We start from the raw sequence: 71,678 nt of genomic DNA, 5'->3' as shown, positions 1-71,678 counted from the left end.
AATTTCTTGAACAGGTCATCTGGCTTTTCATTTAAGTAGACACAGACAGCTTTTAGAATGCATTCTCGTCGAACATCAATGCTAGTATTCTGGTGGAGATAAGAACTCAATGTGAGACAAGATTTTGGTTCTTTTCCACCTCTTTCCAAAACAAAGTCAAAACTATTAACAGATGAGTGATTAGCAATGAGTAATTAAGCAATTTTTCATAACTCACATTAGTGACATTCAGTGAGGTTCATGATTGGTAAGGCACTGACTCTTCTGAGTCAGAGCAACAAACATATGAACCCAAAACTAGAAGCTTTTCAATTTTGATAATACATGGCAGCTTTCACTTTTGCTTTAATCAATTCTAGACTGTTCAACAATATAATTATTAATTGTACCCCTAAAAATATTAAAATTAAATAGAAGATTAGAACTGGGCAATATGGACTCAAAATCCAATCACAATATTTTCTGGTATTTATTACGATAACAAGAGTTACAATAAAAGATAACCACAATCACATCTGAGCCACTTTTGTTGCATCTACTGAGAGACAGAACTAGCTGACTAACCTAAAATGAAGGAGGGAACACACAAATTGTCACTTAGATAATCAATGGAAACTGATACAAGGAGTTAAATACATTACATATAACTGTATTACACATAATGCCGCATTTTAATGACAAAAGATGAATGCATGTCTTATATTTTACAAATCAAATTGTTAACCGCTTAAATCACTGAGATTGACACTAAACCAGATATCAACACAGAGTAGAAACAATGTAGCAACTTATTTGATGCATGTTTCTAAAATACACTATACATATATTTCATTCTTCAAACAGACAGGCTCGCTGGCGCTCCCGGTGGTCATTACTGATGCCAGGGACAATGCGCGGTAGATGTTGGGAGTAATTTTAGAACCGTCGTTCTTAGTAGGCAAGTCTCAGCTTAACATGAATCGTAAAGCATTTTGGGAAATTACACCGAAGTGGGCCCAATAACATTTGTTAAATGCCTGACACGTGTGAAAGGTATACAAGCTAGAGTGTTAAAAAATTTACCAGACATCATTTGTTTTAAAATAAAAAACACAAAAGTACTCCCGAAAGTGTCGGGTGTTTATCATTTAGTATACATTAACCAAATCTGTGATCCTTAAATTGTTGTACTTACCAAATAATCCTCAAATGGGGATGGATTCTATCCAGGCTACTAAGCACGATGCAAAACTCAGTTGAAAATGGCGGTTGTTCAAGCTTCCAAACTGCACATATGCAAACTCAGAAGTACGGAGAGCCTATTAGGACAATCCTCTTCAAATTAAAGTGCTGTTCATTTTAAATGAACTTTTCACGTTGGATTTAATGTACTGCATTCTGTTGTATTGAAATATTGTGTTATTAATTAAATTCAAAACAATATCCTTGTGTTTAGAGTTAAAATCAATTGGTGACATTAATTTTAACATAAAACGTTTACATAATGCTACCAACATCAGTGTATCATTTCTTAGAGGAAATGACAACATCAACATCAAGAAGTTATCAAATCATCAGTGAAAAAATAAATTGATCACAAACTCAATATTGCACTATTCAATACACAATTCAAAATATCACTAGTATTTCTGCACATGGTATATAAATGAAAATACCATAAGCCTAATGTTTACATAAAATTACATCATATATATAATAGGGGAAAAACTCTAGTCTGTTTTAGGAGTCGGTGAAATTTATACGCCTTCAAAGACAACCCACATCATGATCAACTCAAATGAAATTACTTTTATGTTCAGAAATTTTAAATCTCAGTTTCTCTGCTAAACCACATGGGCATTTCAAAGATAGACTGATATACTGAAAATAAAAATCTTATCTTTTACTTTGGCAACAATGTCTTTGAGAGCATGTAATACCAGTGAATCAGTGAAATAAACATTTTGTGAAAAGAAATGCATTATATAGAAATGTTTAAAATAATCTTTCATTAACATTGATTGATTGCCTCTAATGTCAGGTTGTGTTGTTGCAGTGAAGCAGTCACGTGCTGTGAACTTCACATTGCAAGAAACTCTGGCAAATTTCACTCCTGCTTGGGTCCCAGTGACTTTACTGCACGTGGAGTGATACTTTTTTTGTTGTATAGCCATCATTACACACATAAAGACATGCACACACACAAACACTTATCTGAACAGATGCTCCTGTCCCTACACGTGAGGAGGATTGACATATGTTCCTGTTGTTCTCTCTGTTCTCTGACACACACATAGATACACAAATGGGCACGCACACACACACACACACAAGCAATCTAACGGCTTGCTTAAGTGCATGGACTACTGAAACGTGATGCTGTTTTTCTACTCAGCCTTGTCCTCCACAATTGTTATTCTACTCAGGGCAGCTCACAATCACAAGTCCCCATTTCTGCGATGTGGATCTATTTTGTTATTCTCACATTTTTACATTCACCTAAAAACGCTATGCAGGAAATGTATTATTATTGCATGAATTATTTTAGGGTCTACCTTACAATATAAAGTGCCTTGATGTGACCGTTGTGTTGATTTGGTGCTGTATAGATAAAATTGAATTGAAATTGAAAAAAAGAACTGAATGTAACTCAGTAAAGGAGAGGTGTTGTTTTCTTAGCATAGAGGCAATTTAAGGTTAATTTAAAACTGGAATTGAGAAGCTCTGAGTTAGTAGCTTATGGGGAAAATGGGCTGATACTCCTTTTTGTTCAGTTTTGCAACATAAGATATTATAAATGTATTTTTAATCATCTTTTTCTATTTCACTGATGTTTTAGGGTGTTTTGCTGAGCGCTTCAACACCTAAACCCTGAATAGGAATAGAAAATATGCAGGCTGCAAAGTCCATTTATGCTTTTATAGCTTACATATATATTCGTTTAATTTAGTTGTTAAAGGTCTCTTGGTACTTTCTCTTATAGTATGATTTCTGCTCTCCTTAGGATGGAATAGAATAGAATAGAATAGAATAGTCCTTTATTGTATTTTACATTTACAACGAACTGTATAGGATTGGACTGTGAGAACCACCATTATCAGACATGAGGTGGAAATGTAAGGCTGTCTACACCTTATGCATGAGGGACTGTGCTTGTCAACAGTCTAATCAGCTGTTAATTCACAGCAGCTAAAGTAAGATCATGCCATGGAGATAAGGATGGAGACAGCCTGGCAGCTTGTCACGCAATTACATGGAAGAGAGACATAATGTTAACACTGAAACAAGCGAAAACATTCACACAGACAATCATTGCCTCTCTTCTCTGTTCAGTTCTTCTGGTTTAGCTTCTCAACTTCTCAACTCAACAGCCGCATTATTAGACATTAATTTTCAGTTTGTTAATTTTACGTCATCAGACAGTTATTAGACAAATTATTGTGCTCTGAAAGTTATTCAGCAGCTTTTGCCAACAAAATCTCTCTCTCACACTCTCTTGCTCTTTCACAAACACACACACGCACGCACGCACGCACGCACAGATGTAATAATGCAGAACAATAAAAAAAATCTGTATGAGGGGTCTCCCCCATGCTTTGTGTCCAACTCAGTTTTCAAATGAAACCTGGACCCCTGGTACTATATATGTTACAATGCTTTTTAATACTCACTAGAGGGAGTACACGAGGACTGTGCACACAGCTGCATTCTTCATCAAATGGTAAATGGTCTGATTCTTATACAGCGCTTTTCTACTCTCCTGGAGTGCACAAAGCGCTCTATACAACACACCACATTCACCCAATCACAGCAGCACTCTAAGCTTTGTCAGTGCTTTAACTAACATTCACTTATACGCATTCATACTCCAATGGATGCATCGGAGAGCAAGTGGGGGTTAGTATCTTGCCCAAGGATATGCAGACTGTGGGAGCCAGGAATTGAACCACCAACCTTCCGATCAGCAGATGACCTCCTGAGCTACAGCCATCTCATTAAAGATAATTTTTTTAATGGAATCAAAATCAGTATAAATACCTAGCTTTTTAACCAGCCAAAAACACATACCTTTTGTTATGTTTTCCAACAGGGGCCCAAAACCACGGTGGCCCTGAGAGGCCAAACGGACTGCAACTTAAGAAAACACCAGCAATAAGAAAAATGCTACAAAAGCACACAAAACACAAACGACAACAGAAATAGGAAAAAAACAAAAAACAAAACAGAAATAGGAAAAACGACAACTGAAACAGGAAAACAGAAAAAACAGATTTCCAAAAGCACAAGGGAAGTGTTTCTGAGGAGACAATAACCCGATGGACCAGTTGCAGGAACCCAAAACATGGTAGGTGTGTTTTATTGTGATTCATATAAAACTGATGACGGATTTTTTATAAAAATCTAGATAAGATTTTTATACATGGACTTGGTGGATCCCTGACATTATAGTTCATCATAGACAATAAGAAAAGAAAGTGCAAGGGTGCATTTAACCTTCAGATTGTTGCATCCATCTCCATGAAGAATTTCTTGGAGAGTTCCGGTAGAGACAAAACAGGAGCTCAGGAGAAGCGGTGTTTGAGATGATCATAGGCATCTTGTGCTGCGGCCCTGGAACTGGAACTGAAGCTAGGGTGAGATAAGTTGGGGACTGCGGATCTTAAACAGTTTTCGTGACAAAACTGACTTCACCCTGACACACTTCTTTTTCCAGTCGAGATAAAAGCAGTGCATTTGTAGCCAGGGGTGATGGAGGATAACTAAAGTAACTGGGGCTTTAAACACAAATCACATTTCTTCAGTGTGTTGCCTGAAAGCGTGAGTGAGACTGGTTTGAGCTTTGTGCGTGATATCTGGCAGTCTATTTACATCCAAGGTAGTGAATTGCAGAACTTTGGAAAGTGTTATGTGTAGCTACTGATGGAATCAGAGAGCAGAACACACGGAGGTACGGGGGTTGGCAATAAAGGAAATGTATTAACAGTGAAGGGCTATTTACAGGGACAGTGCATTTACAATGCAGGGCGTGTATAGAAACACGGAGTCAGGACGTGCATGAAAAAAACACACCTTGGTGGTGCACTTGATATAATGGGAGAGTGATAATAGAGTTAGGAGAATTTTGCTGGAAACCAAAAAAAGAAAAAAACAGGAATTTAATGAGAGTTGGAGAGCTTACTTGGTACAGTCTAAAAATACAAAGTCTAGGAAGTTATCAGAAGCCAGACTGAGTGGTATGGAGAGAGACTGAGAGGTGTGATGCTGGGATGTGAACTAAAACTCAGTTCAGCCTCAAGAAAAAGTGATCTCCACAGGCTCTAGTAGGTGGACGAGGAGGTACACAGGCACTCCTGGAAAGGACAATAGTCCGACACTAGACATCTGTCATACAACTCCTTAACACTAGAATTACTGAGCCTTTTTTTCCCTGGTGCAACTCCCTACTACTAGATTTACTAGCCTGCGCAAATTTGCGTAAATTCCCCCCGACCTTAACACCTCTTGGCACCCCGCTGAGATTTTCACAGGTCTTCAGCTCCATTGTTCTCCTGCTTTTGTTGTGCAAACACACCCTCCCCCAACCCCTAACCATGAGAGATTCAGGTCTTTCCTTCCCTGCAAGGCTACTTTCCTTCCTTACCTGCAGCGTACTATACACCATGGTAGTTTCTATGTGCAATATTTCTCATATGCAATATTAGTTCTTGTCAATCCTTGTCACTACATTGCATGCCTGTCCATAAACATATATACACAGAGTTGTACATATATTTATATATTTATATAGCTACACCTTTTATAATATGCATAAAGTCTAGTTATACACACAGACACATCTATATCACATACATATATATATATATATATATATACATACACACGGATAGATAGATATGTATGTGTGTGTGTGTATACATACACCAAAATTTTTTGAATACTCGTGTCCATATATATGTTTCCAGATTGTTTGTATAGTGCACTTTCTATACCGTGCTCTGTCCACTTTTTTGCAATGACAATGCAGATTTTCCACTTGTGGGACAAATAAATGCAGATTTGCTGTGTGTGTGTGCGTGCGTGCATGCGTGCGTGCGTGTGTGTGTGTGTTTGTGCAACAGTGGCATTTGTTTACTCAGATCCAAGGCAGGCCAAACCTCTGTGTTACAACCTACATACAAAAGACACACATTCACAATATATGGGTACACAAGTCTGTTTTATTTCAAAGTGTTTCAAACTTTACAGCGTTTGCAGACCCAGTGTCCATCATCCCTGCATTTGGCACAGGTAAATTTCTGACATGTTGCACAGGTAAACCTGCTGCGATTCCTGTTGCAGCTCTCTTGCACCTGGCACTGCGTTGTCTTTACAGTCCCTGGCACAGGAGCTGCAGCAGCTTTAGCAGCCTGCCTCTGTGCTAATATTTCCTTGTGCTGCATGAATCGGCAACGAAGTTGCTGAGCTAGAAGACTCAGAAACAATCTTCTTTTGCCTGTCCACCCTGTACATGCCTTGTACAAAATGTAGGCATTCACTGCCGCCAGGTCCAGCATATTGTAGAAAACCGCTACTGGCCACCTGCGTGTTGCTGATCTTACAGAATACATCCGTGCCATTTGGTCCAACACGTCTACACCACACTGTAAAAGCAGAGAGAGTCATGAGTATATGTTTTTTTCTATAGGCATGTATAGCACACATCAGAAAACATTGTAGCACTGGTGTAAAATTGTACACACATTCATGTGGTTATAGTCTGTTATCGTGTTGGGTTTCCTCTTTCTGCCGTCACCGATCGTCACGTCTTGGTGCATGGAACTTAGAAGACACACAGTCTTGGTTTTTTTAGGTGCATAAACTGTCAAGGAGACACTGCCACTTCTAAGCACTGAAGTGGAGAATACCTCTCGCTTTGCAGTATCTTTTCCAAGTTGAGGAAGTTCACGCCGGACTTTATTCACCGTGCCCAGTAACGTTGTTTTGCGCTGCAGCAGTCTGTGCGACAGTGACAGTGAAGTAAAGAAATTGTCCGTTGTGACGTTTCTCCCATCATCCAAAAACGGCTCCATCAGTTTCATGACCATGTTCTCTGCCAGCCTCTCTCCCTTCTGACGACTGGGGTCCTTTCCCAAGTAAGGAGATGCACTGCAGACATATTTGGTGTCCAAATCCGTGGCCATCCAGAACTTGATCCCAAATTTGTCTGGCTTGGTTGCGATATACTGTGTGAATGGACAACGAACCTTGGTAGGGAACAGCTGTTCATCTATGGTCATGTGTTCCCCTGGAGTGAAACTCTTAGATCAGTTCTCGTTGAAGCGTGTCCAGATGTCGGAGATTGCCGCAAATTTGTCTGTTTTCACCCGTTCTGCCCGCGTGTCCCTGTCATCAAATCGAAGGTGTTGCATAATTGAAATGAATCTATCTCGGGGCATTGTCTCTTTGATTACTGGTACCAGAAATCCTTCTGACCAGCAATCCACAATGGCACCAACAGGACACATGATTGCTCTTACAAACAGGATTGAAATGAATGCCATAAGTTCATGAACTGCCAAATTCCAGTCCGGCTCTGTTCTGCAGGCTTGATGTACCGTGCACTCTCTGATGGTCTGCAGCATTCCCACGTCTAACAGGCAAAGGAAGCTTTGGAGCACACTTGTAATCTTGCGCTGTCGGAAGATAAACAAATAGAGAATGGTAAATTCACATGAACCTCACTCTAAATGGGTTTATATAAATATCATATCTACTATGGCAGTGACAAACCTTAGCAGACTCTGTGGGTCCAGCTTGCGCAGTGAAGCACGAACGATTTGCTACTGCACTGGGCATTCCAATGTCCTCCTCAACCCACACAGTGCTGTCTTTTGCCGTGTGGCTCTGGCTGGGCTTCCCAGTATCACGGGGCCTCTTCTGTGGAGGCATGTTGGGTTCTTGTTCCGTCTCCTTTTCAGATTCTTCTGAGGAGGTATCAGTGGCCTGCTGGACAAATGAAACCTCTCCTCCATCAGAATCTGCTTCGTCCATTTCCTGAAGCAAGGCCAAAGCCTGTTGCGCGGAGAGGTTCTTCCTGCGTGGCAGTGATACGGAGGCCATCCTGATGTGCGTTCTCAGAAATGTGAACAAGAAATGATTCTCCCGCCTGGGTCGGTCTGCTTTTATGCACAGCACTGTGCTGTAGTCAAGCAATACCACTCCCTCACATACACAGTGACAATGGAACAATGGAAGATCTGTGCTGAGAGTCAAGGAAGGTGTGAATGTGTGTCTTTTATATTTGCAGGTCAGTCAATGTGTGGGATATTTTGTATAGATACGGCAGGCATTTCTGAAAGTTGTAACACAGAGGTTTGGCCTGCCTTGGATCTGAGCAACTCTGAGTGAGCAAATGCAAATGTGCCAGGCCTCAAGGATAATGGGTGGTTTGCACAACAAAAGCTGGAGGAGAAACGAGCTGACGACCTGTGAAAATCTCAGCAGGGGTGATTAACACCTCGGGACTTGCACCAGAAAATAAAAAAGCCAGTAATTCTAGGGGGTGTTGGGTTTAGGGAGGTTACGCAAATTTGCGCAGGTTTAGTAAATCTAGTGTTAAGAATGCTTCTGATGAAAGCATCTGATGAATAGCAGGTGTGCCAGAGGCTCAGTGAATCGCTGCCCCACCTACCTGTGCTGAAAAAGGAGACATAAAAACACACAAAGACACCACAAAACTATAATCCAGCTCCTAATAGAAAGGGGTGTGAGAGGAATTTCGCGAGATGTGCCAGGGTTTAATAGAAGACATTTTACTCAGAACCATAATCAATAAGTGCTTGGTATTCGTGGTAAGGAAGACTCTTGTTCATTGCCTGTCAGCATCCCCACCGTTACTGACGAGCAGTCTCTTTTAGCCACATGGGGCAAGTGTTAATGAAATGGCCCAGGAGCACAGTACAAGCATCCACCCACAGCCAACCTCAAACCTGGGGCATTCTGGGAATGCAAGTTTAGCTTTCTTGTACATTAACATCAGTCCTAATACACATGCCGATTGATGAGTCTAATGCAAGAGGTAATCCCTAGCAGCTATTTCATCCTTTACTTCATCATCTAGAACAGGGGTAGGCAACCTTTCTGATGGCGAGTGCCATTTAAAATTTCCTCAGAAGTCAGTGTGCCATATGATTGCATTGGCAATAAATTTAATAGCGCTCTATATGAACAGTTACACAATATATAGAACCACTTTATAGAATTATATTTGTTTGCAGATGTTGGCAGCTATCAGCGAATAGTTATCAGCTATTTTGAAACAAAAAAAAAAAAAGACACTTTTTATCCATGACAAGAACTCCATAACAGCAAATGAACTGTACAACAGAAAATACAAATTCTATTTATGGTCTCCTCACAACAATGATAAGAAAAATAAATTAAGCCAATATGGCATGTTTGTTAATACAGAGACACACATGTTAATGTGATCACTGGTCTCCCACTCAGAGACACAGGTCTCCGAGTGTCCAGCATTCAGACGGCTACCTGAGGACACTCATGTGAGAGAAAATCTGCTCACACAGATATGAAGAGCCAAATACTGTCAATAAGGTTTCTGCAATGTTCTGAAGACAGTTAAACTTGTCAGGTAGTGATGTCCAGCAGGTGAAAATGCAAGCTCCATGAACACGCACAGCTGTGGATTCCAGCTGCTTCGATGTTGCATTAACTGGCATTAACTCAGCCAGCATTTTGACTAAAGACCGGCCCACCAGGTATTAAAGCCATAAAGCCTTTGAATGAAAACAAACGTTGTTGTGACAGTGATGTACAGTCTTGTTGGTATATGTATGATTTCTATACATTTTACATCAGATAAAAACTTTGGTTGTAAGTTTCAGATAATTATTTAATAAAAGCCAGACATTTTTAATGAGAATAAGAAAGTATTTCTTTGTGCCCCCCTCTCCCTGTTAATGCCCTACCTGGCCCCCCTGGCAAAACTTTGCTAGATCCGCCCCTGCACAGTTACCAGCTGTCAGCTACTTAGAAAAGGATCCTGGTGTTATTTGTCTCTCAGAAACAGTTCATAACTTCCCTTCAACTCATTCATGTCACCTAAAAGGTAAATCTGTTTTTCCATCACCTGTTCAGCTCTGATGATTCAGTAAAGACATCTCCTGTTTTCATCTTCATGTTTCCCTCTCACCAGATATACAAACCGATATCATGACCAGCAGGTTTTACAGCTGTGGCTCCAGCAAACATCAGATACTAGAAAGTAATATTAAATAAATTCTAACAACAGCTGATCAAGCTTAAACGTGCTGCTGTTGTTTAGCGCGACATCCGGCGGTTTCCTCTTTCTGGCGCAAAGTGGGCGATAAACAAACAAGAGAGAAAAGCCGATCAGCTGATCATTGATCAGTTTCATGATTAAAGTAGCAACAGGAGAGAGAGGGGAGAGAAGAAGAGAAGAAGAGGCAGCTGCAGCGTAACGAAAGAATAAATCCACCTTTGTGTCTTTTTCCATTCTAGCTGAAGTCCGGGACAAACTGTGTTCCTTCTCAGCTCAACACGAAACGCATAAATTCTCTGAATGCGGGACAATTCTGTCTTTTTAAGGGACAGTTGGCAACTCTACTAAGTAACCTTATGAATAAAATAAAGTTCACTATCAGTAACATCAAAGCACCCACCCAGCTGTATAGAAACTCCGTCATGCTAGCTAGCACGCAGTACGAGTTATTGTAACTGACTGTAAAAAGTCAGCACAACGAAAATAAACTCCACCTAAACTTGGTTTATATCTGACCAAGATAGACTGCAGCTCATAAATTCTTACCTGAAGTTCAGTTCACCTGATACTCGGACCGGCGGCTGCCTCGGGTCTCTCCTCCTCCTGCCTCCCCTCTCCCTCATCCACCTGCTGGCCTCCACCACTTGCTAATGTTACTGAATCTGTGGAAGCTCCGCCATAGCCACCACCAAACAATTGAGTTATTTTTACACACCGGCCAGCATCTGGCCAATCCACCACCTTTCATCGTGCCACCGAGCAAATGCCCGGTATGCCCGATGGCCAGTCCAGCTATGGTCGTGCCATCAGTTAACCCTTCGCGTGCCAACTGTGGCACGCGTGCCTAGGGTTGCCGACCCCTGATCTAGACTGTGTAAAAAGGCACCCAAGAGGGCTTTCTCCTCCCACCCTGCTTCTTCAGCCGAAATCCAAAAATCGATCTACACTCTGCTTACCTTGCTGTAATGTGAACAAATGATAAGAAGTCACTTTCGGGTTTGGTTCCTTATTGAGGACATTGTAGAACTTCTGATTGAATTCCTCATAAGAGAGATTTGGGTTAGCTTTATCATGGCGTGGGCCCACTTCAGGGCACAGTTCAGGGTACAATAATTCCACACAGAAGGCAATTGTTGAAAAGTTCGTCTCATATGTTCTCCTGCCTAAACACAAGGGAACATTGCTTGAGAAAACCAGTGTACCTACCAAACTCACGCAAGAATATCTCCGGTGTGGGGAGAGGTTGGAGCATTTGCTTGTGCATCTCCCTGAGTTGGAGTCTGCTGAGTCCATGATTTGGCTGGATCATTCTGTCAGGATTAGTGGGCAGGCTGACTCAAGTGCAGACTAAGAAGAACAGTTCAGTGCATATATTTACAGTATACAAAGTATTTACAACCATGTGTGAAAATGTGCAAGGGAAGGTGCTCTAAGGGGAGTTTTCACTTAAACATTATTATTCTTCTCATCACTGGCTGGTTTCTTTATTACTTAAGCTGCTCAGCTGGTGATTCCTCATTGGTTTAAGTATTGTTTTTCAGTGTAACAGTGGGTGTGTTTTGCCTGCTATAAAAGAGTCTGTTGACCTAACCACTTATTGCACACCCAAGAAAGTACTTGCACAGGTAGAACCTTTAAATATTTTAACAGAAGAAGAATTTTATTGATAACTTTTTTACTGATACGTTGACCTTTTCATTTTTTTGTCGTGTCTTGGTAAAGTTTTTGAGTTTGCTGAAATGGTGGCAGCAAAAGCTTTTATTCAAGGATACATTGTACTTGTCCTACTCACACTAACTGCTCACTGTCAAAATCAATACAAAGGTAAGTGGCACAGAAACTTGTGCAACTGGTTTGTCATGAATACTTGAACATGAAAAGACATTAAAAATAGCTTAGTGTTGTACTTTTCCTCGTTCATCCAGCAAATCTGTTTTCTGGAGTCAAGCTAATGGTTCTGAATTTGAAATCATACTTGGATGTAATTTTCAACTTTTTTCTTGTAGTAACCATGTTTGTAGCATGACCTCACTGAATTCAAGGAACTCCTGATGTTGGATTTTAATGTGACCTAGTTTTCAAAACAAAGTTGAATGTTGTTTGTTAAGGTCAAAACAGCCAAAGTCCTTTTAATGGAAAATGTCAGCCACTTATTTTTGTAGTTATTTTGAAGCAGCATCCACACTAACTTAAGGTGGTGTCACGATCCTGGGTCTTATGACCCAGCGTTTTGAGTTTTAGTTCATTTTGATGTTTATAGTGTCTTGATGCATTCTCAATCATCCAGGAAAGTAAATCTCCAAAAGTTGAATCTATTCATCTGGACGTAGCGTTTTGTGGGAGAAACGTTTCGTCACTCATCCAAGTCACTTCTTCAGTCTCAGCTGACTGCAGGTTTCCCCAAATCTTATAAACAGTACATTTGCATAATGGCTGAAACCAGCCCACTGAAGGAACAATGGGCTGTGAGGTCAGTTCCTTAATCATAATTATGCAATTTGCAAAATTATTGATCAACAATCACTGACCAAAACCCACTGATCAATGGCCATGAGTACCATTCACAGAGAATTGGGGAATGGCTGCAATCACAGCATTGTAAGATGGCGAAAGATGTACCCTTAGGCCCCCTCCTCGATTCAGAGATGGTCTTTCCCTTTTCACGTAAATGGCCTCCTTGACTCCGCGCTCAAACCAGCGTTCTTCCCTGTCCAGGATGTGTACATCCTCATCACTGAAAGAGTGTCCACTGGCCTGTAGGTGTAAATAGACTGCAGAGTCCTGGCCTGACGAGGTAGCTCTTCTGTGTTGTGCCATCCGCTTCGCTAGAGGTTATTTGGTTTCCCCGATGTATAAATCCTGGCAATCCTCCTGGCACTTAACAGCGTACACTATGTTACTCTGTTTGTGTCGGGGGACCCGATCCTTGGGGTGGACCAGTTTTTGGCGCAGCGTATTTTGGGGTTTAAAAGCCACAGAGACCCGGTGTTTAGAAAAAATGCGTCTCAACTGTTCCGATACTCCTGACACATACGGGATCACTACAGGTTTTCGCTTGGGCAGCGGTTGTCCTTCTCTCCTGGATCGGCTGAAACTTTCTTTAGGTGTCTTTCCAGCTTTGACAAAAGTCCAGCTGGGATAACCACATTTACTCAGGGCCTTCTTGATGTGCTGTTCTTCTGCCTCCCTGGCCGCTGTGTCAGTGGGGATGGTGTTCGCTCAGTGTTGTAGCGTCCTGATGACACCCAGGTTGTGCTCCAGTGGATGATGAGAGTCAAACCTTAGATACTGATCCGTATGTGTAGGTTTACGGTACACGTCAGCTTTTAGATGTCCCCCATTACTGATGGAAATCTCACAGTCTAAGAAGGCTAACCTGCCACTTTTCATATCCTCCCTGGTGAATTTGATGTGTCGGTCCACCGAGTTAATGTGATCCGTGAAATGTAGTACATCCTGAGATTTGATTTTCACCCAGGTGTCATCCACATATCTGAACCAATGGCTTGGTGGTGTTCCAGGGTAGGATAGCAAAGCCCTGTTTTCCACTTCTTCCATGTACAAATTGGCCACGATGGGTGAAACTGGGGAGCCCATGGCACACCCATGTTTCTGCCTGTAGAACTGACCCTTGTATGTGAAGTAGGTGGAATGAAGACACAGTTCCAAAAGCAAACACACTCGGTCGATGCTGAGAGTGGTCCTGTTGCTGAGGTTGGTGTCATCCTGTAATCTCTTACGGACTACCTCCAACGCTTCCATGACTGGGATGCAAGTGAAGAGAGATGTAACGTCGTACAAGACCATGGTTTCATCTGCCCCCATAATGACATCTCTTACCTTCTCAACAAAATCCAGGGTGTTCTGGATGTGGTGTTCAGAGCTGCCCACCAGCGGGTTGAGGATCGAAGCCAGAAACTTGGAGATGTTATAGGTGACCGAGTTGATCATGCAGACAATTGGTCTTAAAGGTGCACCCTGCTTATGTATTTTCGGTAAACCACACAGACTTGGTGTAGACTCCCCTGGGTACAGCCTATGGTATGAGGTCCAGTTAATAGCCTTGTCTTGTTCTAACTGCTTCAGACAGTCTATCACCCTCTTCCTGTAACCACCTCCTGGGTCTTGTTTCAGGGGCTCATAAGTATTTTCATCACTGAGTAGTGACAAAATCTTCTCATGATAGTCTTTCTGGTTAAGCAATACTGTGCACCTACCCTTGTCTGCCGGAAGGATGATAATGTTGTTGTCATCACTAAGTAATGTGAGTGCCTTCCTCTCCTCCATGGTGATGTTGGATGCTGGGGGCTTTGCATTGCTGAGACAGGCCGAAACTTTTGTACGAAGTTGATCTGCTTCCACTTCTGCAATATTGTTGTTACGAATTGCTGTTTCTGTGGCTGTGATTTGTCTCAGTGTGACGGCAAAATTCAACCCTTTAGCAAGGATGTTTTTCTCTGTTTGGGTGAGCTGTCTGTCAGACAAATTCTTCACCCACTTGTCCACATCCTCCATGTCGCATCCTTGTCTCTTCTGGCCACTGAGGACACTCTCCGTATTTTGCGGTGGTTTCCGACGTACAACAAGTAAGTCAAACTTCCTTTGTTGCCTGGTCTTAGACTTCTTGTGCTGTGCTAGACGAGCCTTCTCAGTGAAGTCAAATCGGCTGTGAGGTCAGTTCCTTAATCATAATTATGCAAATTCCCATGACCATCGATCAACAATCACTGACCAAAACCCACTGATCAAAGAACACTGATCAATGGCCATGAGTACCATTCACAGAGAATTGGGGAATGGCTGCAATCACAGCATTGTAAGATGGCGAAAGATGTACCCTTAGGCCCCCTCCTCGATTATGATTAAGGAACTGACCTCACAGCCCATTGTTCCTTCAGTGGGCTGGTTTCAGTCATTATGCAAATGTACTGTTTATAAGATTTGGGGAAACCTGCAGTCAGCTGAGACTGAAGAAGTCACTTGGATGAGTGACGAAACGTTTCTCCCACAAAACGCTACGTCCAGATGAACAGATTCAACTTTTGGAGATGTTTATAGTGTATGTTTAAGCTCATTACGTTTTCTATGTTCATTTGCTTATTAGTTTCCCCTTGTGTTTTCAACCCCTGTGTTAAGTCTCCCTTGCCCTTCATGTATTTCATGCCTGGATGTCTTTTGTTAAGTTCATGATGTCAGGTCTGCGTTTTATTATGTTTCCTGTTTTATTTTGAAAGAGGTCCCGTGTTCCTGTGTTTATTGTGTTTAGTTTTACGTTTCCCCTGTGATGTCGTTAGGTTCATGTGTGTCAGCTGTTTCCCCATGTGTTGCCATTTCCCCTGATCACCTCATGTGTATTTAAGTCCTCTGTCTTCCTGTGTTCAGTGTTGCGTCCTCCCTCATAGCTGTGTGATTCTTCCTGTGTTTCCATGTATGATTTATTATTAGTTTTCCCAGTTTAGTTTTGTTCTTTGTTTCCTTTCCACGCCAGCAATAAAGCTGTGTTTTTTGAGTTTACTTTTCGTCTCTGCGAGTTTGCGTTTGGGTCCTACTCTTGCCTGCACACAGTCGTTTTGTGACAGGTGGTCACCAAAACATTAAAACTGCAACTGCAGAATGACAATCAAATGTCATAGTCATAATTCAAATGTCACCATTAATTTTCCACAGACTCTGCAAAAGAACTGAGACTCATTCTGGTTGGTAAAACAGGATCAGGAAAGAGTGCGTCTGGAAACACCATTCTGGGGGATACAAATGCTTTCAAAGAGGACATTTCACCTGAGTCTGTTACTGATAGGTGTCACAGAAAAGAGGTAAAAAAAAGGTGGAAGAAAAATTGTTGTGATTGACACTCCAGGGCTGTTTGACACAAACAAAACACAAGATGAAGTGAAAGCAAAAATTGAGGAGTGCATTGAACAGTCAGTTCCTGGACCCCATGCTTTCCTTTTAGTCATCAGCCTGAAGTCAAGGTTCACACAAGAGGAACAGGATGCTGTGAGGTGGATAGAAGAAAACTTTGGTGAAGATGCTTCCCTATACACCATAGTTCTGTTTACACATGGTGACTTTCTGCAGGATAAATCAGTGAAAGACTATGTAAAAGAAAGTAAACATCTACAAAGACTGATAAACAAGTGTGGAGGAAGATACCATTCACTCATCAATAATCAAGAAGAAAAAGAAAGCAGAAAACAAGTCAAAAATCTTCTAGATAAAATAGAGAAAATGGTGAAATCCAATGGAGGAAGTCACTACACCAATGAGATGTATAAAACAGCCCAGAAGAGACTTGAAGAAGAAAGGGAAAAGAGGAAGAGGGAGGAAGAGCAAAAAAAAAGGGAAGAAGAGGAGAGGATCAAATCAAACGAGTGGTGTAAAATGTTGGATCTTGTTTCCGTGGGATTACTTGGTGTGGGACTATACTTTCCATCATATCCTGTCATAGCAACGGGTGTAGCACTTGGATATTCTCAGCTAAATTGCACAATGGAAATGTTTACAAACAAATAAGCCAGGCATCCAGCGATCTTTGCACTTTTTATTACATTATACTATGTTGATATTTTAGACCAATCACGTGACAGGGTTTTATATTATATAAAACTGATTACTTAGTACATAAATAGTATGTTCATATTTGTTCATATAACATGTTTATTTTGCTCTACAAAGTCATTAGCATTACTCTTAGTATGACTCATCTTATATCATCTTCTGTCATACAGACAGAGGAACTCGAAAGGAATTTTTTAAACAAGATCTAAGAATCAGTTAAGAAATCGCTTTCAGTAATCACTATTTGAATTGCTATTTTGATCATTTTAAAATAAAATAAAATGTGCATGATTTCTCTTTTAGTGGTAGGGGTTTGTTTGATTCAACAGTTTCTCAATGTATAATTGTGCAAAAAGTAAAATCATTGTTTAAATATTAAAGGCTGATTTTCAATGACTATGACTTCTAGCTCTAATCTAATTTATATATCTTCTTACCTACTGAATGCTTGTCTATTTTGTAGCTGTTCTATAGTCACGATCAATTATGTGAGAAAAAAATTAGGTTTAAAAAGGTTATTTGTTGTAAAAAAACAAAAAAAAAACCCAAATGTACATGCCCACAAACCTGCTCTTCACATCTGTATTAATCAAGTTATAGAGGTCAGCGTATGTTGTAATCCAAAACTGGGTCCAAAACTCCGTCTGCTTCAGGTCCCAAAGTCAAACAAACACTGCAGCATCACTGAGAGTTAAAAACTGTCTAAATTCTTTCATCTTTAATAAAACGATCAGTGTTGTTGCTTTACCAGGTGTAACAATTAAGTTTAACATCCAGGCATCCATGAAAACAGAATTTATTAAATTCAACAGAGTTAGAAGTTAGCAGGAAGTTAGCTTGCTAGTTTCCACCTAAGCATGATATGCCATGTTCTGACTGAGAGATTTCTGAAAAAATTAAAACGTACAGCTCTGCTATTACTTCCAACATAAATGAAGACAGAAAACTAAACAGCAGTGACTCTTGTAGGGTTACTGAAGTTGGACTAGCTGGTATATAATGATGTCCTACGTGATCGCTAGCAAAACAGCTACGTTAGCATAACATTAGCACAGTGAAGCTGAAGGATAAACGTTAACTTTTTCCCACTCCATAAAAGTTAACGTGAGGGTTTCTGGTGGTTAGGGACAAATGCAATTGCATGGCAGGATGCTATAAACGGACCAAACTTCAGTCAGGAGAACAACTGAGATAATCCATCCCTAGCTCTTTAGATACAACAGTTTCTCACACACAGGTAAAGGTTTGTCACCAATAAGTTTCATAAAGGATACTTTCCAATCCATAAACTTTAGAGGGTCGCCACTAAAGATGGTGTGCTCAGGTACAGGAAGCCTGTTTAGGGTAAGAGAGCTGGCAAGGGCTTGAACTAAGCTAAATTTTTCTCGTTCTGGAGTAGTATTGTGAGGTCTAAATGTCGGTGCTCGTGGATTTAAGGAGAGCCGCGCTGTCGGGGAGATTTGCGGAATTTACTAAGTTGTAGCAGGACACTTGATCATGGCTTTCAATGTCATTTTGAGCGCTAAGGACTCTTACTCGAGCAGCTGCTACTTTCACTTCACTCTCTGCCTATAACTGTTGAAGTTTAGTTTTTTCCTCTTCCAACTTTGCCTTTGTTTCCACTTCCTTTATTTTCCACTCATTTTCCATTTGGCTGATCTTGGTTTCCTGTGCCAATATTTCTTGTGTGGCCTTTGCTTGTTCCACTTTGGCTGCAAGTTCAGCTTCTGCTTCCACCTCACGACTGCCAGTAGAATCTGCCTTTGAGCGTGCGACTGAACCCTCTGGGAATGACGTTTCAGTTTTTGTATCACCAAACACAGAACCGTAGTCCCTTTTGTTTAACATCGCTCATACTCTTTCTTTTTCAAGGCAATTGTTAAAGAGCTGATCGATATTTTCCTGTCGTTTAGCAATAACTTCACAAATGTCAGTTGTAAGCACTGCACAAGCATCCATTCGCTTAACAATGTCTGGCGTCATGGATTGGCTGCGGCGAATGGGTTCATAATGCTGTTGTACTACGGCGTGCTTGTCTCTTATGTCATGACTGGCATTATTTAGTTCTTCAGCTGAGCAGAAAGTTTTCAGCTTTGTTCTGATTTCTTTAGCTGCCTTCTTCCAAGTGTCATAAGCTTTGTTAAATGCCTTCTTGTTTTTCTTTGCCTCATATTCCTGCATTTCTTTACCCTTTTCAGTTAAATGCCTTTCACAATTAGGGATGGGTATTGATAAGATTTTCACGATTCCGATTTCATTTTCGATTCTGTTTAACGATTCGATTCTTTATCGATTCTCTTATCGATTCTTTTTAAAAAAGGAGAACACTAAGGTCGATTAGCTTAGAACTTTGTTTTATATCTTCTCTTTGAACAAGATAGAAATTTAGGAGTAACATGGCCTTACAAACCCAACAGTGAGATCTTAAGAGATCCACAGCCTACGGCTCTTCAATGGGGTGTCACAGGGTCCCCGGGAAAAAAAATTGTAAATGTAAAATAATAAAATAAATATTCTTCTGTAGCAATAACAAAGTATAACATAAATTATTCTGTAGCAATTACACAAGAATATCCAGTAATGTCCCTGCCTACAATTAAACACATTCACTTACCGAAAATCGGGGGCATCTGCTGTGGCAAATGGGTGCAAGCCTTTTACTTCAAACTTAGTCACTGCTCGGTGACATTCGTCTATCCTGGCCTGAAAGGAGACGCTACCGGTAGACTGCAGCGAGAACTGCCAGCATCTGAGCCAGCCAGACTCTGTCTGTCTCTCTCATCATGGTCACCTAAATACAACGCACAGTAATGGCAGGTTTTGTAATAAGGCAGATCGCGCTAACATAATATGCACTGTTAGTTGATTATTTACCTGCCACATTAACGGGAGAGGACGTGCAAACGTTACCGCTGCTGCTGGGTTGAGATTCACGAGTCCGGAGCGGAATTAAAAACACGACATTCATTTAAGGTCATCGCGTTGTTTTGTGAGCAAATGCTTTTGCATATTCGTAGTGTTTCCTCCCTTAAATGAAATATCTACTTTGCAAGTATTGCAAGTTGCCCTGTTGTCATCTGTTCTCGTAAAGTAGAACCAAACTTTTGAGCGTTTGAGCCGCCATGTTTCCTGCCAGGTAAATGACGCTCCGCAACGTGGTGACGTCATTCGGGGCGACTGGAATCGATAAGGGAATCGTTTGCAAAAATGGCAAACAATTCCAAGGAATTGAAACAGTGGGAACCGGTTCTCAACAAGAACCGGTTTTCGATACCCATCCCTATTCACAATTGTTGGATCTCACTCCTTGTTGCTCTGAGTCGTCGGCTTCTTCAGCAGGGTTCCACATTTTGTTACTGTAATGTGTATGTTGCTCTATGTGATAACGTCTAGACTTAAATTTAAGTGAGTGTTACTTTAACTTTTGGAAACAATGCTCACATCAGACATTTACACCACATAAATAAACTGATTAGCACCCACATATTTGACAAAATGTAACTGTAAATACTGCTGATATACCACAATGTTATTTTCAAGAAGAATAAACCCATACAATTTAAGGATTGTAATTACTTAGTGCGATGCACTATACCTTTAAGGCCATAAACCACAAAAACATTTAAGGCAAGTAACTCTGAATTAGTGTGCAGACACTTGTTATCAGCAAAGTCCTTAATGGGCATAATACCTGCACCTTTGTAAAGTGACCATCAGAGTTCAAAGTAGAGGTAGGCGATGAAGCAATGATGATCTTGACTGGTGTAGGAATCTCTAACAGCTGACACCCGGACCCAGCTCGACAGGCACGGCTGCACTCATCTGGCATGGGAGCTAGCAACTAGCTTTCACTCAGCGACCGAGTTTTCACTGTAGCAGTCCCCCGGACCAAGGAAGAAACAGAGAGAGCCTCAACGGGTGCAGTGATTTTTACTTCAAGATTCATTCAGAATCTAACAGTGCTGAGGTGCGCCAATACACCGTGAAAACTAAACAGAAACACAAAATACATTTTCTTAGGCGCTTATTACAAATATGAACTCAAATAAAGCAGAAAATACAACAAAATATCAACTAAGCAATCAAATACAACTTAAAACATGTACCTCGCTCCGCATCCCAAGGGCTGCAATCTGTTAATTTCGAGTCCGGTATCACGCTGCTTCATGCTTCATTGAGAGCTGCCTACTGGCACATGTGCGCCACAAAAACCGATCTGAGCTGGAAGTGCGGCTTGCCGCTAACTAAGCGACAGAGCCCTCTACTGGACACTACGCGTAGCTGTTCAGGCTTAGATCAATAAACAAAAAGAGGTCAACGTATCTTTTCCTTTAAATGACTGTATATTTCTTTTATTTCATATGGAAAACTGTTTTGTTTCAGTGCACTCATTTTCTGGAGAAAGCAGACACACCGTCCCTTGAACATGATGCTATTCCTCTTGGCACCACTGGCTGGTGCTGCTCAGCCGACCATTCCGCATTGGTTTAAGTATCGTTTTCCAGTAAAAACGCGAAATGGGTGGGTCCTGTCTGCTTTGAAAGATTCTAGTGACCCAGCAGTTTACTGTACACATGAGAAATTCCTTGCACAGGTACGTTCAAAATAGAGCCTTTAAGGTTAAGATAAAGCTTATGTTATCTTAAATATTTCAATAGAAGACAAATTTTATTGATAGAGTTTCTATAAAAAGTCTACAGTGCTTAATTGTATAAACAACCAATTTGTGGCATGATTTATTCAACATATATTTTCAGTGTAGTTCAACATTTACTTGCTACCTGATTAGAAAGACTCCTTTTTTCTCTTTTCTATGTAAAGTTTTTGAGAGTTTACTAAAATGTTGGCAGCAAAAGCTTGGATCCAAGGATGCATCCTGCTTGTGTTACTGACATTATCTGGACAAACTGCTCACTGCCAAAATCAATACAAAGGTAAGCAGAATAAGAACTTGTACAGCCGGTTTGTCATGAATTCATAAACATAACAAGTGTTCACCTGTTTTGTAGTATAAATGCCTTCATTTAAAGAAGATTTCTTTATAATATATTTCATTGTGTTCATTTAAGTATATTTTTAATCAACACATATGAACAAATAACCTAGTGTTGGACTTTGCCTTGTTCAGACAACATATCTGTTTTTGGAGTCAGGTTTTTTTTTCAGTCAACATCTACAATACCTTTAATTTAAGTGGTCACCAGCATATAAAAGCTGCAAGTATGCGACTACAGAATCACTAGTGTCAGTGAAACTACCTGGAAAATCACCTGCTTCAGCTGTATCAGAAAAATTCCTCACTTTACCTTAAAAAAACAGGTTTAAAAAAGTCATGTCAGTCATGCACACTCCTTCAAATAATTCAGATGTTACCATTATTTTCCACAGGCTCTGCAAATCATGAAGAGCTGAGACTCATCCTGGTTGGTAAAACAGGATCAGGAAAGAGTGCGTCTGGAAACACCATTCTGGGGGATTCAAATGCTTTCAAAGAGGACATTTCACCTGAGTCTGTTACTGATGGCTGTCTCAGAAAAGAGGTAGAAAAAGGTGGAAGAAAAATTGTTGTGATTGACACTCCAGGGCTGTTTGACACAAGCAAAACACAAGATGAAGTGAAAGCAAAAATTGAGGAGTGCATTGAACAGTCAGTTCCTGGACCCCATGCTTTCCTTTTAGTCATCAGCCTGAAGTCAAGGTTCACAAAAGAGGAACAGGATGCTGTCAAGTGGATTCAAGATAACTTTGGTTCAGAGGCTTCCATATACACCATAGTTCTGTTTACACATGGTGACCTGCTGCAGGATAAATCAGTGGAAGACTATGTAAAAGAAAGTAAACATCTTAAAACACTCTGTCTGTGAAGGTTCTCAGTCATCCAGGTCATCGTAGTCTAAGGAGCTTGGAAAGAAAAGCGTCTGGACTTCTTAAAGTTGCTTGAAGACGTTTCACCTCTCATCCGAGAAGCTTCTTCAGTTCTAAGGTCAAATGGCCGAGAGTCCCAGATTTAAACCCAGTGGGAGTATCCCCCCAAAGAGGGACAAAGGACCCCCTGGTGATCCTCTAATCACATGAGCCAAGGTGTGAAAGCGGGTGTGGGACCTAATCAGCCAGGGTTTCGGGTGAGCTCATTGTTAAACCTGGCCCCACCCTATCATGTGAATTCCTGAGGTCAGATGGCCCAGAATGTGAGTGGGCGTTAAGGCGTCTGGGAAGGGATCTCAAAACTGGATTATAGATGGCAGACAATTGGTGTCGTAAACCACCGCCTCTGTTCAAAGATGGTCGCTCACAGTGGACATAGATGGCCTCTTTCACTCAGAGGAGTGAAAGAGGCCATCTATGTCCACTGTGAGCAAAGATGGTCGCTCACAGTGGACATAGATGGCCTCTTTCACTCAGAGGAGTGAAAGAGGCCATCTATGTCCACTGTGAGTGACCATCTTTGAACAGAGGCGGTGGTTTACGACACCAATTGTCTGCCATCTATAATCCAGTTTTGAGATCCCTTCCCAGACGCCTTAACGCCCACTCACATTCTGGGCCATCTGACCTCAGGAATTCACATGATAGGGTGGGGCCAGGTTTAACAATGAGCTCACCCGAAACCCTGGCTGATTAGGTCCCACACCCGCTTTCACACCTTGGCTCATGTGATTAGAGGATCACCAGGGGGTCCTTTGTCCCTCTTTGGGGGGATACTCCCACTGGGTTTAAATCTGGGACTCTCGGCCATTTGACCTTAGAACTGAAGAAGCTTCTCGGATGAGAGGTGAAACGTCTTCAAGCAACTTTAAGAAGTCCAGACGCTTTTCTTTCCAAGCTCCTTAGATCTTAAAACACTGATAAACCAGTGTGGAGGAAGGTACCATTCACTCATCAATAATCAGAAAAAAAGCAGAAAACAGGTCAAAAGTCTTCTAGATAAAATAGAGGAAATGGTGGAATTTAATGGAGGAAGTCACTACACCAATGAGATGTATGAGACAGCCCAGAAGAGACTCGAAGAGGAGAGGATCAACTTAAAGGAGTGGTGTAAAATGATTGCTCTCTCTTCTGTGGGATTATTTAGTGCAGGAGCATACTTTTCATCATATTCTCTCATGGCAGTAGGTGGAGCACTTGGATATTCTCAGTTAAACTGCACATTGGTACTGCTTACTTAAGTATAGGAGATAGTACGATTAAACATATGCCACTGCCCCAACAAAGAAAAAAATAAGTAAGGCATCCAGTGATCTTTGTACTTTTTATTATTTAATACTATGGTGAGATTTTTGACCAATCACCTAACAGGGTTTTGTATTATGTAAAGCTGATTACTTGATAAATGAATAGTATCTTCATATCTATTCATATAGCACACCGATAAACCAGTGTGGAGGAAGGTACCATTCACTCATCAAAAACCAGAAAGAAAGCAAAAAAAAAAAAAAAGAGTCAAAAATGCACGAGATAAAATGGTTAAAATGGTGAAATTCAGTGGAGGAAGTCATTACACCAATGAGTATGAGACAGCCTAGAAGAAACATCAAGAGAACAATAACAAAATAGGGTGGTGCAAACTCTTTGGTCTCTCTTCCCTGGCATTATTTGGCACATGAGCATATATTTCATCATCTGTTCTCATGGGACTAGGGGGAGCGCTTGGATATTATTCTCAGTCAAATTGCACACTGACACTGTTTTCTTAGACTTAAGAGATAGAACCAATAAAGCTACCCCACTTCTCCAACAAAGAAAAAAACAAAACAAGCAGATAAGTCAGGCATCCAGTGATCTTTGCACTTTTTTACGCAATACTATGGTGAGAAAACTGTCCAGTCACTTGACAGGGCTTTATATTACATAAAAATGATTAGTTTATAAATAAATAGTATGTTCATATTTGTTCATAGAGCAAATCTGTTTTCTGGAGTCAGGCTATATAATCCTTAATATGACTCAACCTCGATCATCTTCTGTCATATAGACAGAGGAACTTGGAAGGAAATTTCAAAAGAACATCTAAGAATAAATTAAGAAAAAGTTTTTAGTAATCACTACTTGAATTACTAGTGTGTTAATGTTAAAATAAAATAAAAATGTGCGTGTTTTCTCTGTTAGGGGCAGGGGTTTATTTGATTCAACAGTTTCTCTGTGTGTAAAATTGTGCAAAAAATAAAATCATTGTTTAAATAATAAAGGCTGATTTTCATTTTACTTCGAATGACTTCTTGTTCTAATATAATTTATATATTTACTTACCTACTGAATGCTTGCCTATTTTGTAGGTGTTCTATAGTCACTATCAATTATGTGAGACAAACTAGGTTATAAAAGGGTATTTGTGAAAAAAAATTGTACATACCCACAAACCTGCTCTTAACATCATATTAATCAAGTTATAGAGGTCAACGTATCTTTTTCTTTAAATGATTGTATATATTTTTTATTTCATATGCAAAACTATTTTTGTTTCAGTGCATTTATTTTCTGGAGAAAGCAGACCTGCCGTCACACATGATGCTATTCCTCTTGTCACCACTGGCTGGTGCTGCTCAGCCGACCATTCCGCATTGGCTTAAGTATTGTTTTCCATGGAAATGCAAAGTGGACGTGTCCTCTCTGCTTTGAAAGATTCTAGTGACCCAGCAGTTTACTGTACACAAGAGAAGGTCCTTGCACAGGTACGTTCAAAATAGAGCCTTTAAATATTTCAATAGAAGACGGATTTTATTGATAGAGTTTCTATAAAAAGTCTACAGTGCTTAATTGTATAAACAACCAATTTGGGGCATGATTTATTCAACATATATTTTCAGTGTAGTTCAACATTTACTTGGGATCTGATTAGAAACATTTTCCTTGAATGATTTCTCTTTTTTTCTTTTCTATGTAAAGTTTTTGAGAGTTTACTAAAATGTTGGCAGCAAAAGCTTGGATCCAAGGATGCATCCTGCTTGTGTTACTGACATTATGTGGACAAACTGCTCACTGCCAAAATCAATACAAAGGTAAGCAGAATAAGAACTTGTACAGCCGGTTTGTCATGAATTCATAAACATAACAAGTGTTCACCTGTTTTGTAGTATAAATGCCTTCATTTAAAGAAGATTTCTTTATAATATATTTCATTGTGTTCATTTAAATATATTTTTAATCAACACATATGAACAAATAACCTAGTGTAGGACTTTGCCTTGTTCAGACAACATATCTGTTTTTGGAGTCAGGTTTTTTTTCAGTCAACATCTACAATACCTTTAATTTAAGTGGTCACCAGCATATAAAAGCTGCAAGTATGCGACTACAGAATCACTAGTGTCAGTGAACCTACCTGGAAAATCACCTGCTTCAGCTGTATCAGAAAAATTCCTCACTTTACCTTAAAAAAACAGGTTTAAAAAAGTCATGTCAGTCATGCACACTCCTTCAAATATTTCAGATGTTACCATTATTTTCCACAGACTCTGCAAATCATGAAGAGCTGAGACTCATCCTGGTTGGTAAAACAGGATCAGGAAAGAGTGCGTCTGGAAACACCATTCTGGGGGATTCAAATGCTTTCAAAGAGGACATTTCACCTGAGTCTGTTACTGATGGCTGTCTCAGAAAAGAGGTAGAAAAAGGTGGAAGAAAAATTGTTGTGATTGACACTCCAGGGCTGTTTGACACAAGCAAAACACAAGATGAAGTGAAAGCAAAAATTGAGGAGTGCATTGAACAGTCAGTTCCTGGACCCCATGCTTTCCTTTTAGTCATCAGCCTGAAGTCAAGGTTCACACAAGAGGAACAGGATGCTGTCAAGTGGATTCAAGATAACTTTGGTTCAGAGGCTTCCATATACACCATAGTTCTGTTTACACATGGTGACCTGCTGCAGGATAAATCAGTGGAAGACTATGTAAAAGAAAGTAAACATCTTAAAACACTGATAAACCAGTGTGGAGGAAGGTACCATTCACTCATCAATAATCAGAAAAAAAGCAGAAAACAGGTCAAAAGTCTTCTAGATAAAATAGAGGAAATGGTGGAATTTAATGGAGGAAGTCACTACACCAATGAGATGTATGAGACAGCCCAGAAGAGACTCGAAGAGGAGAGGATCAACTTAAAGGAGTGGTGTAAAATGATTGCTCTCTCTTCTGTGGGATTATTTAGTGCAGGAGCATACTTTTCATCATATTCTCTCATGGCAGTAGGTGGAGCACTTGGATATTCTCAGTTAAACTGCACATTGGTACTGCTTACTTAAGTATAGGAGATAGTACGATTAAACATATGCCACTGCCCCAACAAAGAAAAAAATAAGTAAGGCATCCAGTGATCTTTGTACTTTTTATTATTTAATACTATGGTGAGATTTTTGACCAATCACCTAACAGGGTTTTGTATTATGTAAAGCTGATTACTTGATAAATGAATAGTATCTTCATATCTATTCATATAGCACACCGATAAACCAGTGTGGAGGAAGGTACCATTCACTCATCAAAAACCAGAAAGAAAGCAAAAAAAAAAAAAAAGAGTCAAAAATGCACGAGATAAAATGGTTAAAATGGTGAAATTCAGTGGAGGAAGTCATTACACCAATGAGTATGAGACAGCCTAGAAGAAACATCAAGAGAACAATAACAAAATAGGGTGGTGCAAACTCTTTGGTCTCTCTTCCCTGGCATTATTTGGCACATGAGCATATATTTCATCATCTGTTCTCATGGGACTAGGGGGAGCGCTTGGATATTATTCTCAGTCAAATTGCACACTGACACTGTTTTCTTAGACTTAAGAGATAGAACCAATAAAGCTACCCCACTTCTCCAACAAAGAAAAAAACAAAACAAGCAGATAAGTCAGGCATCCAGTGATCTTTGCACTTTTTTACGCAATACTATGGTGAGAAAACTGTCCAGTCACTTGACAGGGCTTTATATTACATAAAAATGATTAGTTTATAAATAAATAGTATGTTCATATTTGTTCATAGAGCAAATCTGTTTTCTGGAGTCAGGCTATATAATCCTTAATATGACTCAACCTCGATCATCTTCTGTCATATAGACAGAGGAACTTGGAAGGAAATTTCAAAAGAACATCTAAGAATAAATTAAGAAAAAGTTTTTAGTAATCACTACTTGAATTACTAGTGTGTTAATGTTAAAATAAAATAAAAATGTGCGTGTTTTCTCTGTTAGGGGCAGGGGTTTATTTGATTCAACAGTTTCTCTGTGTGTAAAATTGTGCAAAAAATAAAATCATTGTTTAAATAATAAAGGCTGATTTTCATTTTACTTCGAATGACTTCTTGTTCTAATATAATTTATATATTTACTTACCTACTGACTGCTTGCCTATTTTGTAGGTGTTCTATAGTCACTATCAATTATGTGAGACAAACTAGGTTATAAAAGGGTATTTGTGAAAAAAAATTGTACATACCCACAAACCTGCTCTTAACATCATATTAATCAAGTTATAGAGGTCAACGTATCTTTTTCTTTAAATGATTGTATATATTTTTTATTTCATATGCAAAACTATTTTTGTTTCAGTGCATTTATTTTCTGGAGAAAGCAGACCTGCCGTCACACATGATGCTATTCCTCTTGTCACCACTGGCTGGTGCTGCTCAGCCGACCATTCCGCATTGGCTTAAGTATTGTTTTCCATGGAAATGCAAAGTGGACGTGTCCTCTCTGCTTTGAAAGATTCTAGTGACCCAGCAGTTTACTGTACACAAGAGAAGGTCCTTGCACAGGTACGTTCAAAATAGAGCCTTTAAATATTTCAATAGAAGACGGATTTTATTGATAGAGTTTCTATAAAAAGTCTACAGTGCTTAATTGTATAAACAACCAATTTGGGGCATGATTTATTCAACATATATTTTCAGTGTAGTTCAACATTTACTTGGGATCTGATTAGAAACATTTTCCTTGAATGATTTCTCTTTTTTTCTTTTCTATGTAAAGTTTTTGAGAGTTTACTAAAATGTTGGCAGCAAAAGCTTGGATCCAAGGATGCATCCTGCTTGTGTTACTGACATTATGTGGACAAACTGCTCACTGCCAAAATCAATACAAAGGTAAGCAGAATAAGAACTTGTACAGCCGGTTTGTCATGAATTCATAAACATAACAAGTGTTCACCTGTTTTGTAGTATAAATGCCTTCATTTAAAGAAGATTTCTTTATAATATATTTCATTGTGTTCATTTAAATATATTTTTAATCAACACATATGAACAAATAACCTAGTGTAGGACTTTGCCTTGTTCAGACAACATATCTGTTTTTGGAGTCAGGTTTTTTTTTCAGTCAACATCTACAATACCTTTAATTTAAGCGGTCACCAGCATATAAAAGCTGCAAGTATGCGACTACAGAATCACTAGTGTCAGTGAAACTACCTGGAAAGCTTCAACTGTATCAGAGACTTTTCTCACTTTACCCTAAGACAAGTTTTTAAAAAGTCATGTCAGTCATGCACACTCCTTCAAATATTTCAGATGTTACCATTATTTTCCACAGACTCTGCAAATCATGAAGAGCTGAGACTCATCCTGGTTGGTAAAACAGGATCAGGAAAGAGTGCGTCTGGAAACACCATTCTGGGGGATTCAAATGCTTTCAAAGAGGACATTTCACCTGAGTCTGTTACTGATGGCTGTCTCAGAAAAGAGGTAGAAAAAGGTGGAAGAAAAATTGTTGTGATTGACACTCCAGGGCTGTTTGACACAAGCAAAACACAAGATGAAGTGAAAGTAAAAATTGAGGAGTGCATTGTACAATCAGTTCCTGGACCCCATGCTTTCCTTTTAGTCATCAGCCTGAAGTCAAGGTTTACACAAGAGGAACAGGATGCTGTCAAGTGGATTGAAGATAACTTTGGTTCAGATGCTTCCACATACATCATAGTTCTGTTTACACATGGTGACCTGCTGCAGGATAAATCAGTGGAAGACTATGTAAAAGAAAGTAAACATCTACAAAGACTGATAATCAAGTGTGGAGGAAGGTACCATTCACTCATCAATAATCAGAAAAAAAGCAGAAAACAGGTCAAAATTCTTCTAGATAAAATAGAGGAAATGGTGGAATTTAATGGAGGAAGTCACTACACCAATGAGATGTATGAGACAGCCCAGAAGAGACTTGAAGAAGAAAGGGAAAAGAGGAGGAAGGAGGAAGAGCAAAGAAAAAGGGAAGAAGAGGAGAGGATCAAATTAAACGAGTGGTGTAAATTCCTTGGTATCGCTTCTGTGGGATTTTTGGGTGCAGGAGCATACCTTTCATCATATGTTCTCATGGGAATAGGTGGAGCACTTGGATATTCTCAGTTAAATTGCACAATGGAAATGTTTACTTAAGTGTGGGAGATAGGACCACTAAACCTACCCCACTCCTCCAGCAAAGAAAAAACAAAGAAAAAAATAAGTCAGGCATCCAGTGATGGTTGTACTTTTTATTATATAATACTATGGTGCGATTTCTGACCAATCACTTGACAGGGTTTCGTGTTACATAAAACTGACTACTTAATAAACAAATACTTTGTAGTCTGTTCATATAGGACATTTATTTTACTCTACTGAGTCATTTATATGATCCTTAGTATGACTCAACTTCTATCATCTTCTGTCATATAGACAGAGGAACTTGGAAGGAAATAAAAAAAAAGATCCAGGAGTGAGTTTAGAAATAGTTTTCAGTAATCACTCCTTGAACTACTACTTTGTTAATTTTAAAATAAAATGAAAATGTGCATGCTTTCTCTGTTAGGGGCAGGGGTTTGTTTATTCAAAGGTTTCTCAGTGTATAATTTTGCAACAATAAAATAAATGTTTAAATTATAATGGCTGGTTTTCATTTTCATACTTAGCCTCCTCAGTCAGTCATTCCTCATTGGTTTAAGTAGTGTTTTTCAGTGAAATGAATGTGTGTCGTGAAAGAAGCTGCTGACCTAACAGCTTACTGCACACCCGAGGAAGCACTTGGACGGGTACTTTCAAAATAAAACATTTAAATATTTAATAGATGAACCATTCCTGCACTGCAACGGAATTCAACAGTTGACTGAAAAGTGGTGATGCTACCGCTGATACAAAGCTATCACCTTCCTGCTGCTGCTGCTGCTTCATATTAAAAGCTTCACAGCGCCAAACAAGCTGGAGGCTTTTTTTTGTGAAGTGCGGACAGAAGTCGTTAGGAACTTTTGCAAACTTGGTGGAAATCAACAGAGGTATGTGGCAACCTGCTGAAACACTTGTTTTATAACGGTTCTTCACCATTAGTGAGTTAAAAGGGCCAGGTGTTATGTTCGTAAGGCTCCTGGCTGTGTTGCACAGCTCTTAGAAATAGATGTACGTCGTCTTTAGTGGTAACACCGTTTACCTTGGCGTAGCATTTAGCCCGGATCACTTAGCTCTACTTAGTTCATTAGCTTGTGTGCCCTGTGCGCAATCTCCATTAGGGGAGGAACAAGGTGTTTAATGTTTTGTCAACTGATAGCAGTAATAGTATTAGTAGAATATCAATTTAACAACAGTTCAAACTGCCAGCTTTGTACACTGAGCGATTGGTGAACGCGCATTTAAAGTTCTGCAAGTGAGCGAAGGGGGCGTTACTTGTTTGTTTTTTTCAAACATTTATCCGATCCGTGAAGCTCACCTTAATAAATTTTGTGCAAATAATCACTATTAATTTAGGGTTCGGAGGGAAGCATTTGTTGAATAATTTTACGTATTGTCAAACTGCTTCATATTTGTGTGTGTGGATGGGTGCACGCATTTGTGAGTCCTCAGAAGTTACACACAAATGACTGTACACATTTCTAAATCTCAGTTTATGCATGTGGATCATATTGTACGCCAGTGTATGTTCATAAACTTTTACTTGCTATCTGCTTTAAAAGGCTTTCCTTTAACGTTTTTCCTTTTTTTCTTTTCTTGGTCAAGCTTTTGAGCGTTTACTAAAATGTTGGTAGCAAAAGCTTAGATCCAAGGATGCATCCTGCTGGTGTTACTCACGTTATGTGGACAAAAGGGAAAAGAGGAGGAAGGAGGAAGAGCAAAGGAAAAGGGAAGAAGAGGAGAGAATCAAATTAAAAGAGTGGCGTAAAATGATATTATATACCCCTGCAGCACTTTTGGGTGCAGGGCTGTTTTATACCTCACCTCTTCTCATGGCAATAGCTTCAGGACTTGGCTTTAATTGCATAATAAGTATGCCTACTTGGACCTTACATCTTTACAAAACAAAAAGGCCAATATATAATGGCTAACACACTGAGCATCAAATCTTTGTCATTTGGGATTAGGTGGTTTTAAATTACGTTTCAATTCACTCTATACTTACTTTATGTTGCATTTATTTCTAATCTAATGTGACTGTTTTTTTAATAGAGTATTTTTTGTCAAATCACAATTTAAGAATATGTGAAATAATTTTACAAATAATTAAGATTTGTAGATACATTAATATTTTATATTCATCGCACCGTAACAATGTACCACAGTAGAACCATCCTCATTTAGTTCAGTTCAAATTTATGTATATAGTGCCAATTCAAAATCACATTTTCCTCCAGGTGGTGTATATTCTAAGGCAGTGTTTCCCAACCATTTGGAGCCACTGCACATATTTCACATTAGAAAAATCACACGGCACACCACCAAACAAATATGTAATTTTTCTCTGCACACCAGGCATAGTGAAATTGGCTCGATTTGTCCCCATTATACTTTTTTTTTTGTTGCTTTCTTCTGACCACTACTCATGCTAGGACCTTCATCTGATTTGGAATTTTCTTCAGGACCCAGGTCAGATTGACTACTTTTTTTTTTTCCTTCAAATATTCATCTATTGCTACTGCGTGCTGCATTGTCTCACTTGCAGCATGTAATTTCTTCATCTTCTACAGTTTTACTGGAAGTTGCAACCCATTTAATTGGAGCAAGAAGTTGTACTGCCCTCTAGTGGAAGAGAATGTAATTGTTCTGCCCGTTACTCACGCCAGTTGCTTAGAGCAGTGGTCCCCGACCCCAGACCACAGAATAATGGAGAAAAAACTGAGAAAACATCAACAATCTGATGACCCCCTAGCTTTTTGGCTACAGTGCAAAAGGAAAACTCCATTTTAACAGCAAGAAACCTCCAGCAGACCGTTGGACCGTCTCCTAACAAGAATTTATGGCCCTGTTTTTTCTCTAGGAGAGTCAACCTTAAAGTTTTGTACCTTCTGCCACCCTCTCCCAAATTCCTCAGAGAAGAGGTCTTAGTGTTATGTCTGTTGCTATCAGACCGTTCACAGTAATACCGGTATAATGTTGAGCAACGATAAGAAAATGAAATATCGCCATAGAATATGGGTAAAACGCGCATGCACAGTGCCTTTGTTTTCATACGCACATGGCGAAAAAAGCATGGCGGCGACGGAGAATGAGAAGGGCGAAAGTGGATCGTTAAATGAAACGGATGAACCAGAATTGGTTTGTAAAAATGCTGCAACTTCAGTGGTGTGGAACTGGTTTAGCTTTCATCCGTCAGATACACAACAAAGCACTATTTTTGTAGAGCATGCTAGCGGGTCGTCGTTATTACCGTGTTTTCTGGAAAATACGGCACACTTAAAATCAATCCTTTGATTTTTCTGAAAATCGACAGTGCCCCTTATAATCCCGTGTGCCTTATGTATGAATTCTGGTTGTGTTTACTGACCTCTAAATGATTTTATGTGGTACACGGCGCTGGAAAATCTGTCAAATGTTTTAGTACGACTTTGCTAAGCTACGAAGCCGCACCGCTCGATGGATTGTCGGAGCATTACGGCTATCGTAGGCAGGAGTATGGGCTCAAAATGTGGTCATAAATATTTTGTACTTGTAAATCAGTTTTGTATGTGTAAAAAGAATTTGTGTGTGCGTAAAAAAGATTTGTGTGTGCGTAAAAAAGATTTGTATGTGTAAAAAAGATTTGTGTGTGTAAAAAAGATTTGTATGTGTAAAAAAGATTTGTGTGTGCGTAAAAAAGATTTGTATGTGTAAAAAAGATTTGTGTGTGCGTAAAAAAGATTTGTATGTGTAAAAAAGATTTGTGTGTGCGTAAAAAAGATTTGTGTGTGTGTAAAAAAGATTTGTGTGTGTGTAAAAAAGATTTGTGTGTGCGTAAAAAAGATTTGTATGTGTGTAAAAAAGATTTGTGTGTGGACTTAGCCAAAAAACCCCTGCAAGTTACAAGTACGGATTTTGACCCTGTTTTTCTTCCTTTCATCTGATTGGTCAATGTCATGTCAATCACAAATGTAACAATCCAATCAGAGGACAGATGGGTTTGCCTGTCGGAGGGGCACTTTTTGAACTGCAGGTCCTTGAAGGGTAATACAGTTTGAAGCTAGAGGATCTCTATATAAATATCCGATAGCAGCTAGGTCCGCTAACTTTCAGTAGCTGTTGAAAGGATAAAGTTGTGGTATGTCAGTGGTTAGAAATACCATTATTACTTTAGGATTAGATTAACACAAAGTCAGGGCTGACCCGGGACCATGGCTGTGAGTCACAGTGCACAGCATAAAAGTCCTTTCACATCGGACACAGGATGTGCTGCTAATGCTAACTAAAAGCAAAGGATCCAGAATTTGTTGCGCTGGCTGCTGGGCTCTGTGGGTTTTTGCAGCAGCTCTACCTGTACTAGATGCACCTGCTCCTTGTCGTTTCTATCTCTGACTTTACGTCCTCTACAAGAGTTTCGGGTTTTTTTGCTAGTTCTTCAAATGTTCAATAAAAACATGTATGCTAATTCATAAGGAAGAAAGCTTTGTAATGGAGACTGTCATTTCCAAAACACTGCCTCCCCCCCCGCGGTCCGCAGCGCTGTTGAAAAGGCTGTGGAAGTCCCTGTATTAAGCACATAGACCTGTGACACAAAAATCACCAAACTCAGACGACCACAGACTGTTTTCCTTCGTGGTGATGAAGGAAAACGCTGGGTTGGCATGTAAAAGGGCATTTATTCCCTTCAAAGACCTGCAGTTCAAAAAAAGTGCCCCTCCGACAGCCAAACCCATCTGTTCTCTGATTGGATTGTTACATTTGTGATTGACATGACATTGACCAATCAAATGAAAGGAAGAAAAATAGGGTCAAAATCCGTACTTGTAACTTGCAGGGTTTTTTTGGCTAAGTCCACACACAAATCTTTTTTTACACACACACAAATCTTTTTTACACATACAAATCTTTTTTACGCACACACAAATCTTTTTTACGCACACACAAATCTTTTTTACGCACACACAAATCTTTTTTACGCACACACAAATCTTTTTTACACATACACAAATCTTTTTTACACACACACAAATCTTTTTTACACACACACAAATCTTTTTTACACACACACAAATCTTTTTTACACATACAAATCTTTTTTACGCACACACAAATCTTTTTTACGCACACACAAATCTTTTTTACGCACACACAAATCTTTTTTACGCACACACAAATCTTTTTTACGCACACACAAATCTTTTTTACGCACACACAAATCTTTTTTACACACACACAAATCTTTTTTACACATACAAATCTTTTTTACACATACAAATCTTTTTTTACACATACAAATCTTTTTTTACACATACAAATCTTTTTTACGCACACACAAATTCTTTTTACACATACAAAACTGATTTACAAGTACAAAATATTTATGACCACATTTTGAGCCCATACAGGAGCCTTGCGGAGTGATACGTACTGTGCTTCAACATAATATTACCGTATTGTGTGTATAACCTCTTTTTAAGTTTTGTGGATATTATACATGGTTATGCTGAGGATCTGTCGGCCAATTTTCACTGGAAATGCCTTTTGGTTAAACTGTCAGCAAGGAATTTGCATTTCCACTGTTAAATTTCTATATAACTTTAATGCACATAAAAAAAACAGCTGCTTGTTTAAGTGAAAATACATTGATGTTTTTTTTTTTTTTTTTTGCACTAATAAAGTTGTGGAGTTGTAAAGTATTTTATCTAGTGTCAATTATATCGTCAGTTTTATCGTTATCGCAAATTTTCAAATGTATATCGTGATAAATATTTTTGGTCATATCGCCCTGCTCTACTACAAAATGTCTTTAGCTTTACTGTAGATTTTCTTGCTGTGTGAAACAAACAGTGGTGGTTGGGAGTTGGAGTTGGAGTAAAGAGGATAACAGTGGAGGAATTATATCCTTGAACTTAATTATAGCACTTTCAGAAAGACCTCTAATGTCTCCGCCACTCATTTGTACTAGTTAGGGCACACTGAGCTACTTTTTATTAAGATGATTCATAAACTTACACTCCTTGTAAGTGATGATAAATATTTAATTCTAGATTATATTTGGTTGGCAAGCAGAGAACGATGTAACTGTATCAGTTCAACAGTAGAGTTGCAGACCTTCTGAATTATTCTGTAGCACAGCATTCACTGGCAAAGATGAAGTGACAGTTAACACTGAGGAGTGTATTGAGCAATCAGTTCTTGGACACCACACTTTCCTTTTAGTGATCAGTCTGAACTAAGGTGCAGACAAGAGTAGCAGGACACTGAAGCGGATTCAGGATACTGTTGTTGCAGATGCTTCCACATAAACAATAGTCCTGCTTACAGATGCTGTTTTGCTTGAGGGTAAATTCTTTGATGGTTATGTGAAAGAGAACAAAAATTTAAAGAAACTAATATGTGACTCCGAGAAGATATTCTCTATTTAATGACCTGAGTTAGAATCGAATCCAAGTCAGGGAAATTCTAGGTTAAACAGAGAACATAGTAATGTTCAATGGATGGTATTACTACATCAATAAGATAGGAAACCTAGAGTAAACGTGCAGGGGGAAGCAAAGACTAGAGCGAAGACTTGCCAGGGACCTTTTGGTGTAGAAGCATGTTGCCCCTCATATGTTCTGGTGACATTCGTTGGAGCACTTGGACACATTCAATTAAATGGCACAATGGACCTTTTTCCTTAGGTATGAGTTCTATGATGGAAAAAAGGGAAAATAATGGCTAAGAATGTGGCAAATAATAACTTTCAATAACATGTACTTTTAAAATGTTTGTGCATTCCATCCATCCGCATGAAAGGAATTTTTGAATACTCTTGTTTTCCATTCTTATTTACCTATTGACTGTTTGTTTATAGTTTCGCCTTTTTTGTCAATTAAAATGGGGAAACAAAAAAGAGACTTTGATTGTGGGCGATCGTGGCTCAAGAGTTGGCAGTTCATCTTGTAATTGGATGGTTGCCGGTTCGAGCCCTGGCTTGGACAGTCTCGGTCGTTGTGTCCTTGGGCAAGACACTTCACCTACTGCCTACTGGTGTTGGCCAGAGGGGCCGATGGTGCGATATGGCAGCCTCGCTTCTGTCAGTCTACCCCAGGGCAGCTGTGGCTACAACTGTAGCTTGCCTCCACCAGTGAGTGAATGAATAGTGGAATTGTAAAGTGCTTTGAGGGTCTCGAAAAGCGCAATATAAATGCATTCTATTATTATTACTTCAAATACCAAATGCCAAACATCTACCAAAGTAAAACCATTTTCATCTGTACTCACCTACAACTCTAGGCTCAGACATATCCTTTTTTTTTAATTTTAAATTTCTTTACATTTTTTAAAAAGAATAAGATGCACTTGAGAGATATTCTTGACCCCCTCACGCTCCTTTAAAAAGAGAGCAAAGTCGTTATAGAGTTATTGTAAAATATATACATTTTATGTAAATAATAAAATATTCTTATGCGATTAAATGAGAAACCTTAATATTTTTGTTGGTTTGATATGAAAACTTCTCAGCAATGTCCAAACACAAACCTGTTAACCATATTTAGAGGACTGCGGACAGCCTACACAGACAGTTTTCACATTTCAAACTGAAGACAATACAAGGAAATGGGAAGCCCCCAGTCCCTAGGCTTCCAGAAGTTTCCCACAAAACTAATGTGAAATGTGTCGAGCCACAGTCTACGTTTGTCTTGTCTAAGTTCAGAACTCAGGTCTGAAAAAACTGACTTGGCCACCTGGGACATATAAAGCAAGATCTGAAGTAATGGCTGAAGGTAAGATCATCTTTCTGAACTAGTTTAAAAAAATGCACTAATTATTTAATTACTCTAGGATGTGATATTGATACACCGAAAAGGGCAAAAGAGGCAAAGTCAAAAAGATGCAGACCTTCTTAAAGATGTCAGTGACTAATCTTACCTTTTTCTTCTCTCAATGGTGTAACTTGTGACAGAAATACAACTCAGAGAAAAGAAGCAGAAAACTCTACCTCGGCCTGATGGGTGTGGTCTGAAAAACTTTGATGGTATGCTCCTTCATTTTCTCTCTAGTCACTCGACTCTAGTAGCTGTTCTACTCTAATTTCAGTAATTATGTATCAGAATCAGAATACTTTACTAATCCCAGGGGAAATTATTTGGTCGCAGATCACAGGAGCTCCAAGACAGTAAGAACAGTAACTAACAACAATATATAAATGTTGTTTTATTTACTATTATTATTACTTTTAAAAACAACAACAAATGAATGAATAGTATATTTCAAGGAAAATATGCTAAAGGCTTTTTTTTCTCCAGACAGTCCAGAGATTAAATTTAAAAAAAAATAACAACAAAAAAACACACTAACTTAAGACTAACAAGGCAGAAAAGAAAGGATTCAGGTTTTTTTTGTAAATGCCAGTAATTCTGTGTCTGTTGTTTCTACCACAGGTCTGGATTTGTCTGGAGGTTTGAGGATAGTCTTAGTGGGAAAGACTGGATCAGGGAAGAGTGCAACAGGAAACACTATCCTTGGAAGAATTGCCTTCAAAGAGGATCCCAGCCCTGTGTCTGTGACCAAACACTGTGAGATGCAGAGTGGGGAAGTGGATGGGACTTTGGTGCAGGTTATTGACACTCCGGGTCTGTTTGATACAGGCATCTCAGAGGAAGAATTAAAAGTCAGAATAGAGGAGTGTGTCAAAATGTCAGTTCCTGGCCCTCATGCTTTCCTACTGGTAATCCGGCTTGGAGTAAGGTTCACAGAAGAGGAAAGAAATGCTGTTAAGTGGATCCAAGATAACTTTGGAGACGATGCTTCCATGTACACAATCATGCTATTTACCTGTAAAGATCAAGCTAAAGCTGACAATGCTTTGAAGGAGTGCAAGGAGCTGCGGAGACTCTCGATCACATTTGGACGCAGATATCATGCTTTCAACAACATTGACATGGATGACCGCGTACAGGTAAAAGAGCTGATTAACATGGTCAAGGAAATGGTACAGGATAATGGCGGTAAGCACTACACGAATGAAATGTATGAGAAAGCCCAGAGGAAGCTGAGAGAGGAGGAGGAGCGGAGGAAACAAGAGGAGGAACAGAAGAAAGAGGAGGAAAGGAAAATATGGGATGCAGAGAGACAGAAGCAGGAGGAAAAGAAAATCAGGAAGAAAAAGGTTCAAAGAAAGAATATACGCGTGGCCGCAGCTTCTGCTGTTGTCTTGGTTTTTGCTGGGGTGGTCATTGCAGTGGGAGCTAACACCACAGTGGCCCTGGCTCTAGGCGCCCCTGCACTTGTCCTGGGAATCTTATGCGGTTTAGCTGCCATTTTCATTTGGAAAGGCATAAAATGCAAGGCTAAAGCAAATGTGCCTGTATAACAAGATGGACGGTAGTGGCAAGGATATGGTTCGGCTACAGTTTGTGACATAAAAAACAGAAATATTCCATATACAGTATTAGTATCCCACACATTATGGTTTGGAACTATGCGTAAGTGACTTGTTTAGGTTCTGTTTCTGTTTCAAAACAAGTATGTGAATTTAAAGCTAATAGTAAACAAATGGTATGAAATGTACTTGTTTGTCTTTTTTATCGTTTACATCTTATATATGAATGTAAGTATCACTTTTTTTTGGCTCATTAGTAGGATTCAAAATAATTAATATTAAAACCCAAATGTAAAAAGATTTTTCACCTATAGATTATACGTTGGTAACTTATAACTGTTAAAATGCGCAGACACTGACACACTGCTTCCTTTATTTTTTATTAGTAGCATTCTGAGCTCATTTCCCCAAAGGAAATGGGAAACAATGGTAGACGTCCATTGACCCATCACGTCTGCGGAAGCAGAGCAAGTCCTCATTGTCCTGCCACTACAACAATGTCAGTGCATACCATCAGTACAAACATGACCAGCACAGATGTTAAAATGAATGGTAGTCAGTTTCTGTCAGCCACAAAATGATCAAAGTAAGGACACTGCTACTTGTTCTGCAATTAAGAACAAAACACACTGAAGCTGAACATTATTTATTTAAAATTACAAATGAAAAAAAAAAACTTTTCGCAAGGAGGCTCAGTATCAAATAATTGGTGTGTTCAGATGTGAAAAGGTTGTAAACTGAGATGTAGGTGGCACTTAAAACGTAGAGTAAGTGGCACCTACACCTACAACCTGTATTACAGGTTAGATTGGTCTATTTTGGTCTGTTTGAGTAATACCTGCAATGGAATGAGTGTTATGTATTATTTGCTAATGAAACCAAGAATCATGTTTCACTTTCATGTGGAGTTTGTGCAGTTTGTTTATTTATTATGCATTTTGTGTGTATTTCCATCCATTTATGCCAAGAAAACCTTATGACCTTTCATATAGCCTAAACCAGACCTAGTGTAAAATCAAATTATTTTAATGCTGTTTGAATGTGATATCATAAGACATAAATTTAGCTGTCAGCCAGTGTATGATTAGAGTTGTATATCAGCAAGACTGATGAATTTCAACTTGGAAGGTTTTGCACAATCTTGGTGGGGGGGCATGAGCAAAAAAGAACTAATGACATTCTGGTACAGAGTGGATGACTTTATTTAAAACAATGAAAGAAGGCATTAGCACAAGAAATGGCACTAATTTTAGTGGAAGATGTACTTTCAAATGCCCTTTTATAGTAAAATTAAATATAAAACTGTAAATCAGATCATACATTAAATTTAAAAACAAAAAACCTAATCCTGACAAGAATTTACAGTAAATATCTATAATGAACCGTAAGTATCAGATAACTTCAGGTACATAGTCCAGCTTGTCTATCATTACACAACAGATGATTTGAATAAGTCGCACCCTTCAAGAAAAACTAATTGAAAAAAGAAATAGAAAAAGAAAAAAAAAACTACTTAAAAAGTGCTGTAAATGTTGTAATACAATACAAAGATGAGAGAGTAGTGACAATGCAGATTAAAATATGATTAAGTGATGTTGAATCATTTTCTTTTTGCTTCACCTCTACATAACTATATGTTTTTAATAAATATTCTCTTTTTTGATTATCTATGGAAACAAACTATTGCATGATAAATAAAGCATAATGAAATAAACCGTACACTAAACCGTACACTATACAAAAAGCCTCTTCTTCATAAAGACACTTCATAAAGGTCATGGCTTGGTATTACTTAGCTGTTCTCTGTTTTAGGTCTGATCCAGCCCCCAATGCCTTTAACAATCCCTGCTCCTACAAACATTAATAGAGGCCGAACGGATGCGACTGCTGCTTCCTCTGCCATTACAGCAGCACCAACTGCAGGAGCAGCAGCTGCCGCTCCTGCCGCTCCTGCCACAAGCAAATAATTACCTGCAGAGTTCAATGTGTCTCCACATTTGCGCCACCATTTGTTCCAATTCATCTGTTTCTGGGCTTCTTCGTATTTGCTGCCGGTGTAATGGTTCCCGTTTAATTGCACTGTCTGGTCTATCTTTTCAAACAGATCAGCTACCTGAGTGCGATTGTTCTTGCATGTGTTGTCAAATACAACATACCCAGCTTTACACTCAGCGATGAGCTCCTTCAGATCAGGACTTTGCTCTAAGTAGTTTTCAATGGATGTTTCTTTGAGCTGATCACCCCTTGTGAAAAGCACTGCTGTATACTTTGAGGCTTCATCCCCAAAGTTTTCTTTGATCCATTTAACAGAACTCTTCTCTTCTTTTGTGAAGCGCACATCCAATCTGATAACTAGCAGAAACATATGGGGTCCTGGGACAGACAGCATTATACATTTTTCTATTTCCTTTTTCAGTTCCTCTTCTTTAATTGATGTGTCAAAGATTCCAGGGGTGTCAACAACACTCACAGTTCTTTCATCAAAATGTCCAGTCTCTTTCTTACACATCTTTGTTACAGAAGATGGAGATGTTTCTGTGTCAAAAGCTTTGTAACCCAGGATAGTATTCCCTGTTGCACTCTTTCCTGAGCCAGTTTTCCCCAGCAGAACAATCCTCAAGTCACCGATCACTGGGGAGAAGGAGTCTGTGGGGATCAATTTTAAAAAGCAAAACAACTCATGGGTTCTGGATCAGGTTACATAAGCATGTTAGAAAACGCGTGCATGCACAAAAGTAAAAATACCAACCTTCAGTTGTGGTTAAACCCATCTTGCTGTAGGGAAAAAGAAAAACCACAGAACCTGTCTGTTATTCCGTGTAATGTTTTCTTCTACAGCAGGTATGTTCGTACTGAGGCATGCCAGTCACCCTCTATCGTTCTTTGTCTCTGGCTCTCTCCAACACAGTGTTTTCCAGTGAAATGAAACTCTTGCTCACCACAGTGGGTTTCAGTGAAATGAAACTATTCACAGCACATGAAAAATGAAACTAGAACTTTAGGTAAGATGTTGATAAGTAGGCTCAAAATAGCATTTTAATTTGCTTAAAAATAGACTTTACATATTAAATTTTATGCTATTTCATTACATTTCACATCATGGTAAAGCTACTTCTTTTTTAATGTGTGCAAGTGGTTTTATGGTGTTCTTAGTATATTTTAATTATAATTTAATGGTAAGTATATCTTTACAACTTCAACTGCACCAAGCAGGAGGAACACACCTAATCCCATTGTATTCTGAATACAGTGATCACAAAGGCTTTCAGTTCTGTACTAAACACTGTTTCCCAGGCTGTGGGACAAGAAACATAACAAAGTAAATGTTATAAAAACTCAGACTTTTATGTCTAGGTGCCAACAATTTGCTCTTAAATGTGGCCCTTTTTACCATTTTTCTGATATTGTGGGAATTAAGTATGAATGCAAAAGGGCCACTTTCATAAGTAAATAATAGCTCAAATAATAGAACAAGACAGTTGTGTTCTGTAAAACCTTTACACCAACAGTGATTATTAACTGGGGTAATGGGTAATTCTTATAAGTAATTTCTGTATACTGGTAGGTGGAAATCTGTTCTGAATATGGAGTCAGATTTTCACATCGTAAATGGTCTTTTTCAACAGTGTTAGCAAACATTTCTCTGTTAACACGTTTTATTTGTGTCTTTAATGCTGTGAGACATGTCAAATATGGATTTAGTTTAGTTTTTGCCCTCATAACAGGCACTGCACATTGTCAGCTCATAAACAAACAACACATTACCAGACACAGCATTACTCTTAAAAGTGCATACTAAAATTAAAATTAAACAAATACAACTCCATTAAATTACCTGTTACATGGATTATTAAATTGTCTTCATTATCGCTCATTTTGTCACTTTCACACTAATTTATGTAGAGTTATAAATGGACCAAAGGTTTAGAAGCCAACTCAACTTTTAGGTAATTAATTCAGAGACAGTGTTTTTACTCTCAGAAAGTCTGGCGTTATTTAGTAGGTAGGTTTATTTTGAGCTGGTGAAGGAGTTTGTGAAAAGATGGCTGGAGAAGCAGTGACAACAAACACAGGACCTCATGTTGAAACAATGAAACCAGCTGTGTCAGAAGGAGTATAAGTGGATGCTATTCAAAACTGTTAACAGGATATCACAGGAAAGCCTGTGTAGCACGGAAATAGTGAGAACATAGGCCTCAAAATGGACCTTATGCCAGTGTGGTAGTGTTAGCAGTGTCTCTAATGCCATCTAGTGGCTGGCTGATCACAGAACAACTTATAAAAACCAAACAAATTTTTTGTCAGCTTAAAACTTAAAACATTATATAATATATAATGTAATATATTATATAATATATAATTTTTTATATATTATATAATATATAATTTAATATGTTACTTTTAGTTTTTATTAGAGTTTTTCCATTTCTGTAGTATCCCACTATAGTCAGTTTGGCATATGCTAATGAGCTTCAAACTACTCCCTGACTTCATCCTCCGCCTCATTCTGCCCACTCAAACTCAAAGAGATGAGAACATAGTAGCAAGCAACAATGTCTGTAACAAAGTGTCCTAGTGTCCTCGTGCTGTTATTTCATTTTTTGCATAACCAGCTCTGTGTATGTGGTGTGTATTTAGTATGCACTATTACACTGCTGCCCTCCTACATCTCTATGTGTGAGATCTAGTGAGACAAACTGGTCAGTCACAACAGAAGAAAGACATCAACTACTTGCATCATATGGCTACTCTCCATCACTAGAAACACACAAATGATTAACAAACCATCACATCGTCTGTGGACAACAGATTAAAGTAAGTGTTGAAGAAATTTGTGTAAGATATGTTATTGAAAGGACTACATTTTGACTGCTCTGTAAATTTTCTGATACTATTTTATGTCTTAGCAAATTTGAAATGTGTCTCTATGAAATTAATTTCCTGAAGTTGATTTCATCTTTGCAGCATACCTATTGGAAGAAAAAGAAAGCACACGGAGGAGAAGAAGTGCCTTTGAGGCAACTGCTGTTGTGATTTGGAGCTATATAAATAAAATTCAATTGAACTGAACTGAATTGAAGCTTAAAATCCCTTTAAATGACTGGAATATAGTGGAGAAGAAAAGAAAAAAACTGAACCAGGGTATTTCAAAGAAAAGATCACTTTTGGGTATTTTTTTTAAAGTTTCATAAGCAACAATGGCATCAACAGGTCTTCAGCTGATGGGCTTGGTGCTGGCTCTGCTGGGTTGGGTTTGCGGGGCGCTGGTGTGTGCTGCTCCTCTGTGGCGTGTATCTGCATTCGTAGGTGGAGAGATAGTCATTGCCCAGGTGTTGTGGGAAGGACTGTGGATGAACTGTCTGTCTCAGACCACAGGACAGATCCAGTGCAAGACCTATGACTCCACCCTGGCACTGCCTATGTTTACCCAAGCGGCCCGGAGCCTCACAGTTCTGTCTTTACTTCTCTGTCTTCTGGCCATCATCCTCGGGGTGTCAGGAGCCAAGTGTACTCACTGCATGGGAGACAATAACCAGGACTCCAAGGCAAGACTGGGAAGGATAGCAGGGGTGCTCTTCATTGTGGCTGGCCTTGCCTACTTGATACCCATCTGTGGGACTGCCTATGCAATCATCAGGGACTTCTATGATCCAAATGTTGCTGCACCTTTGAAAAGAGAACTGGGACCGGCATTGTACCTGGGTTGGGGGTCCAGCATACTGCTCCTGGTGGGGGGAGCTCTGCTGCACATCGGCTCTCCTCCACCAGGAGCAAGAGCTATGCCCATTATCGGAAGACCAGCAAAAGACAGCCAACAAACAGTAGCAACAGGAGAGGTAAAGCAACAAGAGAAATCCTTTGTATGAAACCAATGGGTATTTGAACAGATACAGAGGTCATAACTTCATTATTTAAGTTTCTGGAAACTGCAAGGTCATTATCTACAAGAGGATATTCAGAACATAATAGGTTTCACAGTGTAAAAGTACTATAAAGTACTATAAAAGTATATAAAGTTAAGTTTGGTTTGTTAAATTATGTTTATTTAATAAGGTAGCATAATAAGGTGGAAGGCTTATGACTTTTTTTACCCTCAAAAATGATGTAAATTGCATGACAAATTTTTAATGACTAAATTGCAAAAATATGGCTTATGTAGCAAATGTGATACAAATTAAAACTCATATATGCAGATTAAAATGTGATATAATGGGCATATATTTTGTCTAAAAGTTCAACAAACACTCCATTATCAAAAAAAAAAAAAAAAAGATTTCTGGCAGTTATTTCATGATTCAGGTTTTAAAGAACTAATTAATTCTAATTTGGACAAGCTGCTAAGGAAATGGATAGAAGGGCTTTTTAAAAGAATAGAAAGTGAAATGAGTTGTGGGTGGATTGCAGATGTTTACTAATGCATGTGACTTACATTTGTCAGATTCCAATCAGCCTCTGCTTGTGTTTGTGCGTGTGTGTGTGGGCTGTCTGTGTACAGAAGGCCAGTGTACATATTGTAGCTGTGTGAGCTGGTGTTTGCACTGAAAATATGTGTGGGCAGTTGGAGCAATGCCATTTACTTTTAACACACAAAAAAAATTGTTAAATTTCCTTTTAGTCTGCTATTACCAGATATACATTTTATACACTTGGGACTTTTTCCACTAGTAATAATTATTGATCTAAATGCTATTTCCAGTAAACACAGTTTTTCTATTTTAGTATAATAAAACAAATACATTTTTACTTGTGTTTTTTCTGATTGTGTTTTAATACTGCAGTTTTTTCTGTCAAGTCAGCAAATGCAATGAATATAATACAATATACTTTACTAAGAATTTTTTATTCCTATTGTTTTTAATTAATTATTTTATTTGGATTGTAATGACCTATGCACAACAATAAATGTGTTTGCCATCACAACAGCTGGTTGTCCTGTTCATATTTGATGTCTAATGAAACTGAGTAAACATCTATTGAATATAACTGTCCCAGAAAAACACGTTCACAAAATTATATTCCCAGTGCTCTTTATTGTCAAGACTTTACCACACATTGTACATTTCCTAATCTAATAAAAAATATTCCAAGCTGGGTTTGCTTTAAAAAAATGGCCTCAAGAGCAACACACATTCTCGCTGAAGGACAGCTGCAATGATATGTTAATGATTACCTCACGTGTCACCGATTATGAACACAGAGCAAAATTTGTCCTTTGAGGTCTTTTCAGTCTGAGCTTGAACATTATGCAGAATCTAGATTATCATTTAAGCATTTGGTTCACATTGTTCTTGTTAACCATTTCCTGTTTACTGCATGTTTGTTCTACCACATATGTGTGTGTGTGTGTTTTAACCATACAGAGTATGAGTAAGAGAAGAATAAGAGAAGGAGTGTAGTTAAATCACATCATTTGTAGATGTGAGGTCACTGGAAATCAGCACTGATAAAAAAAAAAACTAAAAGACCGCAAGTTCACTTAAACACAGTTTTACTGAAATGAACAGTGAGTCAACCCCAGCTGGATCTTAAAGCACTTTGAGTAGTAATAGCACCCAAAAAACACAAGGGGGCAGTAAACTGTAAGGAAACAATGCACTATTCGAACAACAACCTTTATTACTTTTGGGACCGGTTTAGGTGTCATTATGTGTTATGTGATCATTGTTTAGTTTTACATCAGAAAGAAACAAAACACACATCACCTGAGACGATGTGTCTATGTAGTGTTTCCTTTATGCTGCCCTCACAGCAACATATTGAACTTTTGTTAAAAAACAGAGAAGCTATAATTTTTTTTTTAAAGGCAGGCCTGTTTTGTGCAATTGGGCAATATATTGACGAGGAGTTCTTCCTTCTTGGAAAGGAACAAACAGTGAGTTTATTTTCAGTCACCCTCATCGCTTTTGTATTGACACAACATAATTCACAGTCTAATTATTTCCAAGCACCCGCAGCTGCAATATGATACAATTTAAAGAGTAAATGGAGAAGAAAAAATACAAAAGAAACATTTAAAAAATGCAATTCAGTTCAGCTTGGCTCAAATTCATCAGTGGATCTGACAACAACATGCTAGATACAAGGAAATCTTTACAATTAGTCATTAAAACTTGACAGATTAGAATCACCAGTTAACTTTACTTACTTACAAAGAGAGAAATTTCTTTTGAAATTTTTATATTTGTAGTATATTTATATGTAGCTATACATCACTGGTGCTCTGTAATTATAATTTTAAGCCCAGAGTGATGGCTCAGTTGGGAGTCTTGCCTCACAAGAACTTTCCTTGTTTGTACTAGTCACCTGGAGCCAGTCTGTGTGAAGTCTACATGTTCTGCCTGTGCCTGCATGAGTTTCCTCTAGGTACTCTGGCTTTTTTCCACGCTCCAAAAGTTAGGTTAACTGGTGTTTCTGAACTGGCCTTGGGTGTGATTGCTGTAGCATGTGTGGTTGTCTATCTATGTTATGGACTGTTATGGACTCAAAGCATGTACAGGGTTGTACTGACAGTATGACAGTACAGCCCTGTACTGTCATACTGTCAAAGCTCTTTCCTGTGTCTGTACAAACAAATATATTCTGAAGTGGATATTATGTTTTAAAAAATCATGGTCATGTTCAATATATGGGAATAATTAGCAAAACCAAAGGTAATATTTATCTGTCTAGGGATACTCATTAAATATTATGTTAAGGCCTGCTATTACCCACACTACGCCTCACTTATATTTCGTTTATTTTACAGTCCTTTAAACGTATTCTTTCTCTAAATATTAATATTTCATTGCCTGAAAAACAAACAAACACTAAACAATAATTCAGAGACACGTGTTTGGACATGCTACCCCCTCCTGCATGACTAAATTACACTTTTTAATCACCTTAATCACTTTTTAAAACGCTGTCTTATATGAACACAGTATCCATCACAAAACTCTTTTTTTCATGGCTCGCTACCACTCGATTGAGAACGTCGACCGTTGTCTTCTTAAAGGGACAGTGCGACACTTTGTCTTGTTTGCAGCTGCGAAGAGGACGCCTGTCGCTTTAAAAAGCGTGACACTTCATAGATGTAAAAGTGGGCTATGTGAGTTTTTGCTGTGTCGGGGCTGTAGCGTTCTCATACCGCTGTCGACCTTTGGATCTCGACCCCCGGGGACAGTAGGCAGATCCGCCGTCCTCGCTGACAATTGGCTGTGCTCCTCTCCTCTTGAGTACTGCTGCTTCCTATTGCGCTTCAGCTCGAGACCAAAACACAGAAGAGATGTGGCGCGAGTGTGCGCGATGCTGCCAAAGTCCCCGGTCCTTAGCGCAGGCCCTTATCGCAATGTTTGACGATTAACGAGGTTATCCGTGTCCTCTAGACCGCCAGAGATACAGCAGCTGTTCCCAGCAGGCCACGAAGCCACCCTAGCAGCCGGACAGCGTGTCGAGTCGGACTGACAGGAAGGAAGTAACCGCTGTATCTGCACGGGACAAGCAGAGCCTGGTACCATGACTGAAAAACGAATGTCGCGGTGGTATTTCGGTGGGCTGGCATCATGTGGAGCCGCCTGCTGCACGCATCCTCTGGATCTCCTTAAGGTGAGCGGCGTAAGGGGCACAGTAACCTTCCGCCGCGTGTGCAGGCCTTGACACATGGGTACAGCTGTTCCCAGAGGCAGTATTGGGGAACATGACAGATTAGTTATTCGCGGATAGCTCATCACAGAGTGGTTTTCAGATATCAATCTGTGCTTTCTAAAGCTGCACACCTTCAGCTTTTATTAGACATACAGACTTCGAGGTACCATGGTCGAAGACAGATGTGTTAAACATCCGGTCTGGGAGCCCGAACTGGGCCGTCGGATTGTTTGCCCCATTGAATGAGTCTAAAGTGTGAAACCTGCAGTGAAGGCATCGATTACCCCAATGTTTCATTTAAATGCACTGCTAACCCTTCAGTGGTGATGTTGGGCTTAATTACAGGAGTAAAAATGGGATGAAAATTAAAGTATTCCAATATTTAAACAACTTGATTAAAATAAAATAAACATGTACTATTGATTAGCTACAAAAACTACATGTGAAGATTTTGTTCCTGTCATCTGTAAACTGTAAGCATTGTGCAATGACAGTAGTCTCATTAAATGTGGAAAACTGAAATATATTTTGGAAATTGTATTTATCCCAAGCTGCTAATTGTTTTGTAAATGGATAAATCATACTTTTTGTTTTATGACAAATCTTAGAAGAGCGGCGTTATTGTTCGGGCCCACTCATGACACATATGTGACTTATGAATTAAGATAAGTTGGGACTAGACTTCCAGTCTAGGATATACAGGTCTAATTAGCAAAACGTGTTGATTACTTGAGTAAAAGTGTAAAAAAGTGGTGTTACGACAGGGTGGCATTAAGTCCAGGGGATACTCCCGCTTCTCGCTTTATGGTAGCTGAGTTAGGCTCTAGCCGCCCCAACTGTGAAATGGATAAGTGGAAGAGAATGTATGTTTGGATATCAATAGATTAATTGCAATTTAAATCACACTGAGAAATAAAAAATACTTTTGCCACATACTCTCCTTGGTGGAGAATGCAGATCTGTGAGTGTTTGCAGGGACATGCTTGTTCACTCTTGTTGATTTCGTCACATTGCTGCATAGAGAAGTAAATTTGTACATCTCTAACAGATTACTCAAATCCTTTCTCATGTTACTCCCTTTTGATTGCACAGAAAAAAGCAGCATGTGACCCTAATAAGGCCAACTGGTCCCCAGGAAGTCCTGTGGTGTGTAATTATGTAGTTAAGGCTTGCAATTACCCCACTGCAGAAAATGCCCTGAAGTGCTCTATGTGTGTTAGCTTGTGAACTGGTTGGAGATGTTTTTGAAGTGTAGCTTCATTTTCATAGTTGGCACACAAATTATGGGAAAGATTAAAATACAAGTTTATGGCAGAGGAAAAATCAAGCCACCTTTCATGACAGTGATGAACCTTTGACCTCTAAAAGTATTATTTAAAACATAAATTATAGATGCTTCTGTTCAGTTCAGTTCAATTGTATTTATATAGTGCTAAACCAAAACAAAAGTTGCCTCGAGGACTAGTTTTCAGGAAATGATAAAAAAGTAGTCAACATTTGTCCTCCAAGGGGTTTTTGTTAGTAACCTGATTTTAGTTAGTTTAAGGTGATTTTGAGATTTATTACTGACAAGCTATTTTTGCCTAACATGATAGTCTACATTAGTGAACTACAAAGTGATTTCACTGTGAGACAATAGAGTGACTGTGCAAGTTTTTATTCTGTTGTACACAGTACTGTGGTTATTTCCATAAACTGAGGGTGAGTAAGGGCAGCTTATTTCCTTGTTGTGGAAATGAAAGGGTGTGTTCTGAAAGCTAATGATGATGCTGTTTTGCTCATTGTTATTCTTTGTGTCAGAGTGAATTGGATCCCATGTGGGAGAATTGTTTGTTTACTTAACAAAAGTGAATTTCACTGAATCTGTTTACTTTTGATATACGGTTGAAGTGAGTCGCATTCCATGTTTGCTTGTCACTGCTTGTCTTGCTATCTTTTAGCATAAAAACAGATTTAAAGTATTCAGTCTGTTGTTCAGAGCACTGAGCAGTGTTCCACTGCAGCCTAAATATGTCATCTTTACTCCTCTGTAATAACCTTCAGTCCCCCACGAGTTAAATACCATAATAACAACTTTATAGGTTTTGTAGGGAGCTGTCATTGGATAAAGAAAAGAAAGGATACGCTTATAATTAGAGCATATCATACACAAAAGAACTGCAGGTTTATTCTGTAGTTTGTAACCCAACATTAAGGCAGTTTGCGACTTAGTAACTTACAAAGCCAACGCATACCAGCACACCGCATTTCCATAAACGTTAACAGCAGGACATCTGCATTTAGGAATGACGTGTATTTTTGTTCAAGCTAGTATCAAGCCTAAGTGTCACCTAACCCACGTCAAATAAGAAAACTGCCTGGTCATGCCCTATCAGCATACTTTTTGTATGTGTGTTAATCAGGAGATCTATTACACCATCAGATAAACAGTTTTTTGTTTTCTGAACCTGTACTGAAGAGTTGCTAAACAAGATTTTTCTGACCTCACCTAAAAAGACAATAATTTAGCCAGACTCTTATCACCTCATCCTGGTGTAATATTTCAACACGGTGAGTGTGCACAAGTGTTTCTTGGCTTGTGAATGCGTGTTGGTTCACTGATAGCTTAAGTATAGTAACCACTGAGGACAAAGCACGTACAGCAGTGTTGGCATAAACAAGGAACAGAATGGAAAAGTTCCTCAAGTGCAGCCATGCTTAAAGAAGCATGCAAAATGTTGTCCAGTCCAGTTTAACTCAGCTTAAGTCGGGGTAGTGATTGTGCAGTTAACACCCCAATACTACACCGTATTACCAAAAGTTTTCACTTACTCATACAAGTCATTGAATTCAGGTGTTCCAATCACTTCCATGGTCACAGGTGTATAAAATCAAGCACCCAGTCAAGGAAACTGCTTCTACAAATGGTTGTGAAAGAATGGGTCGCTCTCAGGAGCTCAGGGACTTCCAGGGTGATACAGTGATAAGCTGCCACCTGTGGAACAAGTCCAGTCAAAAAATAAATAAATATTTCATGTTCAACTTTTAGTGGTATTGTAAGAAAGTGGAAGCTATTTGGAATTGCACCAACTCAGGCCACAAAGTGGTAGGTCACGTAAAATCACAGAGCCAGATCAGTGGATACTGAGATGCATAGTATACAGAGGTCTGTAATTTTCTGTAGAGTCGATAGCTACAGACCTCCAAACTTCATGTGGCCCTCAGATTAGCTCAAGAAGAGTGCGTAGAGATCTTTGTGGAATGGGTTTCCCTGGCCGAGCAGCATGGAATGGAGTGATGTAAAGCATGCTGCCAATGGACGCTAGAGCAATGTAGATACGTTCTCTGGAGAGACTAATCGTTCTTCTCCATCTGGCAATCCGATGGACAACTCTGGGTTTGGCTACTGCTAGGAGAACGGTACTTGTCTGACTGCATTGTGTCAAGTGTAAAGTTTGGCGGAAGGGGGATTATTGTGTGAGGTTGCCTTTCAGGAGTGGGGCTCGGCCCTTTAGTTCCAGTGAAAGAAATTGTTAATGCTTCACCATACCAAGACAATTTTGAGAATTTCATGCTCCCAACTTTGTGGTAAGAGTTTAGAACTGCAAGCCATGAGTACGCACCAGTGCACAAAGCAAGGTCCACAAAGACATGGATGAGAGAGTTTGGGGTGGAAGAACTTTGCTGTCTTGCAGAGAGTCCTAAGCCCAACCCAACAGAATTCAGTACAGACTGTCAGTAGTTCTCCATGTCACTGCTGATACTTTGAAAAGCAGTGACCTGTGATAAAGGAGATACTGAGAGCTCCAAAGTAAAACTAGGAAATGAATATTAAATTTCCCATTTCACTTAAACTGTGCTAAAAACAGTCTGTCAGTGTAAACCAGCAGGATGGTGATTAAACAAAAAAGTGACTCAAAGAATCATAACTATTTATGCAGCTATTTTACTGCAGTAGACACTGACAACAGTTTCATTTGAAGGCTCAGTGACCTTCATGCTGTAATCTTGGTAATAACATAGGATTAAAGCCACATTTTGGACCACTGACCTTCTCTGATAAGAAAAATAAAACAAGTATATCTTGGTAACACATTTGGAAAACTTCTTTATGATTGCCTAAATTGCACATATTATCATGACTTATCCTCCTCTTATGACTGTCTCATCAGAGCTTGGTGAGTGTTTTAGAGCTTTACTAATACCAGAGAATTCAGATTATACAGAGTCACCCCTTGTGGTACAAGTTGTTCTGTAAAACTAAAAGTTTGTGAGGTTGCTGTATCAGCCACAATAAACACACATTATATCAGTTTCTTCATTATTTGCTGTGTATTTACTGTGTGATCTTCATGACTGTCTTTCCAGGTACACTTACAGACGCAGCAGGAGGTAAAGAAGAGGATGATTGGAATGGCTGTTCACGTGGTGAAGAACGACGGAGTCCTGGCTCTATACAGTGGTCTATCTGCTTCACTATGTAGACAGGTATGGGTGCCTGTGTGCATACCACAGGATTTTGTGAGTTTGTGTGTGTTGTTTTCTTCATTGGTTGTTTCTCTTACTAAAACAGAGTGAGACATTTACTTTAAGCATCTAATTCGGTACAGAAAATGTTTAGTTCCTGTAGCACATGCATAGTACTGAGATTAAAATGTTACTCTTTAAACTTACTACACTGTAGTGCTGAATATTATGTGAAGTTAACTTTGGTTGATGAATAAAATAACTGGTTTATTGCAACAGGATATGATCAAATACGTCACTGGTGAATTGCAAGTCTATAAATGTTGCAGAGGTGTGACCGCAGTGAGAACTAACAGTTGTCAATAAAGGGTTGTTCAAGTTTGATCCTGTTAGACCGTAAATGAACTAAACTCTCCCTCAACCACCCTGTAATTAAAGGTGCACGCAACTTAGGCATATCAAATACACCCAAATGTTTAAATGAATTAGTAATTATGAAGTTCAAGATTATTTTGAAAATGTTTTATGTAATTAAAATAAACTATAATATCTGTATTCATTACAAATAAAGGGAAATATTTCAAATATTTTTGTTTTAACTTTAATTGTTATGGCTAGAGGCTCATAAAAATCAGAAATCCAAATTATCTCAAATTATTAGCGTATTTTATTTAGAGTTTGTGTAAATTTAAACAGTAATAGTACAGTGCACTCTATCACATTCAGCTACAGTCATGGGAAACCTGCTGACTTGACAGTTGTCCAGTTGACAAAGGTGACAAAGCCTGGCTGCAGAATGCTGTGTTGATGCATTGATCAATAGAAGGTCAATAGAAAGTTGACTAGAAGGGGAAAGTGTGGTATCAAAAGGTCAACAAGCAGCCTGAATGACCAGAACCGTGAGAGGCTTGCCAGGAAAAGTAATTTCAGGAACTTGGAAAAGCTTCAGAAGGAGTGGACTGAGTCTGGTGTCAATACATAAAGGGCCACCACGGACAAACATCTTCAGGAATGGAGCTACAGTTAATCCTGAACCAGAGACGGTGTCAAAAACATCTTACTTGGGCTAAAGAAAAAAGAGCTGGACTGCGGTTTAATGGTCCCAAGTCCTCTTTACAGATGAAAGTGATTTTCATTTTATTTCCTTGTTTTATATCAAGGTCATACAGTCTGGAGAAAGTGAAGCGGGACAGAATCTAAAGTGTTTGAAGTCCAGTGTGTAGTTTCTGCAGTCTGTGGTGGTTTGGGGTGCCATGTCATCTGCTGGTGTTGCTCGTGGTTTTATCAGCAGAAGATTTTAGAGGACTTCATGCTGCCTTCTGCTGCCAAGCTTCATGGAGATGTCAGTATAATTTTCCCACAGGTCTTAGCACCTGTCTGTACTGTCAAAACTCTTAAATGGTGGTCTGACCATGTGATTACTGATTGACTGGCCTGCTAACTCGCCTGATCTCAGTCCTATGTGAATCCTGAAAATTAAAAAAACAAAACAAACTAAAGGCTTGAAATATTTTACTTGGGACATAATAAATGAACAATATATGAAAGTTCACTAATGTAAAGGCTGCTTTTAAAACTGCTTTGCTTTAGGTAGGTCTGTCTGTCCGTCTGTCCGTCCGTCCATACTAGTCGATTTACAAAAAAGAAAAGAAAAAGGGGGGAAAAAAGAACCAGAATACAAAATTTTCAATAATTAAATAAAGAATTCTTTCTCTTCTTGTCTTTTTCTTTCTTTTCTTTCTCTTGTCAGATGTCATATTCCCTCACCAGATTTGCCATCTATGAAACAGTGAGGGACATGATGGGCAGCACGAACCAGGGCCCCATGCCTTTTTACCAGAAGGTCCTGCTGGGAGCCTTTGGAGGTTGGAACACACACACACACATTTTGTTACTTTTTTTCTATAACTCGGGCTTTCACAAACACGCATTCCAACAAGGTTTCTCTGCCAACAGGTTTCACTGGTGGGTTTGTTGGGACCCCTGCAGACATGGTGAATGTCAGGTAACATAGTTACAGTTCTGTATCCAAATTACTGCAATCACTAAATATTGAAATCAGAACATATGAAATGTGCTTGCCCCTAGGATGCAGAATGACATGAAACTACCACCAGAACTGAGGAGAAAGTGAGTGTTGTAATTCGTAGTCTAAAAAGTTCGGCTTGAATGTTTTTTATTAATTTAATGCTTTATTTTTTTTCTTTTCTTCCAGCTACAAACATGCCATTGATGGACTTTTCAGAGTCTTCAGAGAAGGTAAATACCAAATAGGATATACTATAGCTTCATGTTTAGCTCTCACGGGTATCACGTGTGACTTCTGATTTCTATCCTGTCTTGCAGAGGGCATAAGGAAACTCTTTTCAGGAGCCTCCATGGCCTCCAGCAGAGGAGCAATGGTTACTGTGGGACAGGCAAGTTACGGTAGTACATGTGTGCTCGCAGGCTACAATTTCTTATCAGGAAACATTGTCTGTATTTTCTTTTTTAACAATACCAATTTTAAACAATTATCACAATGTCTGAAAATGTTAGAGACCTTAATAGTTCTCGGGTCAATGATGGGCGATTTGCATCTATTTTATTTTTTATTTTAATATTGTTGGGTTATTGATGTGATATCCATATTTCCTGATAGAGGACATTATTTGTATTTAAAATCATTCAGTCAATTCATGATCTGAAGAGTGTATTATGTAAAATTCAGTTTAAATGTATTTTCACTGCATTCAATTAATATTCTTTCACAGTCAAGGGACTAAGAAAACTGTTAAGATTGGTGCTTAATTGATCCACAATTTTAAATGAATTATTCAGACATGACTTAAATTGTTGGAATAATCAAAATCGGTAACTATGAAAAGTTTGATAGTTGTTTAGATACTTGAAATAATTTTGTCCAGCTATTTGCATGCATTCTAATGTCAGAGTGGCACAACCATAAACATTTCTGAATTATTTTAATTAAAAGTAACAAGGTAAAAAGGATTTTTCGTCATACAGTGGACCCCATTTGTTCTTTTCTGGCTGAAAAGGTTTGTAACTCTCACTTAAATAACATTCAAAAAGCAATGTAGCGCTGTTCTAACTGCTCACATCTAATTATTCTAAAAGTGTAATCAGAAAAATGTAAACTGTAAGTCACAAAATGAGTATAAAGTACATTTTATGTTCGAGACAGATCACTGCAGGTCTGCAGCAGCAAAACATCAAGCAGCATTTCTGTTGTATAGAGTGTAAGAAGAAAGCAAGAATATTTTGACAACATGCTGTGCTTGTTATATTACATTCTCCAAGCATGACTGATCGCTGTATAACTGTTACAGCCAGCTGTCTTAATATTTTTACTCAACACTCCCACCTGTTGACGTCGTCTTTTTTTCCCCTGTATTACCACTAGGGGGAGCCAAACTCAAAATGTTAATTTTTGACTGTATTTTGGATGTTTGTTTGTTTGGCTGTTTGTTTTTTGTAAAACTAAATTCTGTAAAACTAAATTTAAAACCGTGTTTTAAATAATCCAAATTGCAGCCAACTATTTAATTCTAAAGTTGTAGGAAATTCAGAAGGGGCACATTATTTCTTTTTACCACTAACACTCATTTTCTTCCTCTTATTTTCTTCTTCTGTAGTTGGCATGTTATGACCAAGCCAAGCAGCTGGTGTTAGGAACAGGCATGATGGGAGATAACATAGTCACACACTTTCTTTCCAGCTTCATTGCGGTAAGTATCTGGTTTTATTTTAGTCTGATTCAGTTGGTATAAAGTCTTGAGAGCTTTAATAAGTAAGTGGACTTTTTAGGTTTTGTCAGTTTTTAGAACTGAACGAGCCTTTATCTTAAAATGCAAAATGTCTTCATCCAAGAGGTGAAGTGTCTTCACAAAGTTAAAGTTCAGTGGCTTCCTTTTCCAAGCTCTCAAGACTACCACGACCTCGATAACTGATTACACAGACGTTTTGCACTTACATTTTTGTTGATTGATCTTTGCTCATATGAACTGCATCTACATCATATGCAGGGAGGCTGTGCTACATTCCTGTGTCAGCCTCTAGACGTACTGAAGACGAGGCTGATGAATTCAAAAGGAGAGTATACAGTGAGTGGATCATTCATTATCACTTTTTAATTTCTCATACTTTCATCCCTCAGTCCTCTTCATTTGCTGGTATTCAGTTTTAACTAATGTCTCTGTCTTCAGGGGGTGATACATTGCTTACGAGAAACAGCCAAACTGGGTCCACTGGCATTTTACAAGGTAAAAGACACACAAAACAAAATACATTTAAAACCTAAATGTATCACTTCAGTTATTTTACTCTCTTTTAAAACAAACATTTTAGAGGTGGTTGTATGACCTGAAATAAACTTTATCAACCACAGAAATGTCTGATCAAAAATTGATAAATATCTCTAAAGTTCAAGCTCTGATATTAACTTCCAAGTACATTGAAGATTACTTTTCACCTAGTGTAGTAATAAAACAGAAGTGTTTGCTTTATATGTGATTTGAATGAACAAATATTAGCATGCGCCCACAAGTTATTTAATGTCAAACACTACTTTGCGAACGCTTTAAACACAATGCTTTCAAAAGTAAAAATCAGGTGCAGGATGAGCGACAAATGTGGCTACTTTTTGTACTTTTGTACATGGTACACCTACACATACTCTTACTTCCTCACAAAAAATAAAGCAATAGTCAGTTAAAAGCTGGAGCACTGTTAATAACAAAGAGGACACCTGTGGGTCATTTAAAAATTCATGAAGCATAAAGTTTTAAAATGTATCATTTGCTGTAAATGTTAAAATTGCATTCATATAAGAAACTAGAAAGCGAAAATTTCAGAAGAAATTTTAAGTGTGCCTATGCCGCTGGTAAACAGTGTAGTTTGCCATTCATACAGCTACAGAGAGCAAAACTCAGCAGAGCAGCCATTCTCCACCATGAACTATGGTAAAAACAAACACCGCTCGCACCTCACAGATGACAGCTTACAATTTTGGGTAAAGATGAAGTGACTTTGTACAGCCCCGATTTGCAGACGCTGTGCACATAGTTTCATGAGCAGAAGTCCCATTGTACCACGGCAGACCCGACAATGTTTGCATGAACACGCTTTGAAGCATTACGTTATGGACCACTTTTCACACATAGTTGGTGTACCCACACAGCCGGCTGTAGCTTTTCAACTCACAGCCTGACACACACCCAAAAAACAGCCGAGAGAGCACAGACTACGCCAGAGAGGCGTGATTGCAGATGCCGCTCAGGTGGGTCCACCTCCCCTGCAGCGGCACTGCAGACCACGCCCCGCCACACACATCAATCACGTAAAATAAATATTTATGCACTTTTGCATTCACTTTTTGTTTTTTGTTATTTTTACACAGTGTTCTGAATGATTAACAATGGTCTACAGACAATCTTGTGTATTATTATACAAACTTTGGTTGTAAGATGCCCTACCTGGCCCCCTGGCAAAAGCTTTGCTAGATCCGCCCCTGCACAGTTACCAGCTGTCAGCTAAATAAAAAAGGAGCTTGGTGTTTATTTCTCTCAGAAACAGTTCATAACTTCCCTTCAACTCATTCATGTCACCTAAAAAAAAGGTAAACCTGTTTCTCCATCACCAGTTCAGCTCTGATGATTCGGTAAGGTCATCTCCTGGTTTCCACCAGCCGCTTCTACAGCTGTGGCTCCAGCAAACATCAGCTGATACTAGAAATTAAAATCAAATGAATTCTAACAACAGCTGATCAAGCTTAAACGTGCTGCTGTTGTTTAGCGCGATAAACAAACAAGAGAGAAAAGCCGATCATTGATCAGTTTCATGACTGAAGTTTGAACAGGCGAGAGAATGACAGGGGAGGCTGTCATAAAGTTCAACATCAGTAACTTAGCGTGCACACAGCTGTATAGAAACTCCGTCGTGCTAGCTAGCACGCAGTACAAGTTATTATAACTGATTGTAAAAAGTCAGCACAACGGAAATAAACTACACCTAAACTCGGTTTATATCTGACCCAAATAGAGTGCAGTTCATAACTTCTTACCTGAAATTCAGTTCACCTCACGCTCTGACCGGCAGCCGCCTGCTTCTCCTGCCTTCGGTTTCCCTGATCCACGATCTACCACCGGTTGATCGGCGGTCGCCTCGCCGCCTCGTTCCCTGCATGCTCTGTCTGACACACACCGGTGGATAGCTGCCCTCGGTTGTAGCTCCGCGTCAGCGACCACCAAACAACTCAGTTATTTTTTCCACATCGACCAGCATCTGGACAATCCACCGCCTTTCACTGTTTGTACCGTTACTAAAAAAAAACCCTCATCGGCTCATAAAAACGAAAAATAAGTCCAGCTATGACCCTGAGTCAAAAAGACAGCCAGTTAGCTAGCTAGCTGTCTAGCTCTTTGCAGGCACCGAAACCATCAGAGCTAATATGGGATGTCTTGGTAACACGAGCACATATTTGAAGTTTACATCTGGCCAATCCACCACCTTTCACTGTTTATACCGTTACTAAAATGAATAAATAAATAAATCATTTATTTATTTAAAATAAGTCCAGCTGTGACCACGAGACTTTACGAAGGACCGGGTGTGAAACCAGAGTAAGCCGCTCTCACTGTCATCCAGGCCGGCTGTAGCTTGTTAGCAAAGCCGCGCTAGCCACACTAGCCAGCTAGCCTCAAGCAGAAACGACATCGTCAGAACATTGTCGCTAATATGGGATGTTTTGACAAAATGAGCAGATATTTGAAGTTTACACACCTATATTCTCGCCTGAAAATATCTTAAAAGTTTATTTTGTGACCTAGAAACAGTATTAAGAGGAAAATAAAAACTAAGTGATGGCCGCCATTGTTTGACTCGGCAGAGGCGTGCTATGAATTGTGGGATATTGAGTTTTCCACCAAGCATTACCGTAACTTTTGAATGATTTGCGCAACCTTAAAAATTCCAATGGCTCCTGAAAGCAGCGACGCTGTGCGCACCGTTGATATTGTCATCATTACGGTAATCCAAATAAGGGTAGACAGGCCGTACTACTCCCGGCATACCACTAGAGAGAGCCAACACACCACAAATGAAGTTTGAAATTTGTATCAGTGGGACCAAAAGATGGAGCCAACACACCACAAATGAAGTCTGTTTCTATGGCGCCAAAAGAAGAATCTTTCTAAATTTGCACTAAAATATTAATATTTAAAAAACTATAAAAGTCATAAACACCAAAAGTGTATACCATACTAGTCCAGCTCCAGCCGCACAAAATGATCTAACATATGTAACCCTATTGTCAAAACTGTTTGGCAGAGAAGCGCGGGAAAATTTTCACTAAAATATTAATATTTAAAAAACTATAATAGTCATAAACACCAAAAGTCATAGCACACCATTCCTGATCCAGCCGCACAAAATGAGGTAACATATATGAAGCTTGTCTCAAAACTGCGAGGCGAGATTCGCTGCAAAATTTCAGGCGGAAACTGAAGAATAATAATAATAACTAGAAAAATTTGCATTTCCTGCGAAAATGCTGTGTGGATGCCTTAACGCTGAAGCTGCCTGCTGAAAAGCTGAAAACGATGAAAAGTTGCAAAAAGTTGTATGGTGGTGAAAAAAAACTTTGCCCTGAGCAGGATTCGAACCTGGCCCTCCTGGGCTAAAGGCAGCTACTCACCTCACTGACCCAAACTCATTCTCAAAAAGAACAGGTGGAGAGACGGACACTTCTGCAGAAATGAGAAGAAGCCGCTGAGAATTGTGCTGATAAGAGGAGAAAAGGCTGAAAATTTTGCAGAAAAGAGGTGAATCAGCAGAATTTTCTGCTGAAAAGAGGTAAAGAAGCAGAAAGTTGCGCTGAAAAGAGATGAATCAGCAGAATTTCTGCTCAAAAGTGTATTTTCTGAAAACAGCTGAGATTTGTGCTGATAAGAGGTGAAAAGGCTGAAAATTTTGCAGAAGAGGTGAATAAGCAGAATTTGGGCTGAAAAGAAGTGCAAATTCTGCTGAAAAGAGTTCAATCAGCAGAATTTCTGCTGAATAGAGTTATGCAGAACTCTTTTCAGAATTCTGCTGAAAAGATGTTTTTGCTGAAAATAGTTGAAAAAGCTGGGATTTGTGCTGAAAAGTGGTGAAAAAACTGAAAATTTTGCTGAAAAGGGATGAAAAAGCTGAAATTGAGTTAAAAAAGTTTAACTGTTAACTGAAAAAAATGTTGCCACAAGCGGGATTTGAACCCGGGCCTCCCAGTCTGAGAACGGCTGCTCATCTCACTGAGCTAAAACACAGCTCAGCCTGGCGAGCAGAAATAAGTGACCACATTGATAATGTGTTCCATTCATTTCAATGGGCAAAAATATTGCATAAAAAATTCAATATCTCAAAAAGTATGGAAGTTATGAGCACCAAAAGTCATAGCACACATTAGCAGAAAGAGCAGAATTTTTTAAAGTTTGAACGGTGAAAATCGGCTGAAAACTGAGGGAGTAGTTAATCGGCAAAGAACGGAGCAACTAGAGGAATAATAAAGATAAAGAATAAAGAGAAACAGGAAAACAATAGTGTGGATGCCATGAGGCATCCACACAATAATAATAAATCCGACGAATAGTAATATGTGTGCCTCTTGGCATAGGCACACATAATAAAATTAGGTGTCATAAACAGGATGTGACAAGTGATGATCATAACAGCTGTACTGCATTAAAACATTCACAGCAGGTGGGATATCCGGTCCTTAAGTGATGATGTATGAACCCTGCTTCCGGGTCAAAACCACTCTGCGTTTATCAAGGCTGTTGTGTTTTTAACATGTTTTAATGCTTTGTATCTTGTTATATTTAATTTGAACAAACCCCTTTAAAAAAAAAAAAAGAAAGGCAGAGATCACTGTTGGCCTCTCTTGTTTTTATTTTATTTTAAAGCTCAGTTTTGAAGCCCAGCCCATGCAGCATTATATTAATGACTAACCTCATATTGTGGATGGATTTTCTCAGTTGTTCTCCTGACTGAAGCTTTGTCTGTTTACATCATCCTGACATGCAATTGCATTTGTCCCTCACCATCGGGAACCCTCGCGTTAACTTTTATTGAGTTGAAAAAAGATGGCGTTCATCCTCCAGCTTCATTGTGCTGATGTGTTTATATTATGCTAACCGTAGCTGTGTAGCTAGCCACCACATCGGACATCATTATATACCAGGTAGTCCAAATTCAGTAACCCTACAAGCATCACTGCTGTTTAGTTTTCTGTCTTCATTTATGTCAGAAGCGATAGCCGAGCTGTACGTTTTTAATTTTTCAGAAATCCCTCAGTCAGAACATGGTATATTATTTAATCTTATTTTCTGGGGGGATACTTCCCGCGTACCACTAGAGGGAACCCACGTACAACCGGTGGTACGCATACCACAATTTGGGAACCACTGACCTACAGCAGCTGAGGTTAACAATGGCTGCTACCAAAGGATATAAAGAGATGACAGACTTTCAGGTTTCTACTTGCTGTACTTCCGTGTATTTCATCATTTCAGGGCCTTGTATTGATTATGTTGCTGAGATCTGGTGGATGCGGGGGCAGATAATCTTTTACAGTACTCCTTATTCTTGTTGTTGCTGGAGATAACGGTTGATGACGTTGGCATTGTGCATAAACACAAACTGCAACATTTTTATGTATTAGTTTATTCAACAGGGCAGCAAAAATGAATAAAGATTGCTGCAAATGACTGAGATCACCAAGAAGCTATTTATCATCTACAGCCTCATCTGTACCTGTTACTTCCATGAAATTAAAATAAGAAAAAAGAAATAATAATAATTAAATAAATAATTAATAAAATAATAAAATATTAAAAGCTTTGTTTAGTTTATTGCCTAATCTCATGTAGGAGCTCTAATTGAATAGATTTGTTAGAGGAAACTTGCAAATAGTAATCTCTTGGTAACTTTTGTTTACAGGGACTTGTTCCTGCAGGAATCCGCTTGATTCCCCACACAGTGCTCACCTTCATCTTCCTTGAGCAGCTCAAGAAATACTTTGGCATTCGTATCATCTCCTGATTGCCCTCTGACCAGCCGCTCTTAAGCCACCCTCACTGCCTATCACTACACCCACAGTCACTCTGCTGTTCATCAAAGGAAAGAAGGGAAGGAAGGAAGACACACACAGTTTGATATGGCTTGTGTATGCTTTCCCTCTCCTTTAGCTCTACCTCTACATTACAGCTAGTAGTCAAATTGTTTTTTTATTTGGAGCACCAACTTCCAGTAAGGAGCTAATTCTCTTCTGATTAGCCATAAATACTAATGATATGATATTAGTTAGAAATGATTTAATCAAAAGGGTCTGTAATGGGTTATTAGAATGACAGATAATAAAATTAATGGATAGCCATGATCATTTTAGCTACAGATGGGTATGTGATTGTAATAATTGAATTAATAATTGTTGCTTAAATAAGTCCTTTTCTAATCTTTGATTGTTATCATATTATACCAAGACATGTTTAGGATTTATAGAATTGTAAAATCTACTTATGAAGCTTAAAAACAAACCCAGCATGGCCTTGTCCTCAGTATAACTCTGATAAACAGTAACAGTAAATACCAAAGCCATTACTGAAGCATGACTAAACAAGCTACGTAATTCCATAATAACCATTCCAACCAACGTTAACCATGTGGGCTGTACTCTTGGTACTGATTTATTTGTCATCTTCCTTGTTGATTAATTTATATTTTAGAACTGGAAATCGACTTTTCGCAGGTTAAAGTTACATTATCGTTTACCAGATATTTTGTATTTTACTTCGTTCCTCTGTTAGCATTTCACTCTCAGATCTAGAGAAGATAAGGACCAGTCTTGCTAATGCTGCATTTTCGAAGTGAGAAGGAAATTAGTGGAGAAACTGTAAACCAGAGGATTAGGCTGTTAAAATCCTAATAAAGGTAGAGGCTGTTTTGTGCAGAAGCCCTCGTGGCAACGTGAGGGTTTTGCACCTTATCTAAAGTCTTAACTCTCCTGTATTTGACTAATTGGAATTTCTTTCGCCAGAGAAATCTTTCTTAATTTGTTATTTTACAGGGGAAAAATGTGTTTTTGCAGTACTAATTTTGGCCACTAGAGGTATCTCTATTCCATGTTATAAATAAAACCAAAGGCCCTCATGTTAATTTCAGCATTTAGTATAAACATGAGGCACTTTGTGTGTTGGCACATTTTTAACATTACTTTTATGAATTTCCTTTGGATAGAAATGTATCATAGCTTGTTAGGGGTGTGTTGGGTTTAACTTGAAGTAAAATGGGTCTAAATCACCACCTTTTCTTATCTGATACAGTCATCAGTGTTACTGTTCTTTGCACTCATTCTTACATAAGAGTTTATATTCCATTGAAAACACAGGGACAACCTCTTGACCAAAAATCGTACTGTACAAACACATTGTGAATTTGGGGCAGATTTAAAAAAAAAAAACAACCCAAAAAACCCAAAACAGTTTTACCTTCTAACACAGTCTGTTTTCTTTCATCTGTTCTCCCATATGAATAATATTAAATATAGAATATAATTTTTTTTTCTTTTTCCTGCCTGTTCTTAAGTCATAAATCAATGCATTCTCATTCACAGGTGTCAGATAAAGCATTTATGGGAGATACTGCTAGTGCTGCAGAGATACCCATAAAGTGTCCTTTTGGCGTCTGTCCCTTGATGCACTGGCTGAGGCAATATTAGGTGCTGAGACATAATGGGTCCTCTTTTAAAGGGCGGCAAAAATACGCTTTCGGAGGTTAGAGGGGATGTGAAAGAAGTCATGAGTTTGTCACCCAGGAGACTGCAGTTCGTGCCACATTTCAGAGCTTGGTGTCTTCCACTTCCTTCTTCACATTTCGAAAGAAAATACATTTCTAAGCTTATGCTTTTTTCTAAATGCTATCACCCACTGGTTACATCTAACCTTAAAAAACTACTTGCTTAGGAAGGATCACACTTTTTACAAGATGCCCCTTCACATCATTAACACTCTACATACAAGAATAAAACTTACCAAGTACATTCAGATGTGAAAGGAGTAGTTTGTTCATCCTTATGTGACAAGCTGGGAACGACAGCCACTAACTAATGCCATAATCAGTGTGTCAGTACATCAATGCCAACGGACACTTTGTGCGTATTGTGTAAAATGACTGCATTTGAAGCCTTGGGAATGAGAATGAGTTGCTTTAACACAGGAGTGACAAAAAAGAAATAGACCACCCTTTTAAAAAAAAATCACTAGATTTTTTTTTCTTTTTTTCTGTCTGACTGGCTTCTCAGAGCTTCTGTAGTAAATTTTTCAATAACCACTTGATATCTTACAATTCTTTTTAAATCTATAAAGATGCCTGTGAAGAACTGCTGTAGCATTCTTTAATCCTAGTGTTTGGTCTAATTAGATGCATGTCAGAGTTTGTTTCAGGATGCTTCTCTGTTTTATGAGATGACCCTTGAAATCATTATGATTGACCTGCTGCTTAGAAACACATGCTGTATGTTAAAGCATGTTCTAAAAGTAAAGTTACAGTGCTTATAGTTCCGGTTAGCAACATTAATGTCTTATCCCAGTTACTGTTCTGTGACAACTTTGACTTCGGTTCAGAGAAATGATGCATCTGAAGTGCTGTGCCTGCTCTGTTAACAGAACTTGTAAAGTCATGTTGCCTTAAAGTGTCTGTCCTGCAGAGGGCAGCATAGAAACGTGTGAAGCGTCATCCAAGTGTGCATCCATGTAACCCTGCATCTTCATCCTAGGATGAACTGTGAAAAAATGGAACTGGAGGAACAATGTGATGAGTTCTGAATTTGTGATTTAGATTTTAACAAATGTTTTTTGGAATTAAAGTACTAATTTAAAATTGGTGTTTTGTATTTATTACATTATAGTAAAACTTTATTTTGGAACAAAATTAGGTTGCTGTTAGTCATGCCGCATTTTTTGTGATGATTATTTTTGACATTTAATAAATTAGCTGCAGACCCACTGGGCTATATTAAATCTATGTCATAAAACAAACAGGGTAGTCTTTGTGTTGATGCTTTTTCTTGTGCCATAGGCTCACACTGTGAAATAACAGTGGCTGTGATTGTGAAATAACTTCATCTTCAGGGATTTGTCCTCATTAGAACAAGGACATAGTTTAATGCCCCTCAACACCCCCACCCCGAGGCTTTAGATCACTACTTATTTTGCACAATTATGTGGTTAAGTTATTATATTCGGACATAATCATTAATGGCAACGAATGAATCTAGGTGCCCTTTACATTAATAATACCATCCTTCACAGTAGTGATCGTGATCTTTCACCTCTGTGTTCTCCCTGCTCACGTACATATTCAAGAGTGTTACTTTTCCACAGCTGTGTAAGCCACCTGTGTGTACAGTGATGACAAAAATCCTTATTTATTTTCAGGAGGCCCATCACTTCATTAGCTCTCAGTCAATAAACACTGTTCCTCACAAATGTATTTGTTCAAAAAAAGATTCAACATTTTGACAAAAGTACATTTTGTACAGGGCATTCAGTACTTTCAGCATTATCCAGGGATTTGAGGGCCAGCTTGTTCTGTGTCCCACTGTTGTCATATTATTTATTTTTCTCTTTGGGGGACAGCAGATACTTATGATAAATGAGTCTTTCTAGACAGTCAATTTATATTTTTTTTTAACAATTCACTCATTTGTATTCTGTATTTCTGGCTTTTCATTCGTGCCCAATTTATTATACTGTTGTGTTATGTACCTTCTAGGAACATTTCCCCAATTGGAGGACATAAAGTACAGCATCTATTTTTCTAGCAACAGAGAAACTTGATGGAAGCTACACAGGGCGAGAGGCAGGGTACACCGTGAACAGGTCCTCAACCTGACACGGGACTAACAGAGAAACAGGCTGACATTTACACTCACGTTCAGAACTACGGGCATTTTAGAACCACCAATTAACCTAAGCTCACTAACTGCATGTCTTTGGACTGTGGGAGGAAGAGGAAGCCTGAGTACATAGATGAAGCATATAAAATGAAAATAAAAAAAGGATCTAAAATGGATCCTTGAGGGTCGCCACAGTTAATGGAAGCTGAGGATGATGAGTGGTTTCCTACTTGGACAATAAAGGTTCTATCTTTAAGCTAAGATTGAAATCAGTGTCGAGCGTAACCATCAACAGTACAAGAGTCAGAATCAACAGCGCACAGATAGATTCATTCAGCTAGGAGGGTTGGTTTTCTGGAATTTAAGTGGAGCTATGTTGTTGATTATAATGGAGCAAGACATGTTAAAGAGAGTCATGAGATACTGCCTGTTTGTGTAAGAGGCATCTATGCTAGATTTTTGAAGGCACTAGAGAAACTTGAGAGTAAAAGCAGCTGGAATAATGAAACAAGAACGGGATTGTGGCTGGAACGTGGCACGAAGCATAGACTCACATGCAATCATTAAGTAGTCAGAGATACCGATATCAACAGTTTCAAAGTTAACAGAAACGCCAATAAAACAGATCTGCTGTGTGGCTCTTCTGATAGATGGGACAGATCCATTAAACATACTGTGAACCACAGTATTAGCAAATATTAAAATCTACTCAAATTAAAAGACTGAGTGAGAAATCATCCAAGATAAATGCTCTGAAAGCTCTTGAATAAAGTAACTATTCCCTTTCATTTCCATAAAAGAAAATAAGTGAAGGATAAAAAACTGAGTTAGATTCTGTGACAGTAAACGCATCACTTCTTTGGATTAAAATTTGAAGAACAGTTTTGAGTTTTGTTTTCATAAGATTTCCATTCACTTTGGACCAGTAAATAAAATTATTCATATGCAAAACACTTTGAAAGAGGTGACAAAGCTACAGAGGATTGTCACTAATTTAAAAGCTGCAGAAACTTAGTGAACAGCAGTTTTCGACAAACACATTAAATACATTCCATTCAACCATAGGCAGTATGAAAAAAGATGGACATAGCTTCTGGGACTGAAAAATGAAGCCAATGCAGAACTGCCTTAAACTTGCATTCTTTCTAATGGCCTGGAGAGGTTTACTCCTCTGGTTCAAATAGAGGTCAATTTATATAGAATCTTTTGCTGTATGACGTCAGTAAATACTTTCCTGATATGATTTCATAATTTGAAATTTTATTGAATACAACATAGAAGTAATTTTGTAATTTTAATTTTGTTGTGTCCAATATTAGAGTAAAAGAAAGAGGATAAAATAGGGGATGTTTTTGAGCAGGCCTACCTTGTGACTGATTAGTTTCCTCCATATCATTATGAAGCACCCGTTGGTTTTCTCCATGAGATTAAAAAGCAAAGCTTGAGGGGGGTCACGTGATGTGTCGAGCCGAGCAGACGTGAGTTTACGAGCTCTGCACTGGACAGCTGTAAAATATTGGTATTTTAGCTCATTTTGCCAACAAATTGCCTCGAATGTCTATATAATGTCTTTAGACGAATTTTTGCACACCCTGGATCAAGCAAAAAGACAGAAATGGGCAAACGAGGAGTCAAAGCGAAAGCTAGCAGTGACATGGTAGCTAACAATAGCCCCGAAAATGAGACCATGTGCCACGCTGAGGATGCACTAAGTGCACTGCGGGATGATGTGATTGTGGACGAGGTGACTTATAACATATCAAAAATATTGGATAGCAAGATATCCGAAGTCATAAAGCCAATAAACGAGCTTACTGAGAAATTCGACAATCCGATAGAAAGAATGGGAACAGTGGAGCAGCGGGTCTCGGACTTGGAAGATGTCACGGCTACAAGTGACATCTTGTAGCCGGCTACAAGTGACATCTTGTAGCTGCTTAAGAAGGCCATGAAGTGTCTAGAAAGTTTTGAGAATCAGAGCCGGCGGCAGAACGTGAGGGTTGTCGGGCTAAAAGAAGGCGTGGAGGGTAGAGCGCCAGTGGACTTTTTAAAAAAGTGGATACCAGAAGTCCTGGGCTTTCAACAGGGTGTCATTACAATCGATAGAGCCCATCGCACTGGACCACCGATGAGGCTTACCGGCACGGAGGGACCGCGTGCAGTACTGGTCTGGCTTCATTACTACACCGACACACAGAAGATTCTCCAGGTTGCCAGGGCGAAAGGTACCGTAAACACAGAGGCAGGAAAAGTGTCCTTCTATCAGGATTTCTCCGCCGAGGTGGCACAAAAGAGAAAGGAGTCGGCGAATGCGCGTAAAGCGCTCCGAAAGGCGGGGATCAAATATTCCTTCCTTTATCCAGCCATCATTAAAATAAAGTTCATTATTTCCTGTAATGTACTGATAAACTTTCATATATTTTAGATTCATTACACACAGTTGAAGTAGTTCAAGCCTTTCATTGTTTTAATATTGATGATTTTGGCATACATAACTCATGAAAACCCAAAATTCCTATCTCAAAAAATTTGCATATTTCATCCGACCAATAAAAGAAAAGTGTTTTTAATACAAAAAAAAGTCAACCTTCAAATAATTATGTTCAGTTATGCACTCAATACTTGGTCAGGAATCCTTTTGCAGAAATGACTGCTTCAATGCGGCGTGGCATGGAGGCAATCAGCCTGTGGCACTGCTGAGGTGTTATGGAGGCCCAGGATGCTTCGATAGCGGCCTTAAGCTCATCCAGAGTGTTGGGTCTTGCGTCTCTCAACTTTCTCTTCACAATATCCCACAGATTCTCTATGGGGTTCAGGTCAGGAGAGTTGGCAGGCCAATTGAGCACAGTAATACCATGGTCAGTAAACCATTTACCAGTGGTTTTGGCACTGTGAGCAGGTGCCAGGTCGTGCTGAAAAATGAAATCTTCATCTCCATAAAGCTTTTCAGCAGATGGAAGCATGAAGTGCTCCAAAATCTCCTGATAGCTAGCTGCATTGACCCTGCCCTTGATAAAATACAGTGGACCAACACCGGCAGCTGACATGGCACCCCAGACCATCACTGACTGTGGGTACTTGACACTGGACTTCAGGCATTTTGGCATTTCCCTCTCCCCAGTCTTCCTCCAGACTCTGGCACCTTAATTTCCGAATGACATGCAAAAGTTGCTTTCATCCGAAAAAAGTACTCTGGACCACTGAGCAACAGTCCAGTGCTGCTTCTCTGTAGCCCAGGTCAGGCGCTTCTGCCGCTGTTTCTGGTTCAAGAGTGGCTTGACCTGGGGAATGCGGCACCTGTAGCCCATTTCCTGCACACGCCTGTACACGGTGGCTCTGGATGTTTCTACTCCAAACTCAGTCCACTGCTTCCGCAGGTCCCCCAAGGTCTGGAATCGGTCCTTCTCCACAATCTTCCTCAGGGTCCGGTCACCTCTTCTCGTTGTGCAGCATTTTCTGCCACACTTTTTCCTTCCCACAGACTTCCCACTGAGGTGCCTTGATACAGCACTCTGGGAACAGCCTATTCGTTCAGAAATTTCTTTCTGTGTCTTACCCTCTTGCTTGAGGGTGTCAATGATGGCCTTCTGGACAGCAGTCAGGTCGGCAGTCTTACCCATGATTGCGGTTTTGAGTAATGAACCAGGCTGGGAGTTTTTAAAAGCCTCAGGAATCTTTTGCAGGTGTTTAGAGTTAATTCGTTGATTCAGATGGTTAGGTTAATAGCTCGTTTAGAGAACCTTTTCATGATATGCTAATTTTTTGAGACTGGAATTTTGGGTTTTCATGAGTTATGTATGCCAAAATCATCAATATTAAAACAATGAAAGGCTTGAACTACTTCAGTTGTGTGTAATGAATCTAAAACATATGAAAGTCTAATGTTTATCAGTACATTACAGGAAATAATGAACTTTATCACAATATGCTAAATTTTTGAGAAGGACCTGTATGCGCCGAATGCACAGGATGACAAGTTTTACACGGTATTATTTAGTCAATTAGTGGACATGGACTGTGCTAATATAATATTAGCGGGTTCCTTTAACTGTGTTTTATGCCCAAAAATGGATAAACTTCCCCCACAATCTACTTTGACAAAAAAATTCAAAAGCCCTTTGGCAAATTGTGAGCTTGACCTTGTGGACATCTGGCGACACTATAATCCACTATCTAAAGA

The 71,678-nt window shown here is 39.0% G+C and overlaps 5 protein-coding genes and 1 pseudogene across 5 annotated transcripts; 4 read left to right on the top strand and 2 right to left on the bottom strand.

Annotated features, from left to right (window-relative positions):
- Positions 1-7,283: 7,283 nt before the first annotated feature.
- LOC134629778 (uncharacterized) lies at positions 7,284-8,187 on the bottom strand. The gene is made up of 2 exons (XM_063477294.1): positions 7,750-8,187; positions 7,284-7,652 (listed from the first exon to the last, which is right to left on the bottom strand). Exons 1-2 carry the CDS (start codon positions 8,077-8,079, stop codon positions 7,284-7,286), a joined length of 699 nt encoding a protein of 232 aa, XP_063333364.1. The 5' UTR covers positions 8,080-8,187.
- Positions 8,188-14,774: 6,587 nt separating this feature from the next.
- Positions 14,775-39,686, top strand: LOC134629777 (GTPase IMAP family member 8-like; annotated as a pseudogene).
- Positions 28,433-30,585, top strand: LOC134629381 (GTPase IMAP family member 9-like). The gene is made up of 3 exons (XM_063476669.1): positions 28,433-28,559; positions 28,774-28,886; positions 29,332-30,585. Exons 2-3 carry the CDS (start codon positions 28,793-28,795, stop codon positions 30,168-30,170), a joined length of 933 nt encoding a protein of 310 aa, XP_063332739.1. The 5' UTR covers positions 28,433-28,559; positions 28,774-28,792; the 3' UTR covers positions 30,171-30,585.
- Positions 39,687-40,516: 830 nt separating the features above from the next.
- On the bottom strand, positions 40,517-42,510 carry LOC134629382 (GTPase IMAP family member 4-like). Its single transcript, XM_063476670.1, has 2 exons — positions 42,248-42,510; positions 40,517-42,144 (listed from the first exon to the last, which is right to left on the bottom strand). The coding sequence occupies exons 1-2, from the start codon at positions 42,267-42,269 to the stop codon at positions 41,291-41,293; spliced, it is 876 nt and encodes a 291-aa protein (XP_063332740.1). The 5' UTR covers positions 42,270-42,510; the 3' UTR covers positions 40,517-41,290.
- A 1,420-nt stretch (positions 42,511-43,930) lies between these two features.
- Positions 43,931-46,419, top strand: LOC134628693 (claudin-9-like). Its single transcript, XM_063475440.1, has 2 exons — positions 43,931-44,313; positions 44,464-46,419. The coding sequence occupies exon 2, from the start codon at positions 44,697-44,699 to the stop codon at positions 45,363-45,365; it is 669 nt and encodes a 222-aa protein (XP_063331510.1). The 5' UTR covers positions 43,931-44,313; positions 44,464-44,696; the 3' UTR covers positions 45,366-46,419.
- Positions 46,420-48,165: 1,746 nt separating this feature from the next.
- slc25a10b (solute carrier family 25 member 10b) lies at positions 48,166-66,474 on the top strand. The gene is made up of 11 exons (XM_063476668.1): positions 48,166-49,083; positions 53,470-53,589; positions 55,319-55,433; positions 55,525-55,573; positions 55,657-55,698; positions 55,784-55,827; positions 55,915-55,985; positions 57,204-57,296; positions 57,594-57,671; positions 57,774-57,830; positions 63,544-66,474. Exons 1-11 carry the CDS (start codon positions 48,994-48,996, stop codon positions 63,643-63,645), a joined length of 861 nt encoding a protein of 286 aa, XP_063332738.1. The 5' UTR covers positions 48,166-48,993; the 3' UTR covers positions 63,646-66,474.
- Positions 66,475-71,678: the final 5,204 nt, after the last annotated feature.

The sequence above is a fragment of the Pelmatolapia mariae genome, linkage group LG6, assembly GCF_036321145.2.
Source record: "Pelmatolapia mariae isolate MD_Pm_ZW linkage group LG6, Pm_UMD_F_2, whole genome shotgun sequence".
Lineage (NCBI taxonomy): Eukaryota > Metazoa > Chordata > Actinopteri > Cichliformes > Cichlidae > Pelmatolapia > Pelmatolapia mariae.
The sequence above is the reverse complement of the archived record's forward strand: the minus strand, read 5'-3'. Positions and strand labels throughout refer to the sequence as shown.

What these genes read in the sequence shown, in the direction of transcription:
- LOC134629778 (XM_063477294.1), bottom strand. Translation starts at nt 8,079, where the DNA reads ATGGCCTCCGTATCACTGCCACGCAGGAAGAACCTCTCCGCGCAACAG. An exon ending in GACCCACAGAGTCTGCTAAG is followed by an intron (nt 7,653 to 7,749) that starts GTTTGTCACTGC and finishes ATCTTCCGACAG; the next exon opens with CGCAAGATTACAAGTGTGCT.
- LOC134629381 (XM_063476669.1), top strand. Translation starts at nt 28,793, where the DNA reads ATGTTGGCAGCAAAAGCTTGGATCCAAGGATGCATCCTGCTTGTGTTA. An exon ending in CTGCCAAAATCAATACAAAG is followed by an intron (nt 28,887 to 29,331) that starts GTAAGCAGAATA and finishes TATTTTCCACAG; the next exon opens with ACTCTGCAAATCATGAAGAG.
- LOC134629382 (XM_063476670.1), bottom strand. Translation starts at nt 42,269, where the DNA reads ATGGGTTTAACCACAACTGAAG. An exon ending in GGGTTTAACCACAACTGAAG is followed by an intron (nt 42,145 to 42,247) that starts GTTGGTATTTTT and finishes TGATCCCCACAG; the next exon opens with ACTCCTTCTCCCCAGTGATC.
- LOC134628693 (XM_063475440.1), top strand. Translation starts at nt 44,697, where the DNA reads ATGGCATCAACAGGTCTTCAGCTGATGGGCTTGGTGCTGGCTCTGCTG.
- slc25a10b (XM_063476668.1), top strand. Translation starts at nt 48,994, where the DNA reads ATGACTGAAAAACGAATGTCGCGGTGGTATTTCGGTGGGCTGGCATCA. An exon ending in ATCCTCTGGATCTCCTTAAG is followed by an intron (nt 49,084 to 53,469) that starts GTGAGCGGCGTA and finishes CTGTCTTTCCAG; the next exon opens with GTACACTTACAGACGCAGCA. An exon ending in CTGCTTCACTATGTAGACAG is followed by an intron (nt 53,590 to 55,318) that starts GTATGGGTGCCT and finishes TTCTCTTGTCAG; the next exon opens with ATGTCATATTCCCTCACCAG.